At 42.5% G+C, this 72,089-nt stretch overlaps 3 protein-coding genes and 2 pseudogenes across 3 annotated transcripts; 1 reads left to right on the top strand and 4 right to left on the bottom strand.

Annotated features, from left to right (window-relative positions):
• Positions 1-13,777: 13,777 nt before the first annotated feature.
• LOC133748850 (vomeronasal type-1 receptor 4-like) lies at positions 13,778-14,623 on the top strand. The gene has a single exon (XM_062177896.1). The coding sequence runs from the start codon at positions 13,778-13,780 to the stop codon at positions 14,621-14,623; it is 846 nt and encodes a 281-aa protein (XP_062033880.1).
• Positions 14,624-28,375: 13,752 nt separating this feature from the next.
• Positions 28,376-29,281, bottom strand: LOC133748053 (vomeronasal type-1 receptor 4-like). The gene has a single exon (XM_062176577.1). It carries the CDS (start codon positions 29,279-29,281, stop codon positions 28,376-28,378), a length of 906 nt encoding a protein of 301 aa, XP_062032561.1.
• Positions 29,282-38,707: 9,426 nt separating this feature from the next.
• Positions 38,708-39,659, bottom strand: LOC133747596 (vomeronasal type-1 receptor 4-like; annotated as a pseudogene).
• Positions 39,660-64,588: 24,929 nt separating this feature from the next.
• Positions 64,589-65,521, bottom strand: LOC133747597 (vomeronasal type-1 receptor 4-like). The gene has a single exon (XM_062175925.1). The coding sequence runs from the start codon at positions 65,519-65,521 to the stop codon at positions 64,589-64,591; it is 933 nt and encodes a 310-aa protein (XP_062031909.1).
• Positions 65,522-65,525: 4 nt separating this feature from the next.
• On the bottom strand, positions 65,526-66,155 carry LOC133747598 (vomeronasal type-1 receptor 3-like; annotated as a pseudogene).
• Between the last annotated feature and the right edge of the window lie 5,934 nt (positions 66,156-72,089).

The raw sequence follows: 72,089 nt of genomic DNA on the forward strand, positions 1-72,089 counted from the left end.
CTGAAACCGAAGGACCTGGCCGAGCTAGGGAATCTAAGCCTGATTCAGTGTTGGTGTCCACAGACACGGAGCTGTGGCAGAAGGCAGTGCCACAAAGTTCATTAGTGCTTCCAACAGTATCAGAAGTTTTAGGAAAAGTTTGGATCACACTGAAGGCTTAGAGCTAATATAATATTTGGCAAAATCTCCCATCAGTTTATGAGAGAATTCTACTTCCTACACTATCATCAGTGGCCATGGCAACAGGGTTAAAAAATAATTTCAGGGGTGGCTGCCAGGTGTAGTGGTCAAGCTGCGGGTTTGGAAGCCCACCTCCCACCCTGGAGTGCGTGGCTTTGATCCCAGCTCTGGCTCCTGTGTCTGACCCTGGCTGATGCAGACCCTGGGAAGCAGTGATCGTGGCTCATGCCATGGGTGGTTCTTGCCACCCATGTTGGAGACCAGGATGGAGCTTCCGTCTTCCAGCTTCAGCCTCTTCGTGGCTACTGTGGCGATGAGGGGAGTGAACCACTGGGTGGAACCTCTCTCTATCTCTGCCTTGGTCTCATTGTCTCTTAAAAAATAAACATCAGTTTTTTTTATGACAGGAAGAGTGGCCAGTGAGAGAGAGAGAGAGACAGAGAGAAAGGTCTTCCTTTTTCCGTTGGTTCACCCTCCAATGGCTGCTGCGGCCAGCGTGCTGCAGCCGGTGCATCACACTGATCTGAAGCCAGGAGCCAGGTCCTTTTTTTCCTGGTCTCCCACGCAGGTGCAGGGTCCAAGGACTTGGGCCATCCTCCTCGGCACTCCCAGGCCACAGCAGAGAGCTGGACTGGAAGAGGGGCAATAGGGACAGAATCCAGTGCCCTGACCGGGACTAGAATCCAGTGTGCCAGTGCCGCAGGTGGAGGATTAGCCTATTGAGCTGTGGCACCGGCCATAAACATCAGTTTTTTAAAAAACATAAGACATAATTTCAAGGTCAAGCATTTGATGTTGCTTTGCTATTTTCCACACATATTTCTTTAAATTGAATTTATCTGGGACAGTTGGAGATCATTTTGCTATTGTCTTCACAGTCATTGGATTGCAAATAGAAAAATAAGTTCTTTCCTCTGTCCAGTCAGTGAGCGAACCTTCATTCTTCTGGGTTCCAGGAGCACTTTAATGCAGAAAGCAAGAGGCTTACCTTAGGAAGTGGTGCTCACTTATTTCAGCCAGTTGCATCACAGACCAGCAAAGCCCATTACAGACACAAGATTGCTCCCTCCCTCCCCATGGGGACCAGCTTGGGGCTGCATTCTCGAATCAGAGAAATGGAACACTACTCACATACACAACCATTATCTGTCAGTTATCAATAAAATGATTTGGAAAATAGAGATACTGATTTAAAATGTTTAAAGAAAAGTCAAGGACCGTGTCTGATCTCAGGAACTCTGTGTGTGATTGGAGACCACTCAGTGAGGGTTCAGTCTTTCCCTATTGGTGACTTATGAAGACAAACCAATGTGACACAGAGACCATGAGTAAGACTCAACAGCCTGGGTATTAGGATATAAAGTGCACATCAAATACCCCATCACAGCAAATTATTGTGTGTATACCCGGCATCTGGGGCCCTCTAACCTAACATTCTTCAACGCGCCTGGCCACCAAATTTCAGAGACAGAGTAAGCCCAAGGCTAGCGAGGCATCCAGGGCAAGACAGGGAAGTCCCAGATAGAAGGCTGGATGCCAAGGGAGACTGTGAGCTCGGAGAGTGGGGCACTGGCTGTGCAAAAAGTGTGGATGTCTATGGGATAGGAATGATACTGGAGTGTGAACAGCATAGCAATTGTGGCAAAAATCAACACCTGGAGGCTGGTGCTGTGACACAGCAGGAAAAGCTGTGATGCTGGCCTCCCATATGGGCACTGGTTCCAGTCAAGGCTGTTCCACTTCTGATCCAGTTCCCTGCTAATGGAGATGGCAAAGCAGTAGAGGATGGTCCAAGTGCTTGGGCTCCTGCACCCCACATGGGAGACCCAGAAGAGGCTCCTGGCTTCTGGCTTCATCCTGGCCAGACCTGGCTGTTTCAGCCATTTGGGGAGTGAAACAGCAGGTGAAAGACCCCCCCCCTCTTTCTCTCTTTCTCTGTTTAACTGTGCCTTTCAAATAAATAAAATAAATCTTAAAATTAAGATGTGCAGTGAGAAGGGATTCATTGAGGTCAATGGAGTTTGTAGAAGAGGAATAAAGTCCTTGAGATAAGGAGTGAGGCTTCCAAAGTGAGGCCATTATCTGGTCCTCTCCTCTTATCTACAGTCCTCTCCCCTGACCTACAGGGGTCTTTCCCAAGGCCTCCAAGGAAGGCCTGGAGGCGAGGATCGTATGGAACTCTGCATTCAGTGTTTGTGCTAAACACACGTTGCTATGAGCATGTGTAATACAAACATTAGACACAGAGAGGGGACAATAATACTCAATGACATAGCAGAGCACACAGAGCAATACACTGGGTTTCAAGTCACAGGAACGTGATCTCTCTCAAAATACCTCCCGTCCTGCAGGAGTCAGTGCAGTGTTTGATCTTAGTCTGCTTAGTAAGTGGAGAACGTTAACCTCACTTATAGGTAGTGCTTTGTGGCTTCTGCAGTTATGGACTGCCAGCACCACTACTCTTACATGCTGGGGCCATTATTCATGAGAATAAGGATCACTTGGTCAGGCACAGCAACCCCGTGGGCATCCATCCCATAGCAGAGATGGATATTAAGTGACTAACGGGCAGCATGTGTCTCCTGGCCGGGGAGATGATTTGTGTTCCCAGTGGGAGAGTGGGAGATTTCATCAAGCTACTGCAGTGGTATGCAATATGTTTGAACTGCTTATTTCTGGAAATTTCCATTTAGCTATTTCAGATCCAGGCTGTCAGGGGTAATTGAAGTCAGGTAAAGAGGAGCTTCAGATAATGGGGATCAGCAGTAACTGATCTGGGCTGGCAATTCTTGCTATTTCAATGCCTTCATCTCACATTATTTTAAAAGCATTTCCCAGGACAACAGTCTTCAGTGTTCTGCCTATCTTGGTAAACCCTCATGTGGCAGGTGACACGAAATCAAAAGTGAACAAATTGTTTGTTTTAGTGGTGGTCAGTGGCTGAGATGAAGACCATCAGTAGAAATGGAAACTAGGAAATGAGAGGGTATTGAGACTTGCAGGCCACGGATAGTATGGAGGAAGCTACATCATTGAATGCACCCAAATTCATGACAACATATGAGTGTGAGTCTGAGTGTGAGTGTGAGAGAGAGGAGGGGGAGAGGGGCAGAGCAAGAGTGAGGCACGTTTAAGCCACACGTGCAAGACAGTGAGCCACAACCCCAGCCCCCCGGCTAACAACTCTCACCTGTGTGTTTATTGGAATGCTGCAGGTGAGCTGCTTCCCTTGGTTTCCTGCTGCTCTACCATGGGCTCGGGTACAGCATTGGGGAAGGAACAGACAGGCCCCTGGGTGGGGCCTGCATGGAGGCCTGAAGGCTCCCAGAGTGTGAGGTCCTCCCCAGGAAGGAGCAGGAGCTGCTGGGGGCAGTGGGGGCACACAGCCAGCAGCCCCAGGCCTTGCTGAGGCAAACGGAGATGCCCAGGGAAGCTCAGTGGTCTCTCCTTCACTGGGACTTCCTGGAGAGTGGGTGAAGGCAGGACAGGCAGTGTGCTCTCGGTGGGCGGGTCCAAGGAAGGCCCTCCTCCTGACTAACGTGGACAGCAGTCCCCTTGCCAGGGCCACTGGAGCCCAGCGTCTCACGGGTGAAGCCATGTAAGCTGGCAGGTGTCACACTGATAGGTCGGGTTTTTCTTGTGCTGTGCCTTTCAGCGCTCACTACAATGACTAGTGAGTCCCTTTGATGGGACAGAGCACAGGAGTGACAGAGAGTGACAAGGTCGTGTCCTTCTCCATAGACCAGGATGATGAGCTGAGGATCATGCCACGAGGACAGGTCACAGAGTTCATGGGAAAATGGAAAGAGCAGTGACGTTTTATTTTGGTGCAAACATGTTGACATCCATGCATAGTTGTTTTTTTGAAAGACACCCTTTTCATGGTCTTTTTGAAGTTCTTTATGTGCTTTCCACATTTTATTTGCACCAAATACATGTATCTCTGAATTATGTTTTCCATAACTTAGATATATTCATTGGCCAACTCAATGGAACCCATGGCTCGGTTGTGGGTAACTGGACTCGACAGAATAAGCCCTGGGAAAATGAGGAGCACGCAGGCAATTTGAGAGGCATTCCCATCTCAGCACCTCACAGGCACACACACACTGCCAAACAAGGTCTCTAATAGTTCATCTGTGCGTTTGCGGCACAGACATAGTTTAGTGCTTTCATTTGTTTCCATCAACTTCCTGGAAAGTTGCTTGAAGTCATCCTGAAATTCAGGGACCCCAGCTGAAAGCCGTGACATCCTCATTTTATTCCATAACCCAGGATCAAATGCACCTGTCTGCTCTCCAGGACACAGAGACCATGCATGGTGGAAATCCAGGCATAGAAAACGAGTAGAGTAACCTGCCATTTACCAACTGCAGCATGGACGGAGTAGTTGGGAAGTGGAATACAACGCAGCAGGGAAGATGGATTCACTACAGTGTAAAAATCTAGCTGTCACTGTCACAACAGACATTTTCAAGAGTAAAGTTTGAATTTGATAAGAATTTATTTGCACAAGACTGCTCACAAGAGAATCTGTTAAAACCCCAAGATCGTGGGCTTTGAAACTCAAACCTATACAGGTGTTACTCTAAAAAGTAAACCACTTGGTAAACAATCAGGAACGTTAGCCCTGGGGGAGGGAGGAGTTTATTAGTTTCAGGAGCACTTGTTTTAATGTGTTCAGCTTCTGACAGTGAGCTATTAATCATCTGTGTGTGTGGACACAGGTTCTGTGGTTATTTGCTTATTTTATTTTTAAAAAATGTACTGATTTATTTAAGAGGAGAGAGAGAGGTCTTCCATCTGCTGAGTCACTCCCACAGTGGCCACAGCTGCTGGAGCTGCACGGCTCTGAAGCCAAGAGCCAGGAGCTTGCTCCAGGTCTCCTATTGGGTGCAGGGGCCCAAGGACTGGGGCCATCTTTACTGCTTTCCCAGGCCACAGCAGAGAGTCGGGTCGGAAGTGGAGCTGCCGGGTCTAGAACGGGCGCCCATATGGGATGCTGGCACTGCAGGCAGAGGCTTGGCCTACCACACCACAGCACCGGCCCTGTTATTCAGATCATATCCCTTACTGTGTAGGAAGTGTTCAACAGTTTAAATTGCATCAGATTCAATCTTTACAGGGTGGGAAACAATTTTAAAAGGAGAAAACTGCTCCACATCAAACCATGTGTGACCCACGCTGGGAGCTTCCTGTGTTGGCGCTTACAGCCCAGCCCCCTGCTCTGTGCTCACTGTGCATTGTGGGACACGGAGTAGTTACAGCTCCCTGAACCACGTGCACTGTGCATTGTGGGACACGGAGAATGCTGTGCATTGAGGGACTAAAGGAAGTTACAACGCCCTGTACTGCGCGCTGTGCACTGTGGGACATAAGGAGGTCACAACTTCCGGCCCTGCGCACGCTGTGCACTGTGGGACGAGGAGGGAGGCACAACTCCCAGCTCGCGCAGGGGCGCCCCGGGCCGCAGTGGGAAGTGAGTGTGAGCTCTGGGCCCCGCTCAGGGCCGGGCCATGTGGAGGTGAGGAGATGGCCACCAGCTGTTGGGGACGAACTCCTGATGGCTGTGTCGTCCTGAAGTTTACTTTCTGACGCTGCTCAGCTGGGGAAAACGCAGCCCCAGGCGCCGACTCCGCGCTGCCCCCGAGGAAACCCCGTGCGCCCCCAGGAGACTCCTTGTGCGTCTGGAGGGCGATTGGGGGCTCTCCCGGGGCGTCAAAGTGACGACGATAAACACGGCGGTGGAGGCAGCGGTGACGAGGTGACTGGTGTCCACCGGGAGGAGACGTCCGCCGGCCCGGGCCTGATCCACAGTCAGTGCCGGGCCCCGGCCTGTGCAGGACGCCCCCAGTAAGGCCCCTGCACCCCAGCCTGGGTCGGGAGGGCGGCGAGGCCTCTCCCCCTGCCCGCTCCCCGCTCTGTGTCTGCTCCAGGGTCTCCCTGGGTTTTGTTTTTTCCAGATGTGTCCTGCTAACACTGTCTTCCTGTACCGTGTTGTTTCTCTGTCCATCGCTCTGTTTGTTTTCACCTCTTCCTGCTTTACACCGAGGGTCTCTGAAGCTCTCCGGATCGCTCGCCGCCCTGTGTGCACCGAGTGTTGTTTGCTCTTCCGCTGTGCGCTCCTCTTTGCTCTGAACACCTCAGTGGTCCTTGTTACACTGTAAGTTCTGTACCTGGAATTCCATCTTGTTACTTCCCATTCTGTTCTGGCCTGTTGTTACAGCATCATTCCATTTTGTTCCCACCCTATCAAGTGAATGGATCCACATTCTAATTTTAGAAGGATTCATATTTAGATAAACTTATGTCATCATTTCCAATTAGAGGTTTTACATGTTTTATCGTCTGTGAGTGCTGATGTTTATCATGTTTATGTTGAACAGTATCAATTATAGGAACTCAAGCGTTTTGTTTTTTGTAAATGCTTTTTATACTGACTTTGCTCTCTGCAACCTTAAATTCCTCAGATCAGAGCAGGCATGGGTTGTGCATTGCATAGCGGCACTGGTTTGAGTCTTGGCTGCTCCCCTCCTGGTCCAGCTCCCTGTTGGTGCAGAAGATGAGCCAAGTACTTGGGTCCCTGTGCCAGACCCTGTGCTGAGGTAGGAGACTTGGGTGGAGCTCCCGGCTCATGGCTTTAGACTGGCAAAGCCCAGCTGTTGAGCCATTTGGGGAGGTAGCCAGCTGATGGAAGACCTCTCTCTCTGCCTCTCTTTCTCAAACTCTGCCTTTCAAATAAGGAACATAAATCTTTAAAAAAAGAGAATTTCTCAGATTGTTTAGGTAATTGTGCCAATGATTCTATGAATTACTGTCTTAAAACATATAACAGCTCAGATAAAATCTGTTACTTCCTTTGTAATTAAGTTTATTGTTTCTTAAAATAGACCTCTCCAAAGGTAAGAGGAATACATGTGGAGATAGCAGATGTTTTATTTATATCCACTCTCAACAAAAAACTTTCAGTGTTGAACCATGATGTGGTAATGTTGATGTATAGATATTTTATCATGTAGTGTTAAACCTTTCTTTCTGCCGTGTGACATCAATCTTAACCATTTCCAGCAGTCATTATCTTGGTCATTGCTAGACTCCTTTTGGAGAGCACTGGATTCAATTCTACAAATTGTGGGGTTGCTTCTCATTTGCTTCCTGAACGAGATGGCTTCAGCATCATACTTTTTACAGCAGGTTTATTTGGTTTTCCTGCACTGTGATTGACAGAATGCCCTCTTTCTCTCCCTAGGAAGTGTTTATAGATATTTTTGTCCCACACCATTGAAGCATTCTCTGGAATTCCTTGTGGAATGATTTTTTCCTGCTGCTCAATTTCATCCTGGGAAGCTTTGCACCATTGTGACTTTCTACAGTTCTCATGTTTTTATGGTGAGTTAAGTTTTCTGAAAATTTGTCAGTCTGTCTCAACCATCAAGTTTATTAGCATAGTCGTGATATACTCTTTAGAAAATGCGTGTTCTTAGTTGTTGTATTTTCAACATTTGAAATCTGATATTATTGGTGTCTTCCCTTTAGGAAGGCAGCCATCTTTCTAGAGGGTGAATAATTTTGATCATCTTTAGAAAAATGGCATTTTGACCTGATTTTTCCACAGTGCATTTCACAATAGCTTTTTCTACTTTGTTCTTACTATGAAATACTTTTCTTCTGAACATAGTGAGAAATCAGTGTTAAAAATTAAAATGTTCTTTTTGTAATTCATTATAATTGTGTAAGATAACTTGTTCTGTTCAGGTCATCTCTTCAACTTTGCTCTCATTCACTTCAGTGTTTGCTGTCTGGCTGCGCTGATTGCATGGTGCACATGATAGCAGTGAAGGGGAGTCGGGCATTTGACAGTGACTTGTATGTTGTTCAAGGCATAAAGTGCAGCGAATGAATTCATATGCTTGAGTTTTTTGTATACTGGCCTTCTGTCTGTGGTTTGCATGGTTACCGAAGGACTTTGGTTAAATCTCCTACTACAATGGCAGATTTTCCTGTTTTTTTTTTTAAATAATTTCTTGTGTTTTTATATTAAATACTGATGCTGTTGTTTAGTATTTACAAATTTACAACTTTTATTTTTATCATAGTGGATTTCATTATATCCAGCTATTCTATTCCCTAAATGTTGGATTTGTCCAATGTTATTCTGCATGTTCCTGCTTTCTGTTATTTGTTTGGTAGTTTTTACATTTTCCTTTTCTTTATTTTGAAACTTTCTTCTTAATTTCAGTTATTTCAGAAGATATTTTCTTTGTCTTATTTTTAAAGATTTCTTTATTTGAAAGTCAGAGTTACACAGAGAGAAGGAGAGGCACAGAAAGAGAGAGAGAGAGGTCTTCTATCTGCTGGTTCACTCCCCAATTGGCTGCAATGGCCAGAGCTGTGCTGATCCGAAACCAGGAGCCAGCAGCATCTTCCGGATCTCCCATGTGGGTGCAGGGGCCCAAGGATTTGGGCCATCTTCTACCCCTTCCAGGGCCATACCAGAGAGTTGGATCTGAAGTGGAGCAGTCGGGACTTGAGCAGCAACCATACGGAATGCTGGCAGGCATCACTTACCCGCTGCGCCAGAGCGCTGGCCCCATTGTCTTTGTCTTGATGTTCAGTTCATCTCATTTTTATATGGACACTCCGATATCTACTGATTAATATTGGCCCCATATATCATGTCCTGTTCAGTCACTTTTTGATTGTATGTTGTTTGTATATACAATGTGAATGCCATGGACAGTGCATAGCTGGGATATGGTATTTTTGACTCTAAAATTATCTGCATTTGCTTGGTGGATTTAGCCCATTTTATTGACTTTTTCAGCTTTATGGAGGTATTATTGACAAATAAAAGCTTGTATTTTTAGCTAATATAGTGGGATAATTTGATAAACATCTGTAATGAGTTCTGCCTCTAAGTTAATTAACATAACACTCAACTTACACAGAAACCTTGGTGTGCATGGTTACATCTTGTTAGATCTATGGTGTTAGCAAAATACAATTTTACAATATAGTATTAGCAACTATAGTCAGCCCTTGTTACTTTAGCTATCTAGAATTTACTCATCTAGAATTTACTCATCTGATAGCTCTACACTGTCACTAACACCTCTCCATCTCTCACCCCCATCTCCCAGCTCCTGGTAATCACCATCTCCTTTATTTTGCTAACTTTGGAATTTTATATGTCAGGTCATACAGTCTTTGTCTTTCTGCGCTTTGACTCTTCTACCTAACATAACATCCTCTAGGTTCCTCCATGTTGTCATGAATGGCTGGATTTTTTTCCTTTTTTATGGATGAATAAAAATCCCTTTGTGTGCACATTTTTCACCTCCTCACCTGTTGATGGATCCTAATGCTATGCTCATATCCTGGCTTCTATGAATAACGCTGCACTGAACATGGGAGTGTATATGTATCTTTGATATATTAATTTCACTTCTAGTCAATATTTATCGAGTTCTTGGACTCCATTTTTCATTTCGTGAGGAAAGTCCATGCATGTTCCTATAAGGATCATTGCATTTTATTTCCAACAGTGTACAAGAGTTCCTTTTTTAAAAAAAGATTTATTGGTTTTGAAAGATGGAGTTACAAAGGCAGAGGCAGAGAGAGGGAGGTATAAAGGGAGAGAGGCGGGGGGAGATCTTCCATTGGCTGGCTTACTCCAAAAATGGCTACAACTGCTGAAGCTCTGCTGATTCGAAGCCAGGAGCCAGGCACCTCTTTTGGGTTTCCCATGCAGGTGCAGGAGCCCAAAGACTTGGGCAATCTTTTACTGCTTACCCAGGCCATAGCAGAGAGCTGGATCAGGAGTGGAGCAGCCAGGACTGAAACTAGCACCCATATGGGATGGTGGCACAACAGGTAGTAGCTTTACCCTCTATGCCACAGTTTTGGCCCCAAAGATTTCCTTTTTATCTATACCCTAAACAGTGCTCACCATCTCTTGTGTCACAGGTAGTGACCATCTATCGCTACGAGTTGGTGTCCCTTTGTGATTTTATTTCTTATATCTTGATGACTAGCAGTATTGAGTATCTTTTCAAATCTGTGCTGGCCCTGTGTATATATTCTTTAGTATAACATCTATTCAGACCCTTTGCTCTATTCATTACATAGTTTGCACATATTTTCTCCTAGTCTATGGGAAGACTTTTCATGTTGATTATTTCCTTTTCTGTGCAAAAGTTTTCTATTTTGGTGTAGTCTGGCTTATATATTTTCTATTTTCTTGTTGGTGATTTCAGAGTCATAACCAAATACCATTGCCCAGATATTACAATACCTCTTTATTTATTAAAAAGATTTATTTTTATTTATTTGAAAGAGAATGAGACAGAGAGAACCTTTTTTTTAAAAGATTTATTTATTTATTTGAAAGGCAGAGTTACTGAAGCAGAGAGAGAGAGAAAGGGAGCAAGAGATAAGGAGGGAGGGAGAAGTCTTCCCTCTGCTGGTCCACTCCCCAAATGGCTGCAATAGCCAGAGCTGAGCCAATCTGATGCCAGGAGTTTCTCCCAGGTCTCTCATGTGGGTGCAGGGTACCAAGGACTTGTGCCATCTTCTGCTGCTTTCCCAGGTATATTAGCAGGAATTGGACTGGAAGTGGTGCAGCCAGGACTTGAACCAGCATCTGGGATGCCAGTACTGTAGCCTGAGGCTTTAACCTTCTGCATGACAGAATCGGCATCAGTGCATCTCTTCTTAGGTCAGTTCCTTGCTGTTTAGGTGAGTATAAGCCTGTGATACAGTTTGATGTCAGGACATCTGATGATCTAGCTTGGGTTTGTCTATTCCAGTGTCTTGTGCTCCATACAAAATTTAGGACAGATTTTTTTCAGTGTCTGTGAAGAATGCCATTGGAATTTAGATAGGGATTGCCTTGACTCTGTAGATCACTCTCAATATATGCACATTTTAACAATATGAATTATTCATTTTCCTGCTTTGTTTCTATGGTTCTGACTTCAGGTTCAACTCAATGATACAATTCTAAGAGACTTTAAATTGTGAACAGCAGGTATGTGGAGTGAGCAGAGAATTTGACTGAAGAATGAGCTAGCGACAGGCCATCCTTGTGATACTGGACAAGGAATGAATGGTCGAAGAGCCTGAAGGTGATCCAGAAACTGTCATCCTGTATTTTTTTTGACAGGCAGAGTGGACAGTGAGAGAGAGAGAGAGAGAGAAAGGGCTTCCTTTTGCCATTGGTTCACCCTTGAATGGCCACCGTGACTGGCGTGCTGTGGCCAGCGCATCGTGCTGATCTGAAGCCAGGAGCCAGGTGCTTCTCCTGGTCTCCTATACAGGTGCAGGGCCCAAGGACTTGGTCCATCCTCCACTGCCTTCCCGGGCCATAGCAGAGAGCTGGCCTGGAAGAGGGGCAACCGGGTTAGAATCCGGTGCCCCAACTGGGATAGAACCCGGTGTGCTGGTGCCAAAAGGCGGAGGATTAGCCTAGTGAGCCATGGTGCTGGCCTGTCATCCTGTATTTTAAAGACAGGATGGATTAAAAACTGCATTTGTATATTTATTTTATGAAAGGGAGACAAGATTGGGAGGGAGAAAGGGAGAGAGAAGAACATGGAAGTGAGTGCAAAGTAACCCAGAGGTTCCCGTCCTGTGTTTCTGAAACAGTCAGAGCTGGCCATGGTCCGGAATCAGGAGTTCACGTACATCTTCCATATGAGTGTCACATGCTGATTCCCTCAAACCATCATGTGCTGCCTCCTAGGATGTGCATTTCCAGGAAGATTTATTTAGAAGCAGATTCAGGATTCTAACCTGGGCACTTTGACCTAGATTTTGGGAATCCCAGATTCTTTCCATTCCTCTTAATGCACACCTGAGGATATTTTTTAAAAAAGATTTATTCACTTATATTAAAGTCAGAGTTACACACAGAGAGAAGGAGAGGCAGAGCCAGAGGTCTTCCATCCACTGGTTCACTATGCAGTTGGCCGCAATGGCTGGTGCTGGGCCAATTTGAAGCCAGGACCCGATGCTTCCTCCAGGTCTTTCCATGCTGGTGCAGGGACCCAAGGACTTGGGCCATCTTCTGCTGCTTTCCTAGGCTATTGCAGAGAGCTGGATTGGAAGTGGAGCAGCCAGATCTCGAAGAGGTGCCCAAATGAGATGTGGCATTGCAGGTGGCGCTTTCACCCTCTACCCCAAAGCGCCGGCAAATCTAGGATACTTTTTAAAATTAAGAGTAGTTAACATTGTTGACCATATTAGGTAACACAATTTCAAGTAATTTCAGCTGATATAGTCCTGAATTATAAAGAAATTTGAAGGCACGAATAGGAGAATGGAAGACAAGTACGCTGTATTGATGAGTTTCTTACACGTAGGATTTCTTTCCTCTGTTAGATGATTAGAAGCCAGTATGGTAGTAGAGTTGATGCCAGAAGACAAAGTTGTTGTAAATCTGGGACTGCAGCTCAGGAAGTTCAGATACTCTATGACTGTGGTCAGTCTGGAGGAGACACTTATGAAATTCACTAGCAATCTCTGTAGGAAGGAAGGTGATGCCTTACATGACAAAGACATGGTCTCTGAGGGAATGACATAAGCAAAACTCCTTAGTCCAATAAACGGAGATGAATCACCAAGTCAGCCTCAATGACTGTCATATTCTTCCTGTTCTTTTTGTGAACCAACTGTTTCTGTTGCATGAGAATGCACAAAAAATGTTGAGCTAAAGTTTTAGATGTGGTGTAGGGAGAAAGACACAGGATTGCTTGCTTAGACTACATTCATCAACCATGTGTGTGTCTGCCTCTTGGGGCCAGAAACTTTGAGGGCTCTCCCATGCATTGTGGGAAATTTAGTTGCATTCCCAGCCTCTGCACACTGTGTCTCAGGAGCTCTGCCGCATATTTGAGAACAAAAATGTCTCCAAACGCTGTGGTTATATGAGGAGAGGCAAAATCCCAACTTGGAAACCTGGTATTCCATTTTGTATTTTTAAATTAATGATTCTTATTGACTGGTATAATATGAGTGTTTACTCTGAATTTGTTAAAAATATTTCTTGTTGGAAAGAATTGTGTCTGCAGTGTAAATTCTAAAAAAGCAGTTCAAACACACACACTAGTCTTCATGCATTAGATGTAGAATATTCTTGAGAAAAGTGAGACATAGGTGAAGAGATTACAAGTACTGTAGTACTCTGAAGAGAATATCACATGCAAATTCTTCATTCCCGGAGGCCAACACAGCCTCATGCCATAGATGAGGATGTAGGAAGTGAGCATTTGATGTCCACCTTCTTCTTACCATGTAACTGTGCTCTGATGTTCACAGGGGGCCTGAAGTCCAGTCCTTGGAAGTAGCAGAGTTGGGCCTGAAATATAGATTTGAACTCTTCACCACCTGGCTCCCAAACAGAGCTGTTAGTCCTCATATTCTTCTACAGACTGCATTTTGAAAATTTCATAATACAATCTAATTTTCTGAGGATGCCAATTTAACTTAATTAAATCAGCTGAAGCATCATGTGAATATGTTACCTAGTGATGTGATTTATATCTTTTTTCTAATATGTCAGATTTGTATTGGTATCATGGCAAACGCCTTACTCTTCATGACACACGTATATACCTTCCTAATTGAGCCTCATCTGAAGAAACCAATTGATTCAATTTTCATGCATCTGACAGTGGTCAATATTTCAACCATTATGATCCGGTCAATACCAGAACTCATGTCATCCTTTGGAGTCAAAAATTTCTTTGATGATATTGGTTGTCAAACATTTCTGTACATATCCAGAGTGATTCGAGGTCTTTCCATAGGTACTACCTTTCTCCTGAGTGTATTTCAGGCCATCACTGTCAGTCCCAGTCATTCTAAATGGGCATGGCTGAAATCTAAACTCTCCAAGTGGATTTTCCCCTCTTTACTTTTTTTTTGGGTCTTCAACATGCTGATCCTCGCCAAAATATTTAATGGTATAAAAGCCAGATTGAATTTCACTGTGGTTGGTCAGGGATATGTTAATGCATATTGCCAATCCACTAAGCTCACAGAACATGAATCAATTTCATTCATAAGTATCTTGGTTATTTATGATGTAGTGTTCCTGGCACTTATGATCTTGTCCAGCCTCTACAAGGTGTGGATCCTCTACAAACACCACAGGAGGGCCCAGCACTTTCACAACCACTCTTCCAAGACATCTCCAGAAAACAAAGCCACCTACACAATCATTTGGATGGTATTTTGCTTTGTGTTCTTTTATTTGTCAAACAACTTTTTGACCCTTTATGGATATTATGCATCTGAGAAAAACGCAAGATTGGAGGGTATTGGTGGAATTTTAGCATCATGCTACCCGACATTTTGCCCCTTTTTTCTGATGAAACATAACAAAATTATTCTCAAACTGACTTCCTTCCTTTCAAATATGAGAATGACCTTTTGTCCATGAGCATTCAGTGGCTGATCTGACATCATCTTCAACAGAGGAGTCTGCATCAAGATTATATGAGGAAAAGAAGCCACAGGGCCATGGGGCACTGGAAATGGGGCTAGTTTGAGTGGAACTATGCAGTCCATTTAAAAACATTCACCTTTTGGAATGTTAACCTGAATCAAAATGTGTTAATCTTCATATAGATTACATAGTTAAGTAACATTCTGGGTTAAATGAACCTGTTGTATATCATTAAGCTAATTTTATCTGCTTGCTTTTGTCCTTTTGAATGGAGCTACTAGAAAATACAAAATTACATTTGGGCTTGCCTTGTATTTCTGTTAAACTGTGCTGATCACAGTGACTTCCTTTATCCATTCAGTATATAACACCGACCTTGCATATTTCAGGGACTCACCTAGAGGTTGGAAGTGCCCCAGTGACCTAAAGATAAAATGAAGTACAAAGAGCACTCAAGAATGTCTGTGATGCAGGAAAGATAGTTGTGTCTGTGAAAAGTGCTGTGAAAATAGAGCTGAATAAGAGGGTGGGACTCTGTTGGCAATTCAATCCTTACTTTAGAGTACAATGCCGGGGCACCTCCCGGCATCTGCGTAAATCCATCCATAATGGTCCCCTCCCCTTCTTACACTGATGTATTTGCTGTTTGGTTCCAATCCATTGGGATGTCAGTGAGAAGTGCCTCTACATTTAAATACTCATCAGCAGGGGCCTGATTCTTTCCCATTGCTCCAAGGTACATTGGCTTACAGTGTATTTACTTTGCTAAATCTTTAAACCAACGTCATTTTTTTTCTCAGTTTCATCTTCCACATCTTCATTTCTCTGTCTTACCTCATTGTTCAGTTCCAGTCCCCAGGGACAGCACACTGGTGACTGTAGCTTGAACCTTTGCACCAATCTTTGGTCCCAAGGCTAAGTAATTCCACCTCGCCTGTCCAAAGGTTCTGCAATTTCCCCTCTCTGCAGTTTTCTGTGGTTCAAACACATTATCTAACACCAGAACAAGGCTTTCCCATGCAGAAAAACAATTTTCTCCATGAGGTTTTAAAATTTGCTCTTTATCAGGATGACATTTGGAAATACACCTCAGAGACCTTCAGCACAGCAACTGTTTCATTCCTTCTTGGCTGTCTGTCCTCCCGAAGTTCCATTTCCCCTCAGGAAGTGTTGCTCCCATTGAGCAGGCATGGATGCCTTGTGGACAGCTCTCCCCCCATCCTCTGCCCTCCTCAACATCATGGCTTCATCTTCTTGATCAGTACTGTTGGAAATTATCTTTTCCTAGAATTTCCAAATTCAACTGAAATCTTAGGATTGGCTGTCCTCTCTTTCAAAAGTACTTTTTAAGATTTATTTATCTGAAAGTCAGTTACAGAGAAGGAGAGGCAGAGGCAGAGGCAGAGAGAGAGAGAATCTTCTATCTGGTGATTCCCTCCCTAGGTGGCTCCAGGTATCCCTAGTGGTTGTGGGGCCCAAGGACATGGGCCATCTTCTGCTGCTTTCCCAAGCAGATTATGAGCAGGGAGCTGGATCAGAAGTGGAGCTGCAGGGACTGAGCTAGTGCCCATATGGGATGCTTTTGTTGATGGCAGCACCCAGCACCCAGATCCAGACCAGCACAGCTGCCCTCACCCCTCACCCCTCCCTGGCTGTGCCCCATGTTGTCTGCTCTGGACCAATGACCCCACCACCCAGGTCTCCCGCTCACGCCCATTGTTCCCAGGCGTCGCTACTGAGTGGCTCCTAAATTCGCAGAGGAAATCATGTAGTTGCTGTGACTCTGTCCCGTGTGACCAGTGGCTGCTAAGAGAGTGCCGAGCCCAGTGCTGGCTTAGGTGAAATCGCACTTCCGGTTTGCGGCCTGATGCTCCTGCCCCTGAGCCTCCCAGAAGACTCTGCCTCTAAGGGCGCATAGCAGTGACGTCATGGGCAGGCCTGTATGTTGCCACTGTTAGGGTCCGGCTGAGGCCTCGCTGGAGGCTTGTTTGCATCGGGGTTTGCAGAGACCACCTCTGTCCTTGGTGAAAACCATGAACAATCCACAGGTATTTCCAACACAGAGCTATTATTCTTAGGAAATCCCTCGGTGAGGGTAACCATCACTGAGATTTCCTGCATGTTTGCCCTGCGCATACACGGGTTCTCCCCAGGCTGCCATTTTAACAGAATTTGATGGACTTGGAGGCTGAGAGAGCGGACATTGATTTTCTCAGGCTCATGGGACTGGCGTCTGGGATGAGGGCGCCAGTGCGGCCAGGCCATAGGAGCGCTCTCCCCCTGGTTGCTGGTGGCCATCTTGTCTCTGTGCCCTCCCGGAGAGAGGGGGAAGCTCTGGTCTCCTCCTCTTGAGGAAAAGAACTGTCAGAGCCAGAGCCCACCCTCACATCTGTCACTTTCCTTCCATTAAGACCTTATCTCCAAATACAATCACAAGTGACACTGGGCCTTAAGTGTTTGCGTTTCAGGGCAATACTCCATCTGTAACACACACACACACACACACGTGTTGTATTGACACTTAGAAACTGCCATACCTTTTGAATATATAACATTTAATGGCAGCACTTTAGGGATTTTTGGGGGGCAAAGGTGGTTTCTTTTTGAGTGGTTGCTGACTCATCTTCGTCAGGTGACAGATGATGACTGAACCAGGTCGCATGCAGTGCAAATTTTCGGACTTCTTCCCCCGCCCCCCTGAAACCCTTAACATTGGTTCCCTGATTGTGTCTGGTGCAATTCGTCTGATCATCCCCGAAGTGGCAGAATCTGAATTCAGCCCAACCAGGTTCAGAATGCATTGTGCTTCCAAAGCAGATGGGAAAATCCCAGTAAAATGCCCCCTACAGGATATTTCTTCCACACACCTTGCTTGGACTTCGACAGCTAGGCTCATGAGTACTTGCCTTATACAAGCTTCCTTTCTACCAATGTCATTGATGGCTTTCAAACAAAGCTCTTGAGGTCCTTCATCGTGGTTCACTGAATGCTTCCTGTGTTTCTGGTTTCTGGAAGGGTTTTTGCAGTATTCAGGTGATTCTGTCTCTATGTGTTTTAGAACTTGTACAAGAAGAAATCATTACTTTTGAGATATTTTAAACAATTGTGTTGATTGCTTCTGTTTTTCTCTTAACTGTATATAAGTTTTAATTTTTCTTCCTTTTTTTTTGATAGAAAGACACCCAGATAGGCAGACATAAATACTACTACCTGCTTGTCCTCTCCTGCAAATGCCCACTGCAGCCAGGTCTCCTACATGGGAGGCAGAAACCCATTTACTGGAGTTGTCAGCTGCTCCCTCAAAGTTTTTGCTGAGTCCACTATTGGAAACCCCAGAGCTGGGATTGGACTTAGATACTCGGTTACAGGATGTCTGCATCCTAGTTGACATCTTCACTGCCAGTTCAAAAACCCACCCTGTCAGTTTTTGCATTAGGTACAAATTTTGCTTTTGGCATTTTGTATTTACCAAATAGGAGCATTGCCCCACCCCTTCCATGGCAACTGGCTGTTGTCTACCACACACATTGTGAATCAAAATAAGTCTGGGTGACTATATGAATAAGGGAATATAAAAAGTGGTAAGCCCTTTGCTGGTGTGTCATACTCTTATCAGGTTAAGTAGTGGCCTGCAGCACCCACATCCTACGTGGGTGGCAGTTTGAGTCCTGACTGCTCCACTTCAGACCCAGCTCCCTACTAATGAGCCTGGAAAAAAATAGCAGAATATAGCCCATGTTTTTGGTCACTGCACTCATATGAGGGATCTAGTTGAAGCTCCTGACTCCTCACTTCGGCCTGGCCCAGCCCTGGCCATTGCAGCATTTTGGGGAGTCAACCAGCGAATGGAACACCACTCTCTCTGTTTGCCTCTGGATCTCCCTTGCTCTAACTCTGAATTTCAAATAAATAAATTAAAAAAAAAACCACAGTTGGATGAAGAATAAACACGGGATGAAACCGACAATCATATCCCAAAGTGACCATTTCATTCCTACACATTCTTTAATTCTGTATTAGCTGCCACTTTTCAGAGATTATCTTTATAATGATAGCAATATTATCTTTGCATATGCAGATTCATAAAATTTTGATAACTGGTATAAATCAATAGAATTATAAAAATAGTGGAAAAATCCCACACCATGGGAGGAATCTTATCAGCATTCTTACTTATTAACAGGAAGCCCAGAACAAAAGCAGCGGTATCAGTTTCAACAAGACATTTAACACCTTTACCTAACTGCATAGAAAAGCAATTCCCACAGTTACTCAAAATCCTCATGTTTCTTTTCCCAGCACACACGAGGCACCTGATATTAGCAACCATGCAGTAAACACAGAGTGTCTACAGCATTCAAGAGTTTAATTAACTTAGACACATGTTTTCTGAGTACAAAAATAGTTATGGACTAGAAAAAGCTTTTATTTTTATTTTTTTGACAAGCAGAGTGGACAGTGAAAGAGAGAGAGAGACAGAGAGAAAGGTCTTGCTTTGCCGTTGTTTCACCCTCCAATGGCGGCCGTGGCTGGCGCACTGCGGCTGGTGCACCGCACTGATCCGATGGCAGGAGCCAGGTACTTATCCTGATCTCCCATGGGGTGCAGGGCCCAAGCACTTGGGCCATCCTCCACTGCACTCCCTGGCCACAGCAGAGAGCTGGCCTGGAAGAGGGGCAACCGGGACAGAATCTGGCACCCCGACCGGGACTAGAACCCGGTGTGCTGGCACCACAGGTGGAGAATTAGCCTATTGAGCAGCGGTGCTGGCCTACCCCTTTTACTCTGAATTGCTGCCAAGAGTAAAGCCATGCTCAAAAATGTTATATAGGGCTGGCGCCATGGCTCAACAGGCTAATCCTCCGCCTAGCGGCGCCAGCACACCAGGTTCTAGTCCTGGTCGGGGCGCCAGATTCTATCCCGGTTGCCCCTCTTCCAGGCCAGCTCTCTGCTGTAGCCCAGGAGTGCAGTGGAAGATGGCCCAAGTGCTTGGGCCCTGCACCCCATGGGAGACCAGGAGAAGCACCTGGCTCCTGCCTTCAGATCAGCGCGGTGCGCCAGCCACAGTGCACTGGCCGTGGTGGCCATTGGAGGGTGAACCAATGGCAAAAGGAAGACCTTTCTCTCTGTCTCTCTCTCTCACTGTCCACTCTGCCTGTCAAAAATAAAAAAAATTTTTTTAAAGTTATATAAATCATCCCTCAGAGAAATGAAAATTTACAAAACCAACTCTACCAAAGAAAATAATAAAAATTGCACATGAGAATGTTTGCACGCTATTCATTCTCTTTGTAATTGATGATATAAAAATAAATTCTTTTATATAATATATATATATATATAACTTATATGGAATTTATAACTGGGCCGGTGCTGCAGCTCAATAGGCTAATCCTCCGCCTTGCAGTGCTGGCACACCGGGTTCTAGTCCCGGTCAGGGCGCCGGATTCTGTCCCGGTTGCCCCTCTTCCAGGCCAGCTCTCTGCTATGGCCTGGGAGTTAGTGGAGGATGGCCCAGGTCCTTGGGCCCTGCGCCCGCATGGGAGACCAGGGGAAGCACCTGGCTCTTGGCTTCGGATCAGCACAATGCGCCGGCCGTAGCGGCCATTGGAAGGTGAACCAACGGCAAAAAGGAAGACCTTTCTCTCTGTCTCTCTCTCTCTCACTATCTAATCTGCCTGTCAAAAAAAAAAAGAATTTATAACTGAACATACATCAATGTTAGGTACCAGGAGAAATGAAGAATGAGCAAAATAAAATTATCATGGTCCATCAATAGAAAACTTACATGTTGATGCACAGACTATACCTAGATCCATTTTTAATTTCATTTTTTCTGTATATATAAATATCAATGTAGATAGGACACACATAGCAAGCAAGCAAAAAGAGAGTGTCACAGAGATGAAAGTAGAACTAAAATTTAAAAATTCATACAAAAATTATAAATGCAGTAGAGGATAATCATAGCCAGCCTATTCAGAAGATTAAAAAGTAGCTTAAAATAAGTGATATCAGAAATAAAAGATGAGACATGGAAACTGATACTACAGAAATACAAAGCATTATAAAAACATACTACAGACAAGGATATACAAGAGAAGACCATGAGCTAGAAGTAATGAATCAGTTCCTAAAACATACAACTACCTAGACTGAATCACAAAGAAATATCAGTGGAAGTAATGAATAAATTCCTAGAAACATGCAAACTGCCAACATTGAATCACAAAGAAATATTAAATCTGGAAGGGAATTTCTTTATATTCTTAAATTGTATCTATGAACTATGTTGAATATGCTAAAACTGATTAAAAACTGAAATAAAACATATTAAATAAATATTAAATCTGAACAGAAGAAAAGGCATAACACGATTGGTAGTATATCACAGGGAAAAAGGTACCCTTAACTATTGTTGGTAGTAAACCCACTATGGAAGACAGTTTAGATACCTCAGAAACATGAATATAGTCCTACCATATGACCCCGCCATCCCACTCTTGTTAATTTACACAAGGGCAATGAAATCAGCATATGAAAGAGCTATCAGTACCCCCATGTTTATTGCAGATCAGTTCACAATAGCAAAGACATGGAATCAACCTAAATACCTGTCAAATAAAAACTGGATAAAGAAATTATGGGATATGTACTCCATAGAATACTACACAGCAGTTAAAAAAAGAAATTTGGTCATTTGCAACAAAATGAATGAAGCTGGAAAACATTTAGTGAAATAAGCCAGTCTCAAAGGAACAAATATCAGATGTTCTCCCTGACCTGTGATAACAGAACACCTAAAAGGCAATCTGTAGAAGAAAAAATGGACACCTTGAGAAGCAATGACTTGAGCAGCCCATACCTTCACTGAACAGTTTTGGTTTTTGTATTTTCATTTTTCTCCTTTTCATTCATTTTCTCTTATTTTCCTTCATACTAATTGGTGAGCTCTTTACTTAACATAGTTAACCATATATGTATAAAATTAATTGAATATAGATCTTAGTTAAAAATAAGAGTCAGAATAAGAGAGGGAAATGGAAGAGGGTCAGGAGTGTGGGTGAGATGGCGGGCACAGAGGGAAGAATCACTGTGACCCTAAAGTTGTAATTGTGAAAAGTATGAAGTTTGTAACTGTAAAGCTTTATAGTGCTGCATACATTCCTATGGACCTACTTCTAAGGGCACAGCTTAAAAACTTGCCATGGGACCTTAAATCCCCTTAAGCCCAGTGCTAAAAATACATTCTAAGTGTTATAGTGAGCATATGCATAGGATTAAGTGTCAAAGTGATCATATAAGTAGGATAAGTGTTTGGTAATAATAATAGGCAGAATTAAAAAGGAGTAGATGCTCCAACATGGGAAGCAGTTGATACAGCAGACTCATAGAATGACAATTGCCTTAAGTAGCACTCTGACCTCAGAATCGACCCTTAAGTTATTCTGGTCTGGCTGAAAAGCCCAGGGGAGCATTTCAGGCATGGAAAGCCAAGACGCTGTGGCAAAAATTGATCTGTGCACTAACTTCCTATGCAGGACCTCTATCCTCAAAGTGTTGTATTAAGAGAATTAATGTAAAATTTGTTCTCAAAGAATTACATCGTTTTAGTGTACTAAGTGGAGGATATTCTTATGTCACACAAATTATAGTTATATCCAAGTGGTCACAAAAGCTGTACCATTCTTGTTTTCAACTTTAAAGATAATTTGCAAAAAAAAGCACATTACCATCTAGATGCAATAACTTTAACCAGTCCATGTCTGGACTGTTGAGGAATAGCTTTTTTTTTTTTATGTTTTTTGTTCTTAGGGGTTTTTTTGTTTGATTTTTTTACTTTTTCTTTCTTTTTCTTTTCCACCCTTATACAAATTCCTAAACCCATTACCCAGAATATAATTAATTTTCTGTGTATGAAGTTAAATGAAAATAGATATTAATAATACACAAGACTGCAGCTCTCTGCTGTGGCCCAGGAAGGCAGTGGAGGATGGCCCAATATATACTGTTAAATGCATTATTGAAACATAAACTCAAAATTCAGGTTATTTCTGAAGAATAACAAAGTTAACGAACTTCTAGAAGGAGGGTACCACTTCCTAAAGAGAAGACACCAATCACGCCAGACTTAAGAAAAACCATTTTCACAATGATTTCCAACAAATGCTTCCATGGTTAGGTACAAAAAAATCAATAAGCTCTTCCTGAAGAGAGAAACAAACAGCATTCTGTTAATACATTTTGATTAATAAATAAGGCTAAAGTAATTAATAAACAAGGTTGAAAAGCATAATAATGAGACTACCTACTCCAAGTGTCAAATGGAAAATAACCTACAGAAATTGATTGTAAATGAATTCAGTGTTCTCCAAAATGAGTGTAGCAACAGACCAGGAGATTATCTACATATGAAGGGTAAAGGGAACATTATAACTGTTACATGTAAAATTCACTACAGTTGTAGATTAAAGGAGAAGAATGGGTTAGCACTTCAGTTGATACATAAAATACTGTGATAAATTCTATTACTATAAATGGCTAAAAATTATATAGCAAAAAATATTCTGTGATAGAAAATCTACAATGTTAACACTATCATATAATGGCTAAATATCACCATGTTTTTGCTTTGAGACAAATAAATAAAAATAGCTGCTATTTCTACTTCTATTCATCATGTTTTTTCAGGGGTCTCTTTTAAGAAACAGAATAATATCAATGTCATTACAAAGAAACAGTCTTATCATTGATGGATTATATATTTTAAGAAAGACATTCACAGAGACATTGGCTAAATTACTGAAAGATTTGATGAATTTTCAAGGATACTGAGAGTGAAGTCAGAATAAAAACCATCTGAATTTCAAACATAAATTGCTCTTTTTAATATATCAAAAACATAGCATAAATGTCACAATATGTGATAAAATCTCTAATCAGAAATGATGACATAAATTGATCTAAATGTGGCTGCACCCTTTTTAAAGACAATGGGTATACATTAATTTGAAATGAGAAGTAATAACTAGAAATGGATGATGGCATAAAGACAAATGTAAATAACAACAAAGTAGGAAAGGAGTTTTTAAAATGAAATTAGAGGCACATTTATTCCAGTGTCCTAAACATCCAGGTAGGCACTGAAAAGAGCAGAGCATAGGGCAAAAGCAAAGAACACTCATGGGCGAGGGCAGTGAGAGATGTGGAGAGGTTCAGACAATGGGAAAAGAAAAGAATGAAGCACGAGAAAACAAATAGTGAGATGAAAGAAAAAAGTGTCACCAAGAACAAGAACATATAAGTAAAGGTCACAGAAACGTGGAGGATGAATCTGAAGACAACAAAAAGAAGTTGGTGTGAGCAGGCATAGTGGGAGTGGGCAGGGGGAGAGGCCTCGCCGCCCTCCCCCCCAGGCTGAGGGTGCAGCGTCCTTACTAGGTGTGTGCTGGACAGGCTGGGGCTGCCCGGCACTGACTGTGGATCAAGCCCAGGCTGGCGGGACGTCTCATCCCGGTGGACACCGGTCACCTTTGTTGCCTGCTACATCCACGGCCCTGTTTATCGTAGTCACTTTGATGAACCCGGGAGAACCCCAAATCGCCCTCCAAGACACACAATGAGTCTCCTGGGTAGCGCATGGGGTTTCCTCCCTGCCAGCGCAAAGTCGGTGCTTGGGGCTGCGTTTTCCCCAGGTGAGCAGTGTCAGAAAGTAAACTTCAGGACAACACAAGTCATCAATTCGTCTCCAACAGCTGGTGGCAATCATCTCACTATTGGCTTCTTAATTTTCTTATTCAAGACCTGAAGTTTGACTTTATTTTTCCTTTAAATTTGGGGCTCATTTCTATGAGTTTCTGTTTTTACCTCTCAATCCTACTAATGTCTTTTTGGGGAATCACTTTGTTATCATTATATATTTAAACATTTGTCTGAAAGCAGAATGAGAGAGCAAGACAGAGACTCAGAGAGTATCTTCTATCTTCTGGTCCTATCCCCAAATTGTGAAAATGACTGAGGATGCTCCAGGCTGAAGCCAGGAGCCAGGAATCCCAGATATGAAACTGTTTGGCCCAGGTACTGCTTTCTTAGGCACCCATAAGGAAGCTGCTTTGACCAAGGGGCAGCTGACACTCCACGGGCAGGCTGGTTTACAAGCAGGAGGTTAACCTGCTGCCTATTACCGGCCCCTGCTGTACTTGTTCTGGTATCATTGTTTTCTTATAAGGTGCTCATTCAATCCTCACACTTATTTACATAATGGACTTTATAGAAAGGAATTTTAATTCACTTTTGGTCATGTTTACTAGGGGTTCTATGAGCTTCCTGTACTAGGATGTCTCTGTCCTTCTCCAAACCAGGGAAATTTTCTGCTAGTATCTCACTAAAAAGGCCTTCTAATCCTTTCTCCCTCTCCATGCCTTCAGGAACTCCTAGGACCCGAATGTTTGGTTTTTTTTTTTAATAGTAGCCTGTAGATTCCTGACAGTATTTTTTAGATTTCTGATTTCCTCTTCTTTTCTTTGATTTGACTGTTTCCTTTCCTGTCCTCTGTCTTCTAATTCCGATATTCTCTCTTCTGCTTAACCCATTCTGTTTTTAAGGCTCTCTAATGTGTTTGTCATTTGATCTATTGAGTTCTTCATTTCATTATGGTTTCTTGTCACTATCACAGTTTCATGTTCTACTAGTTGTTTCATTTCATTTTGATTCCTCCTTAATGTTTCATTTTCATGTGACAGATTTTCTATCTTGTCCATTAAGGATTTCTGTAGTTCAAGAATTTGATTTTGAGAACTTCTTAATGTTCTTATCAATTTTTTGAGATCCGCTTCTTGCATTTCCTCTATCTCTTCATCTTCATAATCTTGCATTGGGGTGTCTTGTTTATTTGGGGGCATCATAGTGTCTTCCTTGCTCTTGTTCCCTCGGTTTCTACATTTGTTGTTTGGCATGTTGGAGATAATTTATGGTTTTTTTTTTTTTGCTGTGGTGTTTTTTTCTCATTATACTATGCCTCTAAGTGGGCTGTCTGCTTTGATGGATCCTTAGAGGCTGTGATGGGTGTGGCCAGAGAGCTCTGTTTGATTCTTCAGGTTTACGGGTGTGCTAAAGTGACTCACCCAGATTGTTCTCTCCCTTGCTCCTTGCTCGATCTCTCTCTCTCTCTCTCTTTCTCTCTCTTTCTCTCTCTCTCTTTTTGACTCAGTTGGGAAGTAATTCCGCACAGCTGAGTGGAATTGAGGGTAGTTGAAATCTGGTGTCTGTGAGTATTCGTTTGATCTACCCCTGGGACCACACAAAGAGTTTATGCAGCTCTCAATGTGTTCTCAAGTTTCGCCACAGTCCCAAGGATACCGAGTTTGTGTACTCGGTGAGTTCGCTCGCCCCCCCTCGGATTTGCACAGTCTCAGATCATTTGCTCCACCTGCTTTCACTATTTTCTAACCTCCTGTTATTTCTCCCGACCAGAGTCAAGTTTTTCTGCTTGGCTACTCGCGGTTGCCGCTTTACATATGTAAAATTGCGCCTGCTCTTTGTCTTGCTCTGCTTTGTAAGGTGAGTGGAGAGAGAGGCTAGTGTCCGTGTTGGTTCCCCTGATTTATTCATTTATTTTTTTCTCTCCTCCAGTCAGCCTGGTGAACTTTGCCCAGTGGGGCCTCAGGCCTCTGCCTTTCCCCGCCAATGTCTCGGGTTTCTGAGGTTTTTGTCTTACCTCCCGTTCCCGTGCCGGCGAGATTCTGTGGCTTGACTCCCGCGGCTGGGCTTCCATGCAGTGGGCTCCCTGTAGGTCCTCTGTGTCACATCCACTATATCTGGAAGCATATCCTCTGCAGTTTTTTTCTTGAGTCTTTTCCTGAGGCTACAGTAACTCCACTTTTATTAAACTATCTTTTCCCAGACTATCGGTGCATGCCCTCACTATCCGCCATCTTGGCTCCAACCCCCCACGACATTTTTCAAAAGAGGGAATCCAAATGGCCAATAGACACATGAAAAAATGTTCAAGATCACTAGCAATCAGGGAAATGCAAATCAAAACCACAATGAGGTTTCACCTCACCCCGGTGAGAATGGCTCACATTCAGAAATCTACCCACAACAGATGCTGGAGAGGATGTGGGGAAAAATGGACACTAACCCACTGTTGGTGGAAATGCAAACTGGTAAAGCCACTATGGAATTCAGTCTGGAGATTCCTCAGAAACCTGAATATAGCCCTACCATACAACCCAGCCATCCCACTCCCTGGAAATTACCCAAAGGAAATTAAATTGGCAAACAAAAAAAGCTGTCTGCACATTAATGTTTATTGCAGCTCAATTCACAATAGCTAAGACCTGGAACCAACCCAAATGCCCATCAACAATAGACTGGATAAAGAAATTATGGGACATGTACTCTATAGAATACTATACAGCAGTCAAAAACAATGAAATCCAGTGATTTACAACAAAATGGAGGAATCTGGAAAACATCATGCTGAGTGAAACAAGCCAGTCCCAAAGGGACAAATATCATTTGTTTTCCCTGATCGGCGACAACTGAGCACAAAAAAGGAAACCTGAGGAAGTGAAATGGACACTATGCAAAACAGTGACTTGATCAGCACTTGTCCTGACTCTTGATGAACAGCTTAATACGTTATCCCTTTTAGTATTTTTTTGCCTAATTAATACTATTTGTTGAACTCTGTAATTAACACACAATTATTGTTAGGTGGCTATATTTAACTAAAAAGTTATCCCTGTTAAATATAAGAGTGGGAAAAAGAGAGGGAGGAGATGTACAATTTGGGACATGCTCAATCTGACTTGCCCCAAATGGTGCGAGGGGATTCCAATTCAATCCCATCAAGGTGGCATGTACCAATGCCATCTCACTAGTTCAAGTGATCAATTTCAGTTCACAATTGATCATAATGATAGGTCTAAGAGTCAAAGGGATTACATAAGCAAGACTAGTGTCTGGTAATACTAACTGACAGAAGTAAGAAGGAGAGGACGATCCAACATGGGAAGCAGGATACACAGCAGACTCAGAATGGCAGATGTCCTAAACAGCTCTCTGGCCTCAGAATCAGCCCTTAAGGCATTTGGATCTGGCTCAAGAGCCCATGAAAGTATTTCAGGCATGGAAAGCCAAGACACTCTGGCAAAAAAAAAAGACCTAAAAGAAAGATCTCTGCAAGTGAGATCCCAGTGGAAAGAACAGGGCCATCAAAGATGGAGGTACCTTTCTCCGAAGGGAGGAGAGAACTTCCACTTTGACTATGACCTTCTTGAAATAAGATCAGAATTGGTAAACTCAAAAGGCCTCCATAGCTTGGGAACTCATGACAAGAGCCTAGGGTGATTATAATGCCAGAAACAAGAATGTCAAATTGTAAATCAACAACAGTAGTCACCATGCACTTACTCCTCAATGTGTTGTACAATGTGAATTAATGCTATAACTCAAACTCAAACAGTATTTTACACTTTGTGTTTCTATGTAGGTGCAAACTGCTGTAATTTTTACTTAATATATACTAAATTGATCCTCTGTAGATAAAGATAATTCAAAATGAATCTTGATGTGAATGGAATGGGAGAGGGAGTGGGAGATGGGAGGGTTGTGGGTGGGAGGGAAGTTAAGGGGGGCAAAAAGCATTGTCATCCATAAGATGGACTTTGGAAATTTATATTTATTAAATAAAAGTTTAAAAAAGAACAGTTAACTCTTTTAAAAAAGGCATTCTCATCATTAAAGGGAAGAAATTAATTTGGGTATATTTTTGTTATTTTTCATCAGCAAAAATGGGCAGAATGTTGGGTAGCATGATGATAATATTCCAGCAATGCCCACCATCCTTGAGTCTTTCTGAGGTCTATAATATGCATAAATGTCCATAAAATTGTTGCAACAATAAAAGAACACAAAACAAAATGCAAGCAAAAGGATAATATGGGTGGCTCTGTTTTCTGGTGACATCTGCCTGGAAAGGCTGGAGCTGTGGAGGTGCCGGGCTCTCCTGTGGTGTCTGTAGAGGAGCCCCACCATGTAGAGGCTGGACATGATCATTGGTGCCACAAACAGGACATCACGAGTCAAGATGACACTTATAAATGACCCTGAATGGCGATCCCCAGACTGCCTGGTTTGACAGTACGCATGGACAAACCCATGACCAATGACAGTGACATTCCATTTGGCTCTTACAGTCTCAATGATGTGGATGTAGATCAGCATGTTGATGATCCAGAAGACTAGGAAAGAGGGGAAAATCCAGGTAGACAACTTAGATTTCAGCTTTGCCCATTTAGAATGACTGGGACTGATAGTGATGGCTTGAAAAGCACTCAGGAGAGAGGTGGTGCAGATGGAAAGACCCCGGGAGACTCTGTAGATGTAAAAAACTGTTTGACAGCCAGCATTATCTAAAAAACGTTTGACTCCAAAGGATGACAGGATGTTTGGTATTGACTGGAAGACAATGGTTATAATATTGGACATTGTTAGGTGCATGAAAATGGAATCTATGGGCTTCTTCAGCTGAGGCTGGATTAGGAAGTCATAAATATAGTTCATAAAGAGAAGTGAATTGGCCATGACACCAATAAAAATCTGAGCTATGAGAAAAAAGCTCAAAATTGTGTCACCTGGAAACATGTCAATGATGTTTCAGTTAGGTAAGGTTGGCATCCACTGAAAAATAAATAGATGGTACGGTGACATGATGTTTTAACAAGGAGCCTTTGAATAATGTGAAGACTGACAGTTTGGTGTTGAGGGTGGGGCAAATGGTCAAATTTTCTGTTTCGGTCTTGGCCTTGCCATTTCCAGAAATAGAATAGAGGGCAGTGTTTGAACTTCAGACTACAGAAATAAGTGATATGAAGAAGGAGAACCCGGATGCTCACATCCTACATTCCCATTAGTGCATGCTGCCATCTGTGAATGACAAATTACATTAAAAGTGGTTTTTTTCTTCAGAGTATTAGATTGTTTCTTACCTCTGATGATATGTGTATATCCTATCCTTTCTAAAGAACACTACATTTCTGATACAAGTACAGTACTATGAATATCTGAACCTCTTTTTTACCATTTTTATTGCAGACACAATTCTTTCTAGAGAGAAAACATTTAACCACTCACATATTATGACACTCTAAATACATAATTCATTTTTAAAATACAGAAATATAGCATAGAGTTTTCAAGTGGGCTTTTTCTCCCCTCATCCAAGCAGCAGTGGTTGGAGACATATTTGGTCTCACACTTGGTGCAGAGCTCCTGTCACTTAGTGGGTAGAGGCCAAAATTGCTGTTAAATTTCCCACCATGCACTAAGTTTCCTACAAGCACAGGATAGCTCAAACCACAGAACTTTTGGGCCCCAAGAAGAAGTCACATGAGACTTGATAAACCCAGTCTAGCAAATAATCACTGAGTTGTGCTCCCCGCAGCACATGTAAAATAAACATTTTGGCCCAAACATCTTTTGAACACTTTTAGGGGAAACAGAGTGAGTTGATTCACAAATACAGTGAGAACAGGAATGGTATGACAGTCACTGAGGGTGACTTCTAAATTAATAACTTTTTTATATTTATCAATTGATACTTAATAGAAAAATAAGGACATTTAAAGTTCAAAATAGCAAACAACCATAATTCCTGTGACGACACTGGGAAATTTCATCCTCTATATATTAATAAAAAATTAATAATGTATTATAGTATTGATATTTGCTCACAACATAGCTCTTACAATGCTCTCACCAACATATGTTTCTTTGGAAGGTGAATGGTATGACAATGAACTTAGTTGTAGTACTCATCAAATGTATGTCAAATCATCCCAATATTTTAGCTATCAAATAGGCTTCTATCTAACAATTATACCAGACAAAGCTGAAAACAGTCTAAATCACAAAGTAAAAGCAGAGAAAACAAGAATCAAAAAATGCCACATCCCAAGTATGTGCTGTCCAATGCATCCATATAAATACAAACACACAGTCCAAAAGTAATTGGATGGGGCATGATACATATGGCCAATGTTGAGCTCTAGACATAAGGTGTGTCCATTAAATATTAGACACATGAAACTTCAAGATCATTACAATCTTTGTAGAAGAAACATGTCCAATAAAGAAGAAAGACAAAGTCCAAAATAAAGGAAGATGACAAAATACAAGCTAAGCAACAGAAAGCAAGTGCATGGCAAATAACACTGGAAAACAAACGTTTATGGAACAAAAGAGCAGAATATAATGAATTGTGCATGACAATAATGAAGGCTGTAAATCTTTGAGAATCAACACTAAACACACAAAAACATGAAAGGATCAGAACATGGAAGGGAATCCACCACTTACCTCTGTAAGTGTAAGACACATAAGCAAAGGCTTCTGCAACTTCAGAACCACCAAGCAAAGACAGACAATGAAGCTGAGCAGCTCAGTTCATCCTCTACACCTAATGCCTTAACCAACACATGTGTCTCCATCAAATGCCCAACCTCCCTTTTCACTATAATGTGCACATGTAATGAATGCAGCCATACAGCAAACACTGAACCGAATGAGAACAAAGTACAAGAGTTTAACTGAACAGAATAATTTATCATAGTAGAATTATAATGAATCCTAAAAAGGAAAGGATATCTGACTTAAAATGTTAAAAATCAAGCCTGAGAAGTTAAAAATATTTTTAAAAGACAGCATAGTGACTATGTCAGATTTGGAAGGTTGAGACACATGGGCAAATCCCCAGAAAACATGACTCACCAAAAATACATTAGGATCATAGAAAGTCACCTATGTGCAAAGTTCCTCGTGACAAAACTGAGTTGCAGGAATAAATACCATTCCACCAAGCATCCAAATGATCGCCTCAATGGTGAGGAATAAACAATGTCTAAAAACTCTTCCTATGGACAGAAAAAGAGCATTCTCTTAGTCACATAATGTAGTGAGCACAACACTGATTGCAACAGCTAATAAATCAAGTCTTAATGTACAGAAATGGGACTACCTACTCCATCAGTCAAATGGAGAATAACTTACACAAATTCATTATAAAGTGAATCAGTGCTCTCCAAAATGAGTCTACCAATGATCAAGAGAATTACCCAATTGGAAGGGTAAGGTGGGAATCATTTTACTAACAAACTGAGGTTCAGAAACCACGAAGACTTCTGAAGCTTCCCAGTAGTTTGTACATGTTCAATTCAAAAACCTTCAACACCAGATTTTTTGCTATTATCAATATTACATAGAAGTTGAAACTTGAATTTCCTCAGTATGTGACAATTCCCTGAAGCACTTGGTGAAGTGATTGTCATCTAACTTTAGCAGATTAGATGTGTGTTTATACTACCTCAATAGGATATTTTTTATTTGAAAGACAGAGTTACAAAGAGAGGTAGAGAAGAGAGAGAGGTCTTCCATCTACTGGTTCCCTCCCCAAATGGCTGCAATGGCTGGAGATGTGCCGATCTGAAGCCAGGAGACAGGAGCTTCTTCCAAGTCTCCTATATCAGTGCAGGGGCCCAAGAACATGGGTCATCTTCCACTGCTTTCCCAGACCACAGCAGAGAGCTGGATCAGAAAAGGAGCAGCCAGGACTAGAACCCGGCACCCATATGGGATGTGGGCACTTCAGGCCTGGGCTTTAACCCACTGCACCACAGTGTGGGCCCTAGGATATTTTAATTTCTGTAAATAAGGTGTGATTTCTGAATGCTTTCTCCTACATTATACCATGAAGTAGAACAAAGAAAAAGGTGAACGGTAAGGTTAGCATTATGAAGATATGTGTAAGATCAACCACAGCTGTCATAGAGGAGAAAAATGGTTAAAGTTTATATAACAGAGCAAAAAGAAAGGCTTAGCATTACATGATAAAAGATCTACAAGGTCAATGCTAACATGTAGTGATTATGTATTGAAAATCCTTGATTTGAATTGGATATGAGAAAAAATATCTTTTGTTCACTTTTATTTGTCATACATTTGCAAGGGTCCAATTTAAAAAGAACAATATTAATATAATTACAAAGAAATTAACAGGTTTTTTTTACCATTTAATAAGTGTTTTAAGAAAGATACTCAGGGTCTGCGCTGTGGCACAGCAGGTTAATGCCCTGGCCTGAAGTGCTGGCTTCCCATATGGGCACCACTTCTAGTTTCTGCTGCTCCTCTTCTGATCCAGCTCTCTGCTGTGGCCTGGGATAGCAGTGGAAGATGGCCCAAGTCCTTGGGCCCTGCCCCCACGTGGGAGACATGAAGGAAGCTCCTGGCTCTTGGCTTCATTTTGGCACAGCTCCAGACCTTGCACCCATCTAGGGAGTGAACCACCAGATGGAAGACCTCTCTCTATGTCTCTGCCTCTCTCTGTAAATCTGTCTTTCAGATAAATAAAATAAATCTTTAAAAAAATTAGATATTCATAGAAACATTGACTAAATTATTTAAATGATTTGAGAAAGTTTCAAGGTTACTGACAGCAAAGTCTGCATAAGAACTTTTATATTTCTAAAATTTAAAGGCTGATACTACTTACATAACAGATACATGAAAACATAATAGCTAATATATTATAAGATAAAAAACCTCTAACTAGAAATGATATCAATTGATCTAGGTGTGACTGAAGCCTTTTTAAATAAAAAGGTGCACACATTAATTTGAAACAAGAAGTAATAACTTAAAATGGAATTATGCCATAAAAAGGAATATACATTAAAATAAAAAATTATGACATGAAACTAGAGGCACATTCATTGCAGGGTCATAAACATCCAGGTAGGTACTGAAGCAAAGAGCAGAGCATAGGGCAGAAGCAAAGAGCACTCAGTGGACGGGGGCAGTGAGGGATCTGGAGAGGTTCAGAGACTGAGAAAGAAAAGAATGAAGAAGCGAAAACAAATGGAGGGATGACAAGAAACGGTGTCAATAAAAATAAGAACATACAGGTAAACTTCACAGAAAAACGCTGGAAGGATGAATATGAAAACATTAAAAGGAACCTGGTGTGCGTAGGTGGGAGAGGCCTCACAGACTTCTGCTCCAGGCTGGGGGTGCAGGGTCCTTACTGGGGTTGTCCTGCACAGGCAGGGGCTGCCTGGTACTGACTGTGGATCAGGTCCGGGCTGGTGGGACGTCTCCTCCCGGTGGACACCGGTCACCTTATCACCTGCTGCCTCCACCACCTTGTTTATCATTGTCACTTTGATGCCCCCAGGAGAGTCCAAAATCGCCCTCCCAGATGAAAAATTAATCAAGCGCAGTGGAATGTCAGTGTCTGGGGCTGTGTTTTCCCAAGCTGAATGTCAGAAAGTAAACTTCAGGATGACACACATCATCAGAAGTTCATCTCCATGCAGCTGGTGGCAATCATGTCTCACCAGCGGTTTCTTAATTTTCTTAGTCAAGACCTGATGTCTGACTTTATTTTCCCTTCCCAAGCTGTGATTATTTCTATGAAGTTCTGTTTTTGTCTTTATGAACTGTATTGACATCTTATGGAAAGTTACTGTTATTCTTTTTTAAACATTTATTTACTTATTTGAAAGGCAGAATAAAAGAGAGAGAGAGCTCTTTCATCTGCTGGTTCATTCTCCAAGCTGCCAAATGACTTGAGGATGGGCCAGACTGAAGCCAGGAGCCAGGAATTCCATCTTTGTGGAACTGCTGGGGCCCAAGTGCTTGGGTCACCCTCTGCTGCTTTCTCAGGCCCCCACAAGGAAGCTGCTTTGAGTGTGGGGCAGCTGACACTCTGTGGGGATGCTGGCTTACAAGAGGGAGGGTAAACTGCTGCACAGAATGCTGGCCCTTCCTGAACTTCTTCTAGTATCATTGTTCTTATAGAGTTCTATTTCAAGGGTTGACAAGATGTCACCCTCCCTCCCACCAGAGACCTCAGTGCAGAGACCACACTCGACCTCCCCCAGACTCCTTCCAGAACAGCTGGCAGATAACCTGCATGGAGCAGCCTGTGAAACAGCTAAGAGGAAAGTTCCCAGTGGCTTCTGAAAAGCCTCCCTGCCCATCCACAGCAAGTTCCCTCTTCAGCCAGATAAAACCCAGCCCCACACGTGCCCTCACACAGCCTCTTTGTGAGAACAGACTCTCCTCCCTCTTTGCTACACTAAAAGCAACCTGTCTCTGTTGAGGTAGGTCTCTGTCTCCTTTTCCATCTCTTTTCTGGGGGCTATGAATGGCCAGAACCCTGAGATATTCAAACCTAACAACACTTATTTATACAATGGATTGTATAGGAAGGAATTTATTTACTTTTCTCTAAATGGTTACCTAGAAATACTACTCTTAAGATTGAATGTTTTGGGATGTGAGCTATGAGTAACTTTTTGTATTCTATTATTTATTGTGGGGCTGGTTTTGGCATGGAAGGTAACTTTGCTACATGTGGTGCCAGCAGCCCATATGGGCACTGGTTCCAGTTCCCATATCCCACTTTCCATCCATCTCCTTGCTGATGTGCCTGGGAAAGCAGGGGAAGATGGCCCAAGGGCTTGGGCTCCTGCACCCATGGGGGAGACTTGGAAGAAGCTCCAGGCTCCTGGCTTTGGTCTGCCACAGCCCTGGCCATTGTGGCCCTTTGGGGGAGTGAACCAGAAGTTCGAAGACCTCTCTTTGACTGTCCCTAACTCTCTCTGTAAATCTGCCTTTCAAATAACTTTTTAAAAAGTCTGTAACTCATTATTATTCTACTCAGACAGAAGACCTGGCTGCAGTGGGCATTTGGGGGACAGAACCAGGAGGTAGTAGTATTTGTATGTCTGCCTATCTGGGTGCCTTTCTAGCCCAACCCCCCAAAAAATAAAAAGAAAAATTGAATCTTATAAAATATACAGTTAAGAGAAAAGCAGAAGCAATCAACACAATTGTTTAAAATACCTCCAAAAATAATGATTTCTTCTTGTACAAGTTCTAAAACACATAGAGACAGAATCACCTGAATACTGCAAAATCCTCCCCAGAACCAGAAACAGAAGAAACATTCAGTGAACCACGATGAAGGACTTGAAGAGCTTTGTTTGAAAGACATCAGTATAAAGGAGACTTGTATAGGGAAGGACTCATGATCCTAGTTGTGAAAGTCCAAACAAGGTGTGTGGAAAAAATATCCTGTAGGTGGCATTTTACTAGGATTTTACCATCTGTTTTGGAAGCACATTGCATTCTGAACCTGGTTGGGCTGAATTCAGATTCTGCCATTTTGGGGATGATCACACAAATGGCACCAGAGACAATCAGGGAATCAATGTTATGGGTTTCAGGGGGGTGGGGGAAGGAGTCCGCAGATGTGCACTGCATGTGACCTGGTTCACTCATCTGTCGCCTGAGGAAGATGAAGCAGAAACCACTCAAAAAGCAAACCGCCTTTGCCCCCCAAAATCCCTAAAGTGCTGCCATAAAAAGTTATATATTCAAGAGGTATGGAGGTTTCTAGGTGTCAATATGACATGTGTGTGTGTGTGTGTGTGACAGAGTACTGCCCTGAAATGCAAACGCTAAAGGCCCAGGGCCACGTGGGACTGTATTTGGAGATGAGGTCTTCACAAAAGGAAAGTGACGGCTGCCATGAGGGGGGCTCTGGTCCCATCAGAGTTCTTTTCCTCTCGAGGAGACCAGGGCTAACCCCTCTCTCCGGGAGGGCACAGAGACAAGATAACCACCAGCAGCCAGGGGGAGAGCGCTCCCACGGCCCGGCCACACTGGCACCCTCACCCCAGACGCCAGCCCCACAAGCCTGAGAAAATCAATGTCCGCTCTCTCAGCCTCCAAGTCCCCCAGATTCTGTCAAAATGGCAGCCTGGGGAGAACCCGTGGATGTGCAGGGGACGCATGCAGGAAATCTCAGTGACGGTTACCCTCACCGAGGGATTTCTGATATTGCCTCTGTGTTGCAAATACCTGTGGATTGTTCACGGATTTTACCAAGGGCAGAGGTTGTCTCAGCAAACCTGGTGATAAACAGCCCTTCTGTGAGGCTTTACCTGGGTCTTAGTAGTGGCAACATCCGGGCTTATTCATGACGTCACTGATCTGCCTCCTGGGGTGGAGCCATCAGGTGACCTGGAAACGTGATTTCACCTCTGAGCCTTTAGCGGCCTGAGCAGGAGAGTCCTCACAACTCTCAGCAGCCACTGGTGACATCGGACAGAGCCACAGCAACTGAGAGTTTCCTCTGCAAATTTAGGGGCCACTCAGTAGGGACGCCTGGGACCAATGGGCCTGAGCGGGAGACCTGATAGGTACGGTGGTGGGGTCTTTGATCCAGAGTAGATACCACGGGGCGCAGCCAGGGAGGGGTGAGGGGTGAGGGCAGCTGTGCTGGTTTGGACCTGGGTGCTGGGGCCTGGGTGTGGCCACAGTGAACATTCATAAAGCAAGAGAAACTGCTGAGTATTGTGCTACTTTCAAAATAATGTCTAGAAAATTCGTTGGGAGCTGGCGTTGTGGGCAGAGTGGGTAAGGCCGCTGCCTGCAACAATGGCACCCCATATGGGCACTGGCTCAAGTCCCAGCTGCTCCACTTCTGTTCCAGCTCTCTGCTAATAATGCACCTGGGAAAGCAGCAGAAGACAGCCCATGTCCTTTGGCCCCACACCCACATGGGATACATGGAGCCATCTAGCGAGAGAACCACCAGATGAAGATTTTCTCTTCCTCAGCCTCTCCTTCTGTGTAACTGAGTTTCAAATAAATAAATAAATCTTACAATGTACTTTTGAAGGAGAGGATGTCTAATCCTAAGACTTCAATTGAATTTGAAAAATTAAGCAAAAAAAAATTTCAAACTGTACTGATCAGGAAGATGAAACCATGATGAGGAGGAGGGCAGAGGAGGGGTTGAGAGCTGTCCACAGGGCATCCATGCCTACTCAATAGGGGCAATAGGGGAAATGGAACTTAGTGTGGACAGACAGCCAAAAGGGAACGAAACAGTTGTCTGTGCTAAATGTCTTTGAGGTGTACTTGCAAATGTCATCCTGATAACACATTTTAAAACCTCATGGAGAAAACAGTTTCTGCATGGGATGAGCCTCCTTCCGGTGTTAGATAATGTGTTTGAACCACAGAAAGCTGAAGAGAGGGAAATGGGAGCTCTTGAATGGTTGCAGGACCTTTGGACAGGTGAATGAAATTCCTTAGCCTTGGGAACAAATCTGTACAAAGGTTCAAGCTACAGTCACCAGTGTGCTGTCCCTCGGGACTAGAATGGAAAAATGAGGTAAATAATAAAGAGAAACTAAGATGTAGAAGATGAAACTGAGAAAAAAATTGCATTGGTTAAAAGATTTATCCAAGTAAATATAGTGTAAGCCAATGTACCATGGAGCAATGGGAAAGAATCAGGCCCTTGCTGATGAGTATTTAAACGAAGAGACACTTCTCACTGACCTCCCAATGGATCCAGATAATAAATACATCAGCATAAGAAGGGAAGGGGGTCATTATGGATGCATTTACACACATGCTGGGAGATGCCCCTGCATTGTACTCAATGTATATTAAGGATTGAATCTCCCACCGCTTCCCATCCTCTTATTCAGCTCTTTTTTCACAGCACTTTTCACAGACACAACTATCTTTCCTGCATCACAGACATTCTTGAGTGCCCTTTTTACTACATTTTATCTTTAGGTCACTGGGGCACATCCAACCTCTAGGTGAGTCCCTGAAATATGCAAGGTTGGTGTTATTTATTGAATGGATAAGGGAAGTCATTGTGATTAGCACAATTTAACAGAAATATAAGGCAAGCCCAAATGTAATTTTGTATTTTCTAGTAGCTCCATTTGAAAGAACAAAAGCAAGCAGGTAAAATTAGTTTAATGATAAACGACACATTCATTTAACACAAATTGTTACTTCACGGTGTAATCTATGTGAAGATTAATACATTTTGATTCATGTTAACTTTCCAAAACATGAATGTTTTTAAATGGACTGCATAGTTCCACTCAAACTAGCCCCATTTCCTGTGCCCCATGGCCCTGTGGCTTCTTTTCCTCATTTAACTTTGATAGAGACTCCTCTGTTGAAGATGATGTCAGATCAGCCACTGAAAGCTCGTGGACAAAAGGTCATTCTCATATTTGAAAGGAAGGAAGTCAGTTTGAGAATAATTTTGTTATGTTTCATCAGAAAAAAGGGGAAAAATATCGGGTAGCATGATGCTAAAATTCCACCAATACCCTCCAATCTTGCATTTTTCTCAGATGCATAAAATCCATAAAGGGTCAAAAACTGAATTAAAAAGAATTAAGAAGAACACAAAGCAAAATACCATCAAAAGGATTGTGCAGGTGGCTTTGTTTTCTGGAGATGTCTTGGAAGAGAGGCTGGAGGTGTGAATGTGCTGGGCCCTCCTCCGGTGTCTGTAGAGGATCCACACCATGTAGAGGCTGGACCAGATCATCAGTGCCAGGAACACTACATCATGAATCACCAGGATACTTATGAATGAAATTAATTCATGTTCTGCAAGCTTTGTGGATTGACAATATGCATTAACATATCCCTGACAGACCACAGTGAAATTCAATCTGGCTTTTACAGTTCCAATGATGTGGGTGTAGATCACCAAGTTAATGACCCAAAGAAAGAATAAAGAGGGGAAAATGCACTTGGAGAGTTTAGATTTCAGCCATGCCCATTTAGAATGACTGGGACTGACAGTGATGGCCTGAAATACACTTAGGAGAAAGCTAGTACCTATGGAAAGAGCTTGAATCACTCTGGATATGTACAGAAATGTTTGACAACCAATATCATCAAAGAAATCTTTGATTCCAAAGGATTACATGAGTTCTGGTATTGACCAGATCAGAATGGTTGAAATATTGATCACTATCAGGTGCATGAAAAATGAATCAATGGGCTTCTTCAGATGAGGCTCAATTAGGAAGGTGTATGTGTATGTAATGAAGAGCAATGAGTTTGCCGTGGCACTAATAAAAATCTGACATATTAGAAAAAAGGTATAAATCATATCACTTGGTAACATTATTACATGATTCTTTAGATGTTTTAATTAGGTTAATTTGGCATCCTCAGAAAATTAGGTTGTATTATAAATTTTATAAAATGAACTATTTTGAATAACATGACTAACAGGTCTGTTTGAGAGACAGGTGGTGAAATGTTCAAATCTATATTTCAGGCCCATCTGTGCTACTTCCAGGGACTGGACTTCAGGCCCCCTGTGAACATCAGAGTACAGTTACACGATAAGAAGAAGGTGGACATCAAATGTTCACATCCTACATCCTTGTCTATGGCATGAGGACATGTTGGCCACTGGGAATGAAGAATTTGCATGTGATATTTTCTTCAGAATACTAGAGTGCTTGCAATCTATAAACTTATGTCTCATTTCTCTGGAGAATATTCTATTTTGAATGTATGAAGACTAGTGTGTGTGTGTTTGAACTGCTTTTTTAGAATTTACACTGCAGACACAATTCTTTCAAACAAGGGACATTTTTATCAAATTCAGAGTAGTTTTAAACACTCATACCAATCAAAATAATTAGTTAATTTTTAATACAAAAAGGAATAACAGGTTTCCAAGTGAGGATTTTGCCTCTCCTCATCTACCCACAGTGTTTGGAGCCATCCTTGTTCTCAGACGCTGCAGAGCTCCTGAAGCACAGTGGGTAGAGGCTGAGAATGCAGCTAAATTCCCACCATGCCCAGGACAGCCCTCAGACTTGCTAGCACCAAGAGGCAAACACACCCATGGTTGATGAACCCAGCCTTAGTAAGCATCCCTGTGTCTTGCTCCCTACAGCACATCTAAAATTTGGCCAACATTTTTTGTACATTTCTTATGCAGACAGAAGTAATTCATTCACAAACATAATGAGAACAGAAATGGTATCATAGTCATTGAGGTTGACATTCAAATGAATAAAGTAATGGTTCATCTCTATTCATTACAGTATGGCATTTGCTTCTATCATTCTCTCAGAGACTACGTCTGTGTTATGTAGGCATCACCTTCCTTCCTACACAGATTGCTAGTGAGTTTCATGTGTGTTTGTTCTATGCTGACGATGGCCATAGAGTGTGTGAAGTCCTAAGCTCCATTCCCAGCTTCACTGCAACTCTCCTTTCTGGCCTCATCTCTACCACAGTGATGACATTCTGCACAGAGGAAATAATAGACAATGTCTACCAAGCACCATCAATATTAGAGTATTCTTCCACATTTCTCCCATTTATTCCTAAAAACTTATTTGTAGCTTAGCGCTATATTCAAGAATTACTTGAAATTCTGATGCCTGATATGCTCAACAAAATTAACAACTCTTAAATTAAAAAAAAAATGCATCCTGGGGGTGCATTAGGAGGAATGGAAAGACTGGCATTCCCAAATTCTATATCAGAGTGCCCTGGTTAGGATCCAGACCCTGTTTCTGAATTAATCTTCCCGCTAATGCACATCCTAGGAGGCAGCAGATGATGGTTTGAGGGAATCAGCCCAGGACACTCATATGGAAGATGGATACGAAGATGGATGTGAAGTCCTGATTCCTGACTATGGCCAGCTCTGTTTCAGGTACATAGGGAAAAAAACACTGGATTAGTTTGTACTCAACTTCTCTCTCTCTCACTCTCACTCTCGCTCTCCCTCTGTGGGGTGTGTGTGTGTGTGTGTGTGTATGTGTCTGCCTTCTCCCTCGGTCTTCCTTTCATAAAATAAATATACAAGTGCATGTTCAATGCATCCTATCTTTAACATACAGAACAACAGTTCTGGTTCATCTTCAAGCTCTCTGACCATCATTCCTTGTCTAGTATCACAAGTTTGGCCTGTCACCACAGCTCCTTCTTTCCTTTTTCAGTCAAGTTCTTTGCTACTCCACATACCTGCTGTTCATAATTTAAAGTCTCTCAGAATTATATCATCGAGCTGAACTACCACAATTCCCTTCAGTAGTCATGTTCTTCAGATCTCTTTCTGCTAAGTGTGCAAAGTCTTGGCTAACTTACCTGTCTCTCATCTCAACTGAACACACCCAGCAACAGCTCTGCACAGTTTATGATGAGTGGGTCCCATCAGGACCTTACTGTGACTCAAAAAGAGAAAAGGAAACAAACTAGGATGTGGCAGGCACTCTCTGTAACCTTCACAGCTCAATGTGTGGTTGCTGTTAACCTTCAATAAAACAAAACCACAAAGAGAAATTCTGACACATGAGTACTTGCAAAACATTACAGAGACACACCTCCCACATGCCGAAAGAAGGCAGCAGGTTGTCCAGGTAGAGTCAGCATGGAGGGAATTTAAAATAGCCATGTTAATGTTTTATCAGTTACACCAATTCAAAAACTTAGAGAAATAAAATGTTTTGAGAAGAGGGAGTCAGAATGGACAGCAGAGCTTATGAAAAGGTGGGAGGTGCTTCAAAGTCTAGACAGGGCACCCGGGAGGACAGAGCAGGTCACCAAACACAGTTCTGTGGAGCACTCACTGGGAGGGCAGGGGGGAGCAGCTGGGAACATCCACAGGCCCTGGGTGGTTGATCAAGGTTGGTCTGTACAGGGAACTTGCAGAAGTGTCAGAGTAGCTGCCAACCCCGAGTAGTGTTAGCATCCCATGTGGGCACCGGTTCTAGTCCTGGCTACTCCTCCTCTGATCCAGCTCTCTGCTACAGCCTGAGAAAGCAATAGAAAATGGCCCAGGTGCTTGAGCCCCTGCACATGCATGGGAGACCTGGAAGAGGCTCCTGGCTCCTGGCTTCAGATCAGTGCGGCTCCGGCTGTTGCAGTTATTTGGGGAGTGAACCAACAGATGGAAGACCTCTCTCTCTGTCAATCTCTCTCACTGTCTGTAAGTCTACCTCTCAAATAAATAAATAAAAAATCTTAAAAAAAGAGTGGATTGAATGAGAACAGAGATAGAAGAGGGAACATTGCAACTGATACCACAGAAATACAAAGGATCATAACAGCATACTACAAATATATACAAGCAAACAGAATAAAGTAGAAATATTTCATATATTTCATTTCTAAAGACATGCGACATACTAAGATTTATTCATGAAGAAAATTATACCTGAACATAAGAGAATGAGTAGGAAGATTAAGTTGTCTCCCATAAAGAAATTCCAAAACCAGCTTGCTTCACTATTGAATTTTACTGAACATTTAAAGACCAGATAATATCCTTCTCAAAGTTCTCCAAACCATGATGATAGGGAACACTTCCAAATTCATTTTAGAAGGACTATATTACTGTGATTTATTATAACAAAAAAAAAGCCAGATGAGTGCTGGCACCACAGCATAGCAATGAAAGCCACCACATGCAATGCCAGCATCTCATATGCACACCGGTTCGAGTCCTGGCTGCTCCACTTCTGATCCAGCTCTCTGCTATGGCCTGGGAAAGAAGTAGAAGATGGCCCAGGTCCTTGGACACCTTCCCCCATGTGGGAGACCTGGGGAAAGCTCCTGGCTCCTGGCATTGGATCGGCACAGCTCCAGCCATTGCAGTCATCTGGGGAGTGAACCAGCTTATGGAAGACCTCTCTCTCCCTCTCCCTCTCTCTCTCTCTCTGCCTCCAACTCTCTGTAACTCTGCCTTTGAAATAAATAAATAAATCTTTTAAAAATAAAGAAAGAAGGAAGGAAAGCCATACGAGACGAGGATACTGTGAGACAAGGAAATTACAAGCCAATATCTCTGATGAACACTGCTGAAAAAAATGCCTCATAAAATACTTGGAAGGTGAAGTCAACTGCACAATAAAAGGATAACTCACTATAAATAGTCATGACCTCCCAGGGGTGCAAGATGGTTCCACATCACAAATAAATAAACCTGATGCAGCACATTAACAGAATGAAAAATTAATACGATCATCTCAACAGGTGCAGAAACAGCACCTGACAACACTGAACACTCTCTCACGTTAAAAAAAAAAAAATCTCAAGAAACTAAGTGTAGATGAATGGACCTAAGAATCATGAATGCCTTATGTGACAAGTTCATAGCTACTCAGATCCAACAATGAGAAGATGCAGCCTTCCCTTCTTGGAGCAGAGTCAAGGATGCCCACTCCTGCCACTTACACACAATGTGGTCCTTGAAATCAGAACCACAGAAACAAAGCAGGACAATGAATAATTCATATTGTCAAAATATCCATTTATTGATAGTGACCTATGGATTCTAGAAAATTCCTATCCACATTCCAACTGCATTCTTCACAGAAACTGAAAAATGTGTTCCCAAATTCATGTGGAATATGATACACATGGAATAGACAAACCAATTTTGAAAAAGAACCAAGCTGGTTTATCAGATGCCCTGACACCGAACTATATCAGAGAGTTATACTCACCTGAGCAGCATGGAACTGAATTAAGAAAAGACTCACCAATGAACTAAAGATTGCAGAAGTAAATCCACATACATATGGTCAACTACTCTTTGACCAAGACACCAAGAAAACACTATGACGGCAGGATAGTCTATAAAATCACCAATATTGAGATAACTGGATACCCACATGCAGAAAAATGGTAGTGAGGGGCTGGTACTGTGGCATAGCAGGTTATGCCTCCACCTGTGGTGCTGGCACCCACTGGGTGCTTGTTCATGCCCTGGATGCTGCTCTTCCGATCCAGCTCTCTATTTATGACCTGAGAAAGCAGCAGAGGACAGCCCAAGTGCTTGGACTCCTGTACCACATGGGAGAACCAGATGAAGATCCTGGCTCCTGGCTTTGGATTGGACCAGCTCTGGCAGTTGCAGAAGGAACCAGAGGGAAGACCTTTCTTTGTCTCTTCTTCTCTCTGTCTGTAACTCAACCTCTCAATTAAATAAATAAATCTTTACTAAAAAAAGAGAATGATACTGACTCATTTCACAACATAGACAAAAATCAAATCAAATAGAATTAAAGATAGTAATGTAACATATGACACTAGGATATTTATAAAAGATTCTCTTTGGGGGCCCATGCTGTGGGAAACAGGTAAAGCTGCCACCTGCTGTGACAGCAGTCTATATGGGCACCGGTTCAAGTCCCAGCTGCTTCACTTCCAATCCAGTTCTCTGTTATGGCCTGGAAAAGCAGTAGAAGCATGTACCCATGTGAGAGAGCTGGAAGAAACTCCAGGCTCCTGGCGTCATATTGGCCCAGCTCTGACAATAGAGCCATTTGGAGAGTGAACCAGCAGATAGAAGACCACTCCCTGTTTCTATCTGTCTGTCTTTCTTTTTTTGCCCTCTCTCTCTCTGCCTCTGCAACTCTGCATTTCAAATAAATAAATAAAACTTTGAAAAAAGATTCTCTCTCTTATCTCTCTCTTTCAAATAAATAAAAATAAATATTTTTAATAAAAGAGAAAGAAGTCTTTTATACATATAGGCAATGATTATTTGCTTTTGACTCTGAAATCACTGACAAGAAAATAGACAATATATAAACCAGACTACACCAAAATAGAAAAAACTGCACAGAAAAGGGAATAATCAACAACATGAAAAGTCTGCCTATAGACTAGGAGAGAATATGTGCAAACTATATAATGAACAGGGCAAAAGGGTCTGAATAGACACTGTTCTGAAGAAGACAGACAAATGGCCAGCGCTTTATGAAAAGATGGCCAAAAGTATTTGAATAGACACTTAATACCTCTAATCATCAAGAGATACAAATCAAAAAGGGACACCACCCCACAGCAATGTCTGGTCACTAACAATGACACAAGAGATGGTGAGATGGTTATGGTATGAATAAAAAGGAACTCTTGTACAATGTTGGGAATAAAATGCAACAATACTCATGGGAAATTGTGTGGAGTTTTTCCTCAAAAAATTAAAATAGAGCTGACATTATCTGGCAGTCCAACAACTGGATAAATATTGAATAGAAGTGTAATTAATATAACAACTTTATATATGCACTACCATGTTCAGTGCAACATAATTCATAGAAGCCAAGGTATGAGCACAGCCTTAGGGTCCATCAAAGGTGAATGGGTGAAAAAAAATGCATACAAAAGGAATTTTATTCATCCATAAAAAAGAAAAATGCAGCCATTCATGACAACATGGGGGAACTAGAGGACATTATGTTAGGTAAAAGAATCAAAGCACAGAAAGACAGAGATTTTATGATAATGATATAAAATACCAAAGTTAGCAAAATAAAGGAGATGGTGATTAACAGGAGCTGGGAGATGGGGGTGAGAAATGGAGAGGTGTTAGTGACAGTGTAGAGTTATCAGATGAATAAATTCTAGATAGCTAAAGTGATATGGGTTGAATATAGTTGATAATAATATATTGTATAGGAGCCAGTGCTGTGGCACATCAGGTTAAAGCCCTGGCCTGCAGTGCCAGCATCCCATATGGGCACCGGTTCTAGTCCCAGCTGCTCCTCTTCCATTCCAGCTTTCTTCTATGGTCTGGAAAAACAGTAGAAGATGGCCCAAGTCCTTGGGCCCCTGCACCTGCATGGGAGACCTAGAAGAAACTCCTGGCTCCTGGCTTCAGATTGGCACAGCTCCAGCTATTGCAGCCGTCTGGGGAGTGAACTAGTTGATGGAAGACCTCTCTCTGTCTCTCTCTCTGCCACCTCTCTCCTCTCTGTGTAACTCTGACTTTCAAATAAATGAAATAAAATCTTGAAAAAATAATAATAAAAATATATTGTATAATTGAATTTTGCTAACATCATAGGTCATATAAGTTCCCAGTCTGCACACAAAGTTTTCTGTGTAAGGTGAGTGTTAATGTTAATCAACTTAGAGATAGTACACATTTCGTATCATCTCAATATACTAACTAAAAATACAAGCTTTTATTCCTCAATTGTACCTCAATAAAGCTGAAAAAGTTGATGACAAATGGACTAAATCCACCAAGCTAATGCAGAGAAGGCAAGAGTCAAAAATATCACATCAAAGCTATGGGCTGTCCGTGGCATTCATGTTGTAAATACAAAAGCACATATAGTCCAAAAGTGACTGAACAGGACATGATATATGGGGCCAATATTACTCTGTAGACATATGGAGTGACCATATAAAAATGAGATGAACTGAACTTCTAAGACAAAGACAATGCCTTCTGAATTAATTGGAATTAAGATGAAAGAGAAAACTTCAAAATAAAGAAAAGGAAGGTGTAAAACTACCAACCCAGTAACAGAAAGCAGGTGCATGCAGAATAACATTGTACAAATTGAACATTTATGGAACAGAATAGCTGGATATAATGAAATCCACTTTGGTAAAAATAAATTTGTAAATACTAAACAATAGCATCAATATTTAATGTAAGAACACTAGAAATGATTTTTTAAAAAACAGGAAAATCTAGCACTGTAGTAGATTTAACCAAAATCCTTCAGTAACCATGGAACTAGCAGACAAATGGTCAGACTACAAAAAACTGGAGTGCGTGAATTCACTTGCAGCACCTAATGCCTTGACCAACACACAAGTCACTGTCAAATGCCCAACTCCCCTTCTCTAGTATCACCTGCACCACAGGTAATCAACACAGCCACACAGCAAACTGAAGTGAATGAGAGCAAAGCTGAAGATTGAACTTAAAAAGTAATCTTACACAATTATGATGAATTACAAAAAGAAAAGAACACTTTGTTTTTTGACACTACTTTCAGAAGAAATGCATTCTAAATAAGAAAAATCTTGTGAAATGCATAGCACAAAAATAAAGTCAAAATGCCATTATTCTAAATAGTAACAAAATTAACCACTCTCTAGAGAGATGGATGCTTTCCTAAGGAGAAAAAACAAATAATAGCATACTTCAAATATTAAATAAAAACAACAACAACTAAGAACTTGCATATTTTAAAAAAGAAATTGCGACTATGGTAATAAATGTGGAAGTCTGAGACACACTGGCAAATTCTCAGAAAATTTAACTCACCATAAAAACATGAAAAATGTAGAAAGTCACAAATGTCCAAAGCTTCCCATGATGAAACTGAGTAGCAGGAAAAAAATCATTCCACGAGGAATTCCAGAGAATGCTTCAACGGTGTGGCACAAAAAACATCTATAAACACTTCCTAGGGAAAGAGAGAGAGCGTTCTGTCAATCACAGAGCGGGACAACCAAATAAACCTGGTGTGAAAAGTATGATGCTGAGGCCATCTAGTTCAGGAAGCAAATGAAAAGCAACCCCACAAATTGTTTGTAGAAATGAATCCAGTGCTCTCCAAGTGGAGTCTAGCAATGACCAAGAGAATCACCCCTGGAAATGGTTAACATTGATGTCACTCGGAAGAAAGAAAGGTTTAACACTACATGATAAAATATCTACAAGTCAACATTGCCACATAATGGTTCAACATTGAAAGTTTTTGTGTTGAGATTGAATATAAATAAACATCTGCTTTCTCCACTTGTCTTCCTCATGCCTTTGGAGGGGTCTTCTTTGGTAAGAATAAACTTAACCTCATTACAAAGGAATGAGCAGATTGTATGCAGAGCAGTTATATGATTTAAGACAGAAATTCATATAATCATTGGTTAAAATACCTAAGGGATTTGACAAATTCTCTTTTTTCAGATTTATTTTCCTTATTTGAAAGGTAGAATTCCAGAAAGAGAGTGACACAGAGAGAAGTCTTCCATCAGCTGGCTCCCTCCCCAAGTAGCTGCAACAGCTGGAATTGGGTCAGGCTGAAGCCAGGAGCCAAGAGCTCCACCCAAGTCTCCTATCCTGCCCCAGGCTGGGGTGCAGGGGCCTTACTGGGGGCGTCCTGCACAGGCTGGGGCCCGGCACTGACTGTGGATCAGGCCCGGGCCGGCGGAGGTCTCCTCCCCCTGGACACCTGTCACCTCATCACCGCTGCCTCCACCGCCTTGTTTATCATCGTCACTTTGACGCCCCCGGGAGAGCCCCCAATCGCCCTCCAGACGCACAAGGAGTCTCCTGGGGGTGCACGGGGTTTCCTCAGGGGCAGCGCGGAGTCGGCGCCTGGGGCTGCGTTTTCCCCAGCTGAGCAGCGTCAGAAAGTAAACTTCAGGACGACACAGCCATCAGGAGTTCGTCCCCAACAGCTGGTGGCAATCTCCTCACCTCCACATGGCCCGGCCCTGAGCGGGGCCCAGAGCTCACACTCACTTCCCACTGCGGCCCGGGGCGCCCTGTGCGAGCTGGGAGTTGTACCTCCCCCCTTGTCCCACAGTGCAGTGCGCGTGCTGGGCGGGAAGTTGTAACCTCCTTATGTCCCACAATGCACAGCGCGTGGTACAGGGCATTGTAACTTCCTTTAGTCCCACAATACACAGCGCGTGCTGGGCGGGAAGTTGTAAACGTCTTGACGTCTTACAATGCACAGCTCGTGGTACAGGGAGTTGTAACTTCCTTTAGTCCCACAATACACAGCGCGTGTGGGGCGGGAAGGTGTAACCTCCCTTACGTCCCACAATGCACAGCGTGCTGGTCAGGGAGTTGTGACTTCCTCCGTGTCCCACAGTGCACAGCGGCACAGAGCGGGGGGCGGTGCTGTAAGTCCCTACACAGGAAGCTCTCAGGGTGCAGCGCACATGGTTTGCTGGGGAGCATTTTTTTTTCCGTTTAAAATTGTTTCCCACCATATTAAGATTGAAACTGCCGCAAAATTTAAACTGTTGACCATTTCCTACACAGTAAGGGATACAGTCTAACAAATAAAAACAAGACTATAAATATGTAAGATACAGGTTAATTCGTACAATATTGTGCCTATAAATACATAAATGTGCAGGCTTCAAAAATTAATGTATTCACCTGTTTCCCTCAGGGTTGAGCATTCTTTAGTGTTTTGTTCATTATGCTTTCTTTTATAGTTAATGTCTTTGAATTTTTTTAAGATTTATTTATTTATTTGAAAGAGTTACACACAGAGAGAAGAGGCAGAGAGAGGCTTTCCATCTGATGGTTCACTCCCCAGTTGGCCTCAATGGCTGGAGCTTCGCCGATTTGCAGCCAGGAGCCATGTCCCCCAAGCAGGTGCAGGGGCCCAAGGCTTGGGCCATCTTCTACTGTTTTCCAGACCATAGCAGAAAGCTGGATCAGAAGAGGAAAAGCCGAGTCTTGAACTGGTGCCCATATGGGATGCTGGCACTGCAGGCCAGGGCATTAACCTGCTGTGCCACAGTGCCAGCCCCTCTGAAGGTTTTGATTGGCAGAGTGTAGAATATTTGCGGTTTTGTGGATTTGCACATTTTGTGGATGGTACATTCTTATCAAACAGATTTTTGTGTTCAAAATTTTTTTTCATAAATATAGGAGCTTAAAGCTGAAGTTGCAGTTAATTTGCATTCCTGTTGTAATTGTATCCTGAGTTATGAGTATGCCAGAATACTCATCCAGTCTTGAGTTGATAAACCCTGTGTTATTTCTATTTCTTCTCTCCATCTCAATTTTTCACATGAATTTTTTTTTTTGCATGTGGTTGAAAGCAGTTACTTGCAATTTTTTTTCTGAGGTCTGCGCTATAGTGAGAGGTTAATGGCTTTAGGACATGTATATCTTTTAAAAAAACATTTTATTTACTTCAGAGGTAGAGTTACAGACAGTAAAACGGAGAGACAGAAAGGTCTTCCAAGCATTGGTTCACTCCCCAAATGACTGCAACAGTTGGAGCTGTGCTGATCCATAGCCAGGGTCCTGGAGCTTCCTCCAGGTCTCCCACATGAGTGCAGGGGCCCAAGCACTTGGGCCATCTTCTACTGCTTTCTCAGGCCATAGCTGAGAGCTGGATCAGAAGTGGAGCAGCCAGGACTCAAACCTGATATGGTTTCAATCTTCTTGATCTTTTTATTATTCTGTGGCTACCATCATCTGTCCAGTTGAATGTTTGGTGTGTGCTTAAGAAGAATGTGTACTGTGCTGCTGTGGGCAGGACATTCTGCACATATCCGTTGGGTCCATGTGGTCTAAGCATAATTTGAGTCCAATGTTTCCTCATTGAGTTTATGTCTGTGTGCTCTACTGATTGTTGAAAGTGACTACAAGTCTGCTACTATTATTGTATTTCTATCTGCCTCTCAATAGTCAATATTTACTTTATAGGGACTGGCGCTGTGGTGTAGTGAAAACTAAGCCTCTGCCTGCAGCACTAGTATCCCATATGGGTGCTGGTTCGTGTCTGGCTGCTACTCTTCTGATCCAGCTCCCTGCTAATGGCCTGGGAAAGCAGAGGAAGATGGCTCAAGTGCACCCACATAGGAGACCCGGAAGAAACTCCTGGCTCGTGGCTTCAGATCAGCCCATTTGGGGAGTGAACCAGTGGATGGATGACCTCTATCTGTGCCTGTCTATCTGTAATTCTGCCTCTCAGATAATTTTTTAAATTTACTTTATAAAATCAGGTGTTATTGTGCATATTATTTACAAATTCTGTATGCACTTGATGAATTGACATTTTATCATTATATAAGTGAGCTGCTTCATCCTCTATAGATTTTTATTTACTCCTATCTTGTTTTATATAACTGTAGTGACCCCTGCTCTGTTTTCTCCAGTTTCATATGCATTGAATATGTTTTTCCATTCCTTTTCTTTGCGCCTAAAAAATGAAGTGTTTACATTAGAGAGCCTTATAAACAGAATCAGTGAGGCAGAAGAGAGAATATCGGACTTAGAAGACAGAGAACAGGAAAGGAAACAGGCAAACCAAAGAAAAGAAGAGGAAATTAGAAATCTAAAAAATATTGTCAGGAATCTATAGGATACTATTAAAAATCCTAACATTCGGGTTCTAGGAGTTCCTGAAGGCATGGAGAGGGAGAAAGGATTAGAAGGCCTTTTTAGTGAGATACTAGCAGAAAATTTCCCTGGTTTGGAGAAGCACAGAGGCATCTTAGTACAGGAAGCTTATAGAACTCCTAATAAACATGACCAAAAGAGATCCTCACCACGACATGTTGTAATCAAACTCACCACAGTGAAACATAAAGAAAAGATTCTAAAAGGTGCAAGAGAGAAACGTCAGATTACTCTTAGAGGATCTCCAATTAGACTCACAGCAGACTTCTCATCAGAAACCCTACAAGCTAGAAGGGAATGGCGAGACATAGCCCAGGTACTAAGAGAGAAAAACTGCCAGCCCAGAATACTATATCCTGCAAAGCTCTCATTTGTGAATGAAGGTGAAATAAAGACCTTTCATAGCAAACAAAAATTGAAAGAATTTGTTGCCACTCGTCCTGCCCTGCAAAAGATGCTTAAAGATGTGTTACACACAGAAACACAGAAACATGGTCATCAAGATGAAAGAAGGTAAAGGAAGTAAACCTCACAGCAAAAGATCACAGGAAGCTCAATTTCTCTTTGACATAGAATTAAAATCTGATTCTCTGTTAAAGCAATATGTTAAAGTAATCTACTATGTTCTCTTGATGTCTGTTAAATTCTAATTGTTCAAAAACAGCTGAATTTTTATTAAGAGCTATGGGTTATTTAAATATGTGCTTATTTTCAAAGATTTGAATAATCACCTTGTAACAATGATCACATTTGGTCTATGTTATGTCATGATTTTAAGGAATCTTATTTCAACCAGATATTTTGGATTTTGAGCCTTCTTGGCATTCTTGACAGGCATTCAAAAAATCAAAGTTTCAAACAATCTGGTCTCTAAAATTTCCAGTAAATCTTGGACTTTGGTTTTTCCAGTTTGGGCCCAACTGAAAAAATCGAAGGATCTATGTCTCTCATCTTATAGAGACACCAACTAATCAGGCTATTTGGATTATATTAGAAGTACTGTCAAGATGTGATGTGGTACTAAATTTTAAGTTTCTATAATGGAAAATGCTATTAATACAAATGTTTGAGAACTAAAAAGTCTAATGATTTTGTGTTACTAGACATGATAGTTATCTTAATGAGAAAGCCCCAGAGGCCTAAAAGGTTAAATACCTGTAAAATCCTACAGGTGCTTTCAAAAATACTGTGAAGTAAGCAAGTGCCTCTTGTTGGTTGATGAGTTTATAATTTTAAACATGGCGACTAAAAGTCTTTTGTCATCCACAGTTATATATGATTTGCTGCTCATAAAACTAAAGTTTTGTTAGTTCTGTGTTTAGCTGTCCTCCTATAGGTTCCTATGGAATTTTTCCAGCCACTTCTATTGTATTCAGTACTTTGGGATGGCTCTGTAAACAGATGAAGACAATGATGTATTAACAGTACCAACTGAGAGAAAGTATGGTTAACTGAGGTTACTAAAAACAAAAAGCAATTCAAATCAATTGGCAATCTACAAAAAGAGTTAAAGATTTTTTTTTATACAGGCAGAGTGGAAAGTAGAGGGAGAAAGAGAGAAAGGTCTTCCTTTTGCCATTGGTTCACCCTCCAATGGCCGCCGCGGTAGGTGCGCAGCGGCCGGTGCACCGCGCTGATCCAATGGCAGGAGCCAGGTGCTTCTCCTGGTCTCCCATGGGGTGCAGGGCCCAAGAACTTGGGCCATCCTCCACTGCACTCCCTGGCCACAGCAGAGAGCTGGCCTGGAAGAGGGGCAACCGGGACAGGATCAGTGCCCTGACCGGGACTAGAACCCGGTGTGCCGGCGCCGCAAGGCGGAGGATTAGCCTACTGAGCTGCGGCGCCGGCCAAGAGTTAAAGATTTTAAAAGCTATTATTAAAATTGCTATATTGGTCTATTGTGCTATGTTATATGTGTGTACATATTATATGTCCAAATGGGGAAATTTTATTAACAGTTTTATTTTAAATGGCTTATAGATAAGATTGTCCATAAATTTAAGGTGCTAAAATCAATCAAAGATACATTTTAATTCATGTGACCTGAATCTCTGCATCATATGTTTTAACCTTGTTGGCAGAAAGAAACTAAAAACATTTTATATGGTTGTGCTTAAGTTTACTGGTTAAACAAACTACACCATGTTAGATATTTAAGAGGTGTTTTCAAATACAGGATTCTTAAAATTTATAGAAGGCATTGGACCTTCTGGTAAATGTTTTCTTAAGTTGTTATCTAATGGTTGAAACGGTTTGCTAAGTACTCATATAATATTGCTATTGTCAGCAAGCGATCTAGGACTTGCCCCCTCATTTCTCTATTCTAAGCCCAACTTGTTCTTTCATTTCTCTATTCTCTTCAAGGTAGGAAATTAATTCTATTATGAAGGAATCTGTAGGACGCACAATTTAATCTTTAGACCTTATAAGAGATGGCTAACATTTTTCTGTAATAGCATAGCCAAAATAAGAACTTAAATAATAATCTCATAGCTAGATTCACTTCGCCATCAGCGAAGTATACAGTAAGTAGAAAAAACCTCCCTTTCAGAACAAAGAGAAAGAACGTTTTAAAGTGAGAATATAATTTTCTCGTGGGCACTGTCTACCTTAGAAAAACTACTACAGAACATGCCTGTGACTATAGACTTGTAGTTCAGGCCACCGAAGATTAGAGATGGGACTTGGGCACTCCCTTGACTTGCATCCTCTGGCCTGCTTTAACAAAAACCAGGAGGAAAAGAAAGCTAGGCATCAGAAGCAATGGGTGGCAGGCCTATTAATGGCTGATCTGTACAGTGATCTGCCCTCAAGGAGACCCAACAGTCCAGTCTACTGCAGTGGCTTTCAATGTGGTAAGCCTGGGCTTCAGCAGAAGTCAACCTGTGAAGAGCCCTGGCAGCTCTGCCAAGAGTTGGATCACTGGAAATGGACCTGCCCTGGAGTCGAAGGATGCCTAGGTCAGAGCCACAGATCTTACTGGCTATAAGCTGAAAAGCCCTTCACTCAGCCCAGCTTCCAAAGTGACCACTACAGCTGAGGGTATGGTCAAGTAGGGTCAGCAACATTGCAGGCAGAACTGTAAATTTCTTGTTAGAGATGCCCCCTGCCTTTACCTGGCCAGCTCTCCTCCCAGGCCAGCCAAGTAATGAAAGTCAACACAGTGCCTTCCCCTAGGAGGTTCACACCTCCCTTAGGACGTACCCCATGTGAAGAGATAGATAGGTCTGGGCCTCTTAACTCACAAGGCCTAAAGCCCAACAGATTATTATCAAGCCCCTTCTATCAGGTTCTATTTGCCTCTCTATCAGAAAAATTACTTGTAGCTTAGACAGCACCTTTCTTAGCTCCTCTAATAATGACTCTGTCCTTTGTTCTAGACCCTGTCTAGCGCACTTGGCCTCATTTCTTCGTAATCATAACCTCTACTCTACCACCCATGGCTCTACTCCCGACCTGGGTGTACTGATGGTCCTCTTCCCCACTTAATGCTGTATAATTGTTCAGACCTGGTTAATGCCACTCTTAGGATCATTGGTTACTATCCTCACCCTGTCTTTTATGACCTTGTCTAAATATGATCAGAGTCGGCCAACTTGGAAGGCTTCCATAGCCTTGGCAACTCATGACGACAGCCTAGGGTGGTTACTGGCGCCATAAACTAGAGTGTCAATTTGTTGGGTCAACAACAGGAGTCACTGTGCACTTGCTCCTCATGTGGGATATCTGTCCTTAATATGCTGTACATTTTGATTTAATGCTATAACTAGTACTCAAACAGTATGTTTCACTTTGAGTTTCTTGTGGGTGCAAACTGTTGAAATATTTATGCTAAATTGATCTTCTGTATATAAATAGAATTGAAAATGAATCTTGATGTGAATGGAAGGGGAGAGGGAGTGGGAGAGGGGAGGGTTGCGGGTGGGAGGGAAGTTATGGGAGGGGGAAGCCATTGTAATCCATAAGCTGTACATTGGAAATTTATATTCATTAAATAAAAGTTAAAAAAACACAAACAAAAAAAGCACTCAAATTATGCCTCTGACATTCCTTCAATGTCAGACATCATTCCTTCATTATCCCATTTGTCCGTCTAGTAATGTTATAACTGTTTTTATTAGCTGGCATTATTTGAAGTTGTGATATCTGATATGACTGGCACCTGAGGATATTTCAATTTTTCACATGCACCTTACCCTTCATATGTAGGAAGTGATGTCAGATCTGTCCTCCAGCCCTGGGACAGTACTACCCCTGGTCACCAGGAGGGACTGCTCCCCCTCTTCCTGTGACCCACAGCTCATTCTTCAGCTCTACCCTCCCCTGTCTCCAAATCTCTTCCCTTAGCAATCCAGTCTTCATTATTGTGTCATCCAGATGAATTCCCAAAACCCCCTTAGGGGTCTATGTGGTTCAGCTCTCTTTCTGCCCAGGTTGAACATCCCAGGCTCACAGATGAACAGGACCAGCCTCAGTGCTGCACAGCTCATGACTGGATGAATGGTATCAGTCCCCTGTCTATGACTAGTGGAGAAAAGCGAAACAGACTACAATGCAGACAGCAGGAAGCTTTCTTGACTCAGAGGTACTCCATCTGGCATCAATAAAATAAACTGGGAGTAGGAATACACATGGGCAAGTCATTTGCAAAGATGAGAAAGACAGACAGAACTCGGCACATTATCTAGATGTACAGTCAGGGTGTAGGGATTGCCAACATAACCAAGATACTATTGGGACAGGAAAAATGAGGAAGATAGAACAAAAAGGGACAGGAAAAATGAGGAAGATAGAACAAAAACATTTAGGGAGGAGTCAGTATGGAAAAAAGAAAAGAAGGAAAAAGCTAAAGACACAGCAGGAAAAAATGGCACAAACCTGAATCCATCCACACCAAAAATCACCATAAGTAAGAACCGACTAGAAGGAAGGCAGCTGGATGGCAGAGGAAGAGGCACCTACCTGTCTTCCACCAGCAATGGTTTGTCAGCCGCCGGCAGACAAAAAGTATCTTTACAGAAGCTCTAAGATCCAGCTAGGAGGCTGAGCACCTCAGGAGAGCCCGAGACCAAGAGAAGCATTCTGGAAAGGCAAGGCTCCAACCAGCTTCCAGGTCCCCTGATGGGGTCCCGAGTGCAGACATGGACGCAGCCTCATGGAGACTCAGTTGGGGTTTGTTTGTTGTTTAATGCTCGTGCTACTACTAAGACCGTTCACCAATGGAGGAGTCACACCGCATTGTGCCTTGTGATACAGACACACTGGCCTCGTTCCCAGCGGTGGCCCTGAATCAATCATGCACCTTGGTCCCAGGCACTCTGAGCTGCAGTCCAGGAGCAGCTCCAGACGTTGAGGACGCTGGAGGAAGTCACCAATGCCAGGCTGCCGAGGGCAGACCTGAGGACCTCGGAGAAGCCACAGATCCTGAAGCCCATTAGGTCTCAGCTCGAGCCTCTCCAGCTCACAGAAGGCACCAGCAGTAGGCTGTGTCTGTGTGCCCTGGGAGGCAGGCCTGCTGACCTCAGTTCAGCCCGTACACCATACAGAAAGTCTGTGACTCAGTTTCAGTTCTCTCACCTGGCGTCCAGAATACACCCTGCCAATCCAGTGACTCAGCAGGAGTCTCACCCATCCATGCCCATGGTAATAGGTCCATCAAATGCAGATTCAACTGCAGAGTTAAATCAGATGCATTTCCCAGTGCTGGGGTTACCGATATTATGTAAGCAGCGTGGTCCACCCAAGGACTGGCAAGATCTAGGCTCACCTGAGTTACAGGGCTATGAACCTTGAATCTTACTGTAAACCAGTAGTAGTCATTTCAAATGTGTCTCAAGGGGCTGGCACTGTGGTGTGGTAGGTTAAGCATCCACCTGAAGTGCCAGCATTCCATATGGGCACTGGTTTATGTCTGGTTGCAACACTTCCAATCAAGCTCTCTGTATGGCCTGGGAAACCGTGGAAGATGGCCCAAGTGCTTGGACCCCTACATCCACATAGGAGACCTAGAAGAAGCTCCTGACTCCTGGCATCAGATCAACCCAGCTCCAGCCATTGTGGCCATTTGGGGAGTGAACCAGCACATGGAAGACCTTTCTCTCTGTCACTCGCTCTCTCTGTAACTCTAACTCTACCTCTCAAATAAATAGATAAATCTTTTTTTTAAGTGAAAAACAAGTGTTGGCACCTTCAAATGCACCAACACAAAACTAAACACATCATGGATAATCAGATAAATACAATACAACCAAAGAAGACTTTAGTAACCAACTGTAAGTGAGCAGAGATAAATACTGTACGTAAATACAGATGGGTGATCTTCTTAATATCCCAGGATACACGGGGGGCAGAAAGCGTGGTCTTCAAACACTGTTACTGGGAAGAGTGTACATTCACATGCAAAAGAATATTTTACCCTTACAGAACCACATTCAATGTCAACCCAACATGGATTAAACACAAAGCAAGATCTGTCACTCGTAAGTTATAAGGAGGAAAAACTTCCTGACATTTACCTGAGCAATTATTTTTATGAAAGACACAGGCAATTAAAGAAAAAGGGGAGGGGAGGCTGGCATTGTGGCATATCCTGTAAAGACAAGGCCTGCAAGGCCAGCAGCCCTTGGGGCACCAGTTTGAGTCTCAGCTGCTCCACTTCCAATCCAGCTCCCTGTTAATGTGCCTGGGGAAAGGGGCAGCGGAATACAGTCCAAGTGCTTGGGCCCTTGTGCCCATGTGGAAGACCTGGATGAAGCTCCTGGCTCCTGGCTTCAGACCGGTCCAGCTCTGGCTGTTGCAGACATTTGGGGAGTAAAGCAGTGGATGGAAGAACTGAAGAACTGAAGGACATTTTTCTAATGAAGATGTACAAATGAATGACTGATGTATGAAAAGATGCTCAACTTCATTGATCATCAGGGAAATGCCAACTGAAACTTTGCACTGTTGGTGGGAAGGAAGGTAAATTGGTACAGACATTAAGGAAAACTGTATAGAAATCCCTGATGCATTAAAAATAGAAATTCCATATGATCCAGGAACACCACTTCTAGGTGTGGATTCCACCACAATGAGCTGAGTGTCCTACAGATATCCACACACCGTGTTCACTGCAGCATTCCTCATAATAGCCGAGATGTGCAAACAGCCTCAGTCTGACAGTGGGTGAGTGGATAAAGAAAATGTGGTGTGATACGATGGAACATTATTCAGTCTTTTGAAAGGAGATCTGGCAGCTACCTATTCCATATATTTATAAGTAGCAGGGAGATGGAAGTTCAAGGGTTCCTATCACAAAGAAATGGTAGATGTTTAGGGAGATGGAAGTGTTAAATACCCTGATTTGATCATGACATATTGCATAACTGTACTGAACTATCACACTGTATTCCATAAATACATGCAATTAGTGTATGTCAATGAAAAACAAGATGGGATGATTTGTTGGTTTTTTTTTTTTTTGACAGGCAGAGTGGACAGTGAGAGAGAGTGAGAGAGAGAGAGAGAGAGAGAGAGAGAGAGAGGAAGGTCTTCCTTTACTGTTGGTTCACCCACCAATGGCCGCTGCAGCTGGCACACCGTGCTGATCCAAAGCCAGGAGCCAGGTGCTTCTCCTGGTCTCCCATGTGGGTGCAGGGCCCAAGGATTTGGGCCATCCTACACTGCACTCCGGGCCATAGCAGAGAGCTGGACTGGAAGAGGGGCAACTGGGACAGAATCCGGCACCCCGACCGGGACTAGAACCTGGGGTACCGGCGCCGCAGGCGGAGGATTAGCCTATTGAACCATGGTGCCGATGGCATGATTTGTTAAAAAGAGATCCTGCCATTTATGACAACATAAATGAACCAGAGACATTAAGCTATGAGAAATTAGCCAACAAAGAAAGACAAATATTGTATGGCCTCACCTGAATGTGGAATCAGAAAATGTTGACAGAAGCAGAGGAGGAAGGTGGTTCCCAGGAGCTGAGGAGTGGATAAGGAAATGGGGCGATGTTGGTGAAAGGATACAGTCTTTCAGTCACAGGATGAAGAATGTTTGGGAATCTGAAGTAAAGCACGGTGACGACTGCTAACAGCACTGCAGTGCACTCTTGGAGTTCGCTAACAAAGTAGGTGCTAAATGCTTTCACCACAAAAAAAAGTGATGGATGTGTTAATCAGCTTGATTGTGATATTCATTTCACAATGCCTAAGGATACCAAGTCATCACATTGTACATGTTCAATATATACGTTTTCACTTTATTTATACTTCAATAAAGCTGAATGAAAAAGCACACTATGCCAGGTGTGCGTTGTCTAACAACATATAAAAAGGCAAAATTGTTTTCAATAGAAAATGCCCACTCTGTGTAAACTACCAAGAGAGAAAATAGGCACCACTTCAATCAGATCAGGCAAGTCAAACTTAGGGAGGACAATAACTGGGTATATAAAAGGCCATGTAGGCATATTTAAGCTTTAAATGAGTACATACAAATGAACATAGAACCATTATCTATAATGCTAAACACATATAAAATAACAGGAAGATGTAGGAAATCAAACATTGCAGTGGGAGACTCTAACCAAGATGTTTTAGTAATTATCAAAACCAGCCCCGCAGACAAAATGTCAGTCCAGGGACAAAAATGTTAAGCAAATCAATTCACATCCTCCACCTAACTGCTAAGAAATGAACACAGGGAGCATCCTGGAAGGCTGGGTCTGCATGGCACTGACCGTATATCAGGCATGAGCCAGTGGGACATCTCTTCCTTGTGGACACCGGTCACCTTGTCACCTGCTGCCTCCATGACCTTGATTTTTGCCTCACTGATGCACCCGGAAGAGTCCCAAATCACCCTCCCAGGTGCAAAATAAATCATGGGCAGTGGAAAGTCAGCATCTGGGGCTGCATTTCCCCAGCTGAGCAGTGTCAGAAAGTAAACTTCAGGATGACATTATCAGAAGTTCATCTCCACGCAGCTAGTGGCAATCATGATTTCATTATTAGTTTCTTAATTTTATTTTTCAAGACTTTATGTTTGACTTTACTTTCCCTTTCCAATTTGTGGTTTATTGTCTATGAATTTCTATATCTCTCTTCAATCCTACTAATGGCTTTTTGGGGAGTTACTCTGTTATTCATTTTTAAACATTTATGTATTCATTTGAAATGCTGAATGAAGGAGAGAAATCTTTCATCTGCTGGTTCATTCCCCAAATGCCAAAATGACTAAGCTTGGTCCAGGCTGTAGCCTGGAGCCAGGATCATCTTTGTGGAATTGCTTGGGCCCAAGTGCTTGGGCCATTCTCTGCTGTTTTCTCAGGCACCTCACAAGGAAGCTGCTTTGAAAGGTGGGGAGCTGACACTGGCGAGGCAGAAGCAGAGAGAGTGTGTGGTCTTCCTCCACTGGTTCATACCCCAAATGGTCGCAATGGCCAGGGCTGGAGCAAAAGCAAGGGACCACATGCTTTCTCTGGGTTCCCCAAGTGGGCGTAGGGACCCCAGAACATGGGCCATATTCTGTTTTTCCCAGGCCTGTTAGCAGGAAACTATATTGGAAGTGGAGCAGCCAGGATCAAATGGATGCTGTAGGCTGCCACTTACCTGCTAAGTCACAGGCCAGCCAAGTCTTCCTACTTACTACTTATTGAGTATTATGATTAATGGTGAAATGAGTCTGTGACTACAGAATGGATTAAAACTATGTTTCTGCAAAACCTAATGAAGTACAGGGAGGAAGGGATGGGTACTGGGGGGGGGGTGGAGCCAGGGAGTGTTGGAAGTGTGGTTGGAAGTATGGAATGCATAACATCTGTTCTCTTCATATTAATGAACAAATTTTAAAAGTTTAAAGAAATCCTTATATCCAGTAATGTTGTTCCAGCAAAACTTGTATGTGTGGTGACACAACAATAGCAGCAGTTGTGTATGGATTCAATTTTTGCCCAGATTGCAATCTTCCATTTTTTATCTTGAAACATCCTGGAACTTCCTGGATGTATCTTTTGTGAAACACATTCGATGCTCATGAAGTTTAATGACTCCCATATTCACACAGTCACACAGAGTTATTTCAGTTCACATATGTGTGTTATATGACAGCCAGCTGCCATGGAAGGGTTGAGGCAATGCTCCCACTTGGTAAGTACAAAATACCAAAAACAAAATTTTTACCTAATGAAAAACTGACAGGGGTGCGTGTTTGGCCTGGCAGTGAAGATATCACTTGGCATGCTGACATCCTGTAGCCAAGGGTCTAAGTCCAAACCCCAGCTCTGGGGCTTCCAATTAGGGATTCAGCCTGATGCACACGCTTTAAGGGAGCAGCTGATGACTCAAGTAAATGGGTTTCTGCCACCCATGTAGGAGACCTGGCATGATTCCTGGATCTCACCATCAGTCAGGCCCAGTAACTGGGTGCTGTGGGCATCTGGGGTGAGAACATGCAGGTAAGAGTATTTGATGGTCTGTCTACCTGTGTGTCTTTCTGATCCTCCAAAAAAAAATTAAAATATAAAACACAGTGAACAGACAAAAACACAAGAGTTGAATGACCATTAAAGAAATCAACACTTCTGTTAAAAATATCTCCAAAAATAATGATTTATTCTTCTACGAGCTCTAAAACACTTAAAGACATAATCACCTGAATACTGCAAAACCCTTCCAGAACCAGAAACACAGGAAACATTCAGTGAACCACGATGAAGGACCTGAAGAGCTTTGTTTGAAGCCCATCAATAACATCAGTAGAAAGGAGACTTATGTAAGGCAAGTACTCAAGATCCTAGTTGTAAAAATCCTTACAAGTTGTGGGGGAGAAACACCTTGTAGGTGGCATTTTACTAGGATTTTACCATTTTGTTTTGGAAGCACAATGCATTCTGAACCTGCTTGAGCTGAATTCAGATTCTGCCACTTTGGGGATGATCAGACGAATGGCACCAGACACAATCAGGGAACCAATGTTATGGGTTTCAGGGGGGCGGGGGAAGAAGTCCGCAGATGTGCACTGCATGTGACCTGGTTCACTCATCATCTGTCGCCTGAGGAAGATGAGGCAGGAACTACTCAAAAAGAAAATGACCTTTGCCCCCCCAAAAACACCTAAGTAGTGGTATAAAGTTACACACTCAAGTGATATATGTTATATATTCAAGAGGTATGGGGGTTTCTAGGTGTCAATATGACACGTGTGTGTGTATGTGTGTGTGTAGGTGTGTATGTGTAGGTGTGTGTGTCACAGACTGAGTACTGCCCTGAAATACAAACACTGAAGGCCCAGGGCCACGTGGGACTGTATTTGGAGATGAGGTCTCGACAGAAGGAAAGTGACGATGCCGTGAGTGGGGGCTCTGGTCCCGTCAGAGCTCTGTTCCTCACGAGGAGACCAGAGCTCCCCCTCTCCCCTGGGAGGGCACAGTGACAAATGGCCGCCAGCAGCCAGGGGGAGAGCGCTCCCACGGCCCGGCCGCGCTGGCGCCCTCATCCCAGACGCCAGCCCCACGAGCCTGAGAAAATCAATGTCTGCTCTCTCAGCCTCCAAGCCCACCAGATTCTGTCAAAATGGCAGCCTGGGGAGAACCCGTGGATGTGCAGGGCACGCATGCAGGAAATCTCAGTGACGGTTACCCTCACCAGGGGATTTCCTGTGAATTCGCTCTGTGCTGGGAATACCTGTGGATTGGGGATTTTACCAAGGGCAGAGGTGGTCTTGGCAAAGCTGGAGACACACAGGACTTCCGCGAGGCCTCATCTGGAGCCAGCAGTGCGAACATTGGGGTCTGTCCATGACGTCACCGCTCTGCGTCCTCTGGGCGGAGCCTCCTGAGAGGCTCTGGGTCAGGAGCATCAGCTGACCCGGAAGTGGCGATTTCACCTGAGCATCCGGCAGCCTGACAGGAGAGTCCTCAGCGCTCTCAGCAGCCACTGGAGACACGGGACAGAGCACAGCAACTGCATGATTTCCTCTGCGAATTTAGGGGCCGCTCAGAGGCGACGCCTGGGACCAATGGGCGTGAGCGGAGACCTGACAGGCACGGTGGTGGGGTCGTTGGTCCAGAGTAGACACCACGGGGGGCAGCCAGGGAGGGGTGAGGGGTGAGGGCAGCTGTGCTGGTCTGGATCTGGGTGCTGGGGACTGGGTGTGGCCACAGTGAACGTTCATGGAGCAAGAGGAACTGCCACTGCTTTAAAAAGGGAGTTCTTGAAAGATTAGAATCCAAGTCTTGGAGTCTTTGGACAGGCGAGGTGGAATTCCTTAGCCATGCAAGCAAAGATACAGGCAAAGGTTCAAGCTACAGTCACCAATGTTTTGTCCCTGGGGACTGGAACTGAACAATGAGGTAAGTAGGACAGAGAATTTAAGATGTGAGAGATGATACTGAGAAAAAACTGATGTTGGTTGAAAGGTTTTGCAAAGTAAATATACTGCAAACCAGTGCACTATGGAGCTATGTGAAAGAATCAGGCCCCTGCTGATGAGTATTTAAATGTAGAGATACTTCTCACTGACATCCCAATCGATTGGATCCAAATAATAAATACAACAGCATAGGAAGGGGAGGGGACCATTATGGTTAAATTTACACAGATGCTGGGAGATGCCCCTGCATTGTACTCAGTATTAGGTATTGAATCTCCCACAGCTTCCCATCCTCTTAATCACCTCTGTTTGCACAGACACAACTATCTTTCCTGCATCACAGCCATTCTTTAGTGTTCTCTTTACTTAATTTTACCTTAGGGCCACTGGGGCACATCCAGCCTCTAGGTGAGTCCCTGAAATATGCAAGGGAGGTTTTATTTATTGAATAGATAAGGGAAGTCTTTATGAACGACACTGTTTAACAGAAATAAAAGGTAAGCCCAAATATGACTTTGTATTTTCTAGTAACTCAAAAGGACAAAATTCAAAAGGACAAAATCAAGCAGATAAAATTAGCTTAATAATATTCAACACATTCATTTAACCCAAAATGTTACTTAACTGTGTAATCTATGTGAATATTAATACATTTTGATTCATGTTAACATTCCAAAATGTGAATGTTTTAAAATGGGCTGCTTAGTTCCACTCAAACTAGCCCCATTTCCAGTGCCCCATGGCCCTGTGGCTTTTCCTCATATAATCTGGATGGAGACTCCTCTGTTGAAGATGATGTCAGATCAGCCACTAAATGCTCATGGACAACAGGTCATTATCATATTTGAAACGAAGGAAGTCAGTTTGAGAATAATTTTGTTATGTTTCATCAGAAAAAAGGGGCAAAATGTCGGGTAGCATGATGCTAAAATTCCACCAATACCCTCGAACCTTCCATTTTTCTCAGATGTATAAAATCCATAAAAGGTCAAACAGTTGTTTGACAAATAAAAGAACACAAAGCAAAATACCATCCAAAGGATAGTGTGGGTGGCTTTGTTTTCTGGAGACGTCTTGGAAGAGAGGCTGGAGGTATGAATGTGCTGGGCCCTCCTGCGGTGTCTGTAGAGGATCCACACCATGTAGAGGCTGGATAAGATCATCAGTGCCAGGAACACTGCATCGTGAATCACCAAAATACTTATAAATGACCTTGATTCGTGGTCTCCAAGCTTCCTAGATTGACAATATACACTAACATATCCCTGACCAACCACAGTGAAATTCCATTTGGCTCTTACAGCTTCAATGATGTGGGTGTAGATCAGCAAGTTGATGATCCAGAAGAAAAGGAAAGAGGGGAAAATCCAGGTGGACAGCTTAGATTTCAGTCTTGCCCATTTAGAATGACTGGGACTGATAGTGATGGCTTGAAATACACTCAGGAAAGAGGTGGTGCAGATGGAAAGACCTCGGGTGACTCTGTACGTGTACAGAAAAGTTTGACAGCCAGCATTATCTAGGAAACGTTTGACTCCAAAGGATGACATGATCTCTGGTATTGACTGGAACACAATGGTTACAATATTGACCCCTGTCAGGTGCATGAAAATGGAATCTATGGGCTTCTTCAGATGAGGCTCAATTAGGAGGGTGTAAATATAAATCATGAAGAGAAATGAGTTTGCCAAGACACCAAAAAAAATCTGACATATTAGAAAACAGCTATAAACCATGTCACTTGGTGACATTATCTCAATGATGTTTAGATGTTTTAATTAGGATAATTTGACATCTTCTGGAAAATACATCATGAATCACTATGATACTTATAAATTACCTTGATTCATGGTTTCTGAGCTTCCTGGATTGACAATGTGCATTAACATATCCCTGACTGACCACGGTAAAATTCCATTTGGCTCTTACTCTTTCAATGACATGGATGTAGATCAGCATGTTGATGATCCAATAAAAGAGTAAAGAGGGGAAAATCCACTTGGAGTGTTTAGATTTCAGCCTCGCCCATTTAGAATGACTGGGACTGACAGTGATGGCCTGAAATACACTTAGGAGAAAGGAGAAAGGTAGTACCTATGGAAAGACCTCAAATCACTCTGGATACATACAGAAATGTTTGACAACCAATATCATCAAACAAATTTTTGACTCCAAAGGATGACATGAGTTCTGGTACTGACCAGATCATTATAGTTGAAATATTGACTACTGTCAGGTGCATGAAAATCCAATCTATGGGTTTTTCAGATGAGGCTCAATTACAAAGGTGTACATATATACCATCAAGAGCAATGAGTTTCCTATGACACCGATACAAATTTGACATATTAGAATTAAGCTATAAGTCGCATCACTTGGTAACATTATCTCAATGATGTTAATTTTATAGATAGTTTAATTAGGTTAATTTGAAATCCTATGAAAAATACACAGATTATATTCTGAAATTATAAAAAATGGAGTTTGTTGAAGAATATGATGATTAACAGCTCTGAGAGACAGGTGGACAAATGTTCAAATCTTCTATATTTCAGACCCAAGTGTGGCATCCATTGAATGTCAGAGTATAGTTATACATGATATGGAGACGGTGGACATCAAATGCTCACATCCTACTTTCTTGTCTGCTGCACGAGGACATGTTTGTGTCTATGAATGAAAAATTTGCTTGAGAGGCTTTCTTCAGAGAACAAGACTGCTTGTTATTGCAAAACCTAAGTGCATAGTCTCACCTTTCTGAAGAATATCCTACTCCTAATGCATGAAGAGCAGTGTGTTTGCACTACTTTCTTAGAATTTACACTGCAGAAACAATTCTTTCAAACAAGGAACATTTTTAAGATTTTATTTCAGACTAGTTTTAAACACTCATGTATTATGCCAATCAAAAATAAAATTAATCGGGGCTGGCACTGTGGCACAGCAGGTAAAGCTGCCACCTGCAGTACCAGCATTCCATATGGGCACTGGTTGGATTCCTGGCAATTCGACTTCTGATCCAGCTCTCTACTATGGCCTGGGAACACAGTAGAAGATGTCCCAAGTCCTTGGGCCCCTGCACCCACATGGGAGACCTGGAGAAAGCTCCTGGCTCCTGGCTCCTGGCTTCAGATCAGCACAGCTCCAGGTTTTGCATCATGTGGTAATGCGGGGAATAAACCAACAGATGGAGGATCTCTCTCTCTCTCTCTCTCTCTCTCTCTCTCTCTCTCTCTCTCCCTACCTCTGCCTCAAACTCTGCCTTTAAATATTTAAATAAATCTTGATGGTTGGCACTGTAACAGTGTTACTGCCCTGGCCTGAAATGAGGGCACAGATTTGAGACCTGGCTTCTCCACTTCTGATCCAGCTCTCTGCTATGGCCTGGGAAAGCAGTAGAAGACGGCCCAAGTCTTTGGGCCCCTGCACCCACGTGGGAGAACTGGAAGAAGCTCCTGGCTCCTGCCTTGGATTGGCGCAGTTCCAGCCATTGCAGCCATCTCGGGAGTGAACGATCTGATGGAAGACCTCTCTCACTCTGACAGTCTCTCTGTGTAACTCTGACTTTCAAATAAAAATAAATAAATCTTTGAAAAAATATTTAAATACATCTTAAGAAAAGTCAATGTAGTAGGTACTTCAAAGTCTAGACAGGGCACCCGGGAGGACAGAGCAGGTCACCAAACACAGCTCTGTGGAGCACTCACTGGGAGGGCAGCGGGGAGCAGCTGGGAACATCCACAGGCCCTGGGTGGTTGATCAAGGTTGGTCTGCACAGGGGAACCTGCAGAAGTGTCAGAGTAGCACCAACACTGAGGGAACTGCAGCCCTGGGCACATGCATGGCCCTGGGGGCCCTGGAAAAAGACAAGTGAAAAGCTGTAGCCCACAGGGACCTTCTGGTCCATCGCTGAGTCCAATGACTTAATATTAAATGAAAGAAGTCCAAAGTTCCACTACTACCATTCCAAACTCTATTAGGATCTCTTTTGGCTAAGTCTGCTGAAGGGTTTACAAGGAAGGGAAGGAAGAAGTTTTTTGGAAAAAATGTAGCTCTCAGTCTTAGGAACAAGGAAGTATCCAACTGAGTGACTGAAGTCAAGGTCAGTCTGCTCACCTGTCAGCTCACACCTTTTTATGTTCTCTTACTTGGCATTGCTGGCAAGAGCAAAATCATACTCACAAATATTATACACAGTCATCCCTCAGAGCACGGGAAATCTGCCAAACACTACACAACAGAGGATAACAAAAAAATCACACAATTGCATTCCTGTGCTATCCATTGTTTTATAATTTCTGATATATGTAAACTAAATTCTGTAATATAGGATTTTTAATTCAACAGATATAATGTTAGATATTAGGAGAAATGAACTATAAACAAAGCAAAATTCTTATGGTTTACTGCAGTTAACATAAAGAAAGACTGGCAGATCAACAGATAGACCTTTTTCTAATTCATTTTGTCTATATAAAAAATACTAAATATATATTCATTTTGTCTGTATATACAAATAGATATGCACAAATGTACACAAGCGAATAAGAATGAGAGATGAAAGTGGTACTAAAATAAAAATACAAAATATATACGAATGATGAAGAAGAAAATAGACTACTCAAAAAAGAGTAGACTAAATAAATGAGAATAGAAATAAAAGAGAAAACATTGCAACTGATACCACAGAAATACAAAGGATCATAACAGCTTACTACATCAAATGCTAAACAAACAAACAGAAAAGAAGTAGAAGAAATGAATAAATATCTAGAGACATGCAATCTACCAAGACTGATTCATGAAGAAATATATTGGAACAGAAGAGACTCAGGTAAGAATACTGACAAGTCTCCTATAAAGAAATTCCAGAAGCAGCTTCCTTCACTATTGAATTCTACTGAACATTTAAAGGCCAGATACTACTCTCAAAGTTCTCCAAAACATGAAGACAAAGACTATATTACTCTGACATTTTCTAACAAAAAAATCCAGATATGGATTTTTTAATGTGAGATAAGGAAATTACAGGCCAATATCTCTAATGAACATTGCAGGAAAAATATCCCATAAAATACTTGGAAGGTAAAGTCAACTGCACAATAAAAATATCATTATTTATAAATAATCAGGACCTCCGAGGGATGCAAGATGGTTCCACATTTCAAATAAATGTGAGGCAGAACATTAACAGAATGAAAAATTAAACAATATGATCACCTCAATAGGTGCAGAAAAAGCACTTGACAACACTGAACATCCTCTCATGTTAAAAAAAATGTGGCCACTGCTGTGGTGGGAAAAGCCACTGACTCTAGTGCCAGCATCCCATATGGGCACTGGTTCAATTCCTGGCTGCTCCACTTCCGATGCAGCTCTCTGCTGTGGTCAGGGAAAGCACGAGAAGATGGCCCAAGTGCTTGGGCCAGTGTACCAAGTGGGTGACTCCTGGCTCCTGGCTTCAGAATGGCCCAGCTCTGGCCATTAAGGCTATCTGGTGATTGAACCAGCACATGGAAGAACTTTCTCTCTGTCTCTCCCTCTTTCTATCTGTTACTCTACCTCTGAAAGAAATAAATACACCTCTTTTTAAAAAAAAATAAAAAGATCTCAAGAAGCTAATTATAGATTAATGGACCTAAGTATAATGAATGCCTTAAGTGACAGGTTCACAGCTCATCAGAGTCAATGATGAGAGAAGATGCAGTCTTCCCCTCTAAGAGCAGGGTCAAGGATGCCCACTCCTGCCACTCACACAAAATGTAGTCCTTGAAGTCAGAACCGTAGAAACAAAGCAGGAAAATGAATAATTCATATTGTTAAAGTATCCATGCTATTGATAGTGATCTAGGGATTCAAGGCAATCTCTATCTAAATTCCAATGACATTCTTCACAGAAAATGAAAAAAAAAATCTATCCCAAAATTCATATAGAGGGGCTGGTACTGTGGCATAGTGGGTAAAGCCACAACCTACAGTGCCAGCATCCAATATGGGCTCTGGTTCGAGTCCCAGCTGCTCCACTTCGAATCCAGCTCTCTGCTATGGCATGGGAAGCAGAAGATAGCTCAAGTCTTTGGGCCCATGCACCCACACGAGAGATCTGAAAGAAGCTCCTGGCTACTGGCTTCGGATCAGTGCAGCTCTAGCTGTTATGGTCAATTGGGCAGTGAGCCAGTGGATAGAAGACCTCTCTCTCTCTCTCTGCCTCTGTTCTTTCTGTGTAACTCTGATTTTCAAATAAATAAATATATCTTTTAAAAATTATTATGTAACACAAGACACTGGACTAAATGAACCAATCTTGTAAGGAGAGCCAAGCTGAACATCAGATGCCCTGATATCAAACTATATCAAAGAGTTGTACTCACCTAAACAGTATGGAATGGAACTAGGAAAAGACTCACTGACCAATGGAACAAAGATCCCAGAAGTAAATCTACATATATGTGGTAATCTAATTTTTGACTAGGACACCAAGAATATACAATGGTGATAGGCCACTGTGTAAAACCACTGATATTGATATAATTGGATATATGCAGAAAAATGACACTGAATCAATATACAACAAGGACAAAAATCAATTCAAATACGAATAAAGATAGTAATGTAAGACCTGACACTGGAACATTCATAAAAGATCTCTCTCTCTCTCTCTCATAAATAATATATATCCTGTTACAAAAAAGAAGTCTTTTATGTACCTGAGCAATGATTTTTTTGGTTATGACTCTGAAATTACTGACAACAAAATAGAAAATATACAAGCTGGAATACACCATAAAAAATTTAAAAAAATAAACTTTGGCACAGAAAGAGAAATAATGAACAACATTAAGGTCGGCCTATAGACTAGGAGAGAATATGTGCAAACTGTATCATGAATAAGGAAGGATCAGAATAGTCATTGTTCTAAAGAAGACAGAAATGGCCAGTGCTCTATGAAAAAGTGACCAGAAGGATTTGAAAAGATACTCAATACCTGTAATCATCAAGATATAACAAATAAAATCACAAAGGGACACCACCTCACAGCAATGGTTGGCCACTATCAATGACACAGAGATGGCGAGCACTGGTTAGAATATGAGAAAAAGGAACTCTTGTTCACTGTTGAGAATAAAATGCAACAATCCTCATGGGAAATTGGGTGGAGTTTCCTCACAAAATTAAAACCAGAACTACCTTATTATATGGCAGTCCAACAACTGGACAAATGTCTAATAGAAGTGCAATTAATATTAAATGCATATGCACACACAGATAGTGCAGCATGATTCATAGAAGCCAAGATATGGACACAGCCTTAGTGTCCCTCAACAGGTGAATGGGTGAAAAAAGTGCATACAAAAGGAATTTTATTCATCCATAAAAGAAGGAAAAATCCAGCCATTCATGACAACATGAATGAACCTAGAGAACATCATTAGGTGAAGGAATCAAAGCACAGAAATACAAAGCCTGTATTACGTGGGAAACAAAATACCAAAGTTAGCAAAATGAAGGAGACGGTGATTACCAGGATCTGGGAAACCAGGCAAGAGATGGAGAGGTGTTAGTGAAAGGGCAGAGTTATTAGATGAATAAATGCTAGATAGCTAAAATAACATGGGCTGAATATAGTTGATAATAATGTATTGTATAATTGAATTCTGCTGACATCGTAGGTCTTACAAGCTGTCACCATGAACAAAAAGGTTTTGTGTGAGTGTTATGTTAAGTAACTTAGAGGTAGCATTCATATCAAACCATCCCAATATACTAGCTAAAAATGCAAGCTTTTATTTGTCAATTATACCTCCATAAAGCTGAAAAAGTTGATGAAACATGGACTATATCCACCAAGCAAATGCAGACAATGCAAAAGTCAAAAATATCGCATCCCAGCTATGCGCTGTCCATGGCATTCACACTGTAAATACAAAGGCACATACAGTCCAAAAGTGACTGGACAGTACATGATATATGGGGCCAATAATAATCTGTAGACATAGGGAGTGTCCATGTGAAATTAGATGAACTGAACTACAAGACAAAGAACATGCCTTCCAAATTAATTGGAATTAGGAAGAAAGAGAAAGTTTCAAAATAAAGAAAAGGGAGATGGGGGCCAGTGCTGTGGCAAAGCTGGTTAAGCTGCCACCTGCAGTGCCAGCATCCCATATGGGCACTGGTTCAAGTCTCAGCTGCTCCATTTCCAATCTAGCTCTCTGCTATGACCTGGGAAAGTAGTACAAGATGGCCCAAATCCTTGGGCCCCTGCACATGTGTGAGAGACCCAGAAGAAGCTTCTGGCTCCTGACTCTGGTCAGCCCA

This window comes from Lepus europaeus, chromosome 19 (assembly GCF_033115175.1).
Source record: "Lepus europaeus isolate LE1 chromosome 19, mLepTim1.pri, whole genome shotgun sequence".
NCBI lineage: Eukaryota > Metazoa > Chordata > Mammalia > Lagomorpha > Leporidae > Lepus > Lepus europaeus.

What these genes read in the sequence shown, in the direction of transcription:
- LOC133747597 (XM_062175925.1), bottom strand. Translation starts at nt 65,521, where the DNA reads ATGTCACCAAGTGACATGGTTTATAGCTGTTTTCTAATATGTCAGATT.
- LOC133748850 (XM_062177896.1), top strand. Translation starts at nt 13,778, where the DNA reads ATGACACACGTATATACCTTCCTAATTGAGCCTCATCTGAAGAAACCA.
- LOC133748053 (XM_062176577.1), bottom strand. Translation starts at nt 29,281, where the DNA reads ATGTTTCCAGGTGACACAATTTTGAGCTTTTTTCTCATAGCTCAGATT.